We start from the raw sequence: 52710 nt of genomic DNA, 5'->3' as shown, positions 1-52710 counted from the left end.
ATATATGTATGTATATATAAAATATATATGTATGTATATATAAAATATAATTACATATAATGTGTCTTTCTATTGCAAACTTCTACTATCATGATTCTGGAAAAGTCAATTCCTTGGCAGTGTAGGGACATCTGAATTAATCATGGGAAAAAACCTGGGAAAGTAAGCATTGTTTCCTCATTAAACTCCGGACCTGGCAGTCATCTCTGCTCAGCAGCTGAGCTGAGAGTTAGTTACTGGAGTCTCTCAGGTAGAAAACAGGCACTTAATGGGAAGTCTAAGGGGGGAGCTGGGGTGCAAGATCTGGAATAGGAAGACATGATCATTTTATGTAGGCTACTGGAAGGAACCAATGCAATTTAGAGAAGCTACAGGGATGGCAGTGGAAGCCTTCAGGTAACATGGTGGTTGGAGATAATAGATCCAAGTACTAGCCTAGAACAATAAGTAAAGAAATAGAGGGCAGAAGAGAGGCAGTGTGGTACTACAGAGAACAATGGGCTTGGAGCCAAGGCTACAAAATTTATCAGCCATGTGGTGACCAACAATTTTCCTTAACTCTCTGAATCTCAGTTTCCTCATCTGTAAAATTGGGATAATAATGTTTGTGTGGCCTACTTTACAGGGTTATAATGAAGAAAGTACTTCATAAACCTAAAAGCATTATGTATATGTGTGTGAGAATTCTTATCAACCAGCTAGTGCATATTCTTTAGCCAGGGATGGGGAACCTATGGCGCCAAGACCTCCTTAGGCAAATTAACCAGGATGGAGATATAAAACAAGGGTGATGGTAAGGGTCTTCAAGGAGCCAGACCTATAGAAACACTGAAGAAGAAGAAAGGAAACCACTAAAAGTTCAGGGAAGGATGGCTTGAAGTGCAGGAGGGAAATCATTAGGGGCTAGATAGAGAACTGTCTCCCTCCCTCACGAGGATCAGAGGCTAGGGAAGGACTCTAGAGGACCAAAGATGTTCTCCTTGGAAAGTACAGTCCATTCTTCAGCTAGAGGGAGCATCCTGGAGTCCAATACCTTGATATAAAACTGGGAATGGACAGAGAATCTACTACATCCAGTAATGGGGCCAGGCTGGACCTTTGAGCCAAGGAACCTTCCTAGCTCAACCTAATATCTGACCCAGATAGGTTGAAGCAAAAAAAAAAAAGATAAATGATAATAATGATGATGATGATAATGACTGTTATTGACTATTATAACTTTCCATAAGCTATGTTGGCCCAGGCACATTTTGGCTACATTTGAATTACATTAGGATAAGACATTTGTATGTGCTCAGCGTTTGTCCAGCCTAGTGAAGTTTATGGACTTTTAACACCGGTTTGGTCTAGGGATAATGATTTAATTTTCAGCCAAGGAACCTGTTGAAGACCATCCACTAAGTGACAGTGGAGGTGCAGTCTGTAACTGTTGGAGGAAGTGATACTATATTTATTTTTGCACATATAGGTCTTTTCCTTTTGTCTTTGGGGATAATCTAGTAGTTAAAATTACTGAAAAATCCCAAATCTCCAGGCATGGGGACATACCTAGTGGTTCCTGCTATCAGGGAGGCTGAGAATGGCGGCTCTCTTGTGTTTAGGAGTTCTGAGCCACAATAGGGCCAAAGCCAGTCAAGTATCTGTACTAAGTGAGGCATCAGTAGAGAGAGTGCCTGGGGGGGGGTGCCCCAAGGCTGTACAAGGAGGGCTGAATTGGCACATAGTAGAAAGAGTGTGTCAAGAGTGTCATGCCAATCAGTAGTGAGATTTAGTCCATGAGTAGCTACTACACTTCTAGCCTGGGTGAGATAGAGAGATCTAATCTCAAACAAAACAAAACAATTAAAAATCAAACTACAAAAAAACCCAAACCAAAATAAGAAATGAAAAAATTTCCAACCATGTCTTGGATCATTTAAAGATAAAGGTAATTTGACCACAAATTTAATAGGTGGTGCAGTGGATAGACATAAAAACCGTTTTCATAATACTAAAATACTAACTTCTGCTTGCCTCAGTTTCCTCATCTGTAAAATGGGGATAATAATAGCACCTACCCCCCAGGGTTTTTATGAGGATCAAATGAGATAGTAATTGTAAAGCACTTAGCAAGGTGCCTAGCACATAGTAAGTGCTATATAATTGTTAGCTCTTTTATGTCCAAGTTCAAAAATTCAGCTTCACAAGAGTAAGCTGGGTTTTAGGTTTTAGCGTGCATCATCAGTTCGATGTGGTGACCAAGAAAGCTTAGAGTTTGTGCATTAATAAAGACATAGTACTTAAAACTAGGAAGGGGATGTTCTCACTGTACTCTGCCGTGGCCAGGCTACATTCAGACTGTTATATTCACAAGCCAAGGCCACATGGATAAGCTGGAGATTATTCAGAGGAGGATGATCAGGACAGTGAAAGGCTTTGCCACGATGCCATGTGAGGAATATATTGTTTAGAATGGAGAAGATAAGACTTAGGGCAAGCATGATAAATAGCTGAGTCTTCGAAGGGCTGTCATATGGAAGAGGAATTAGCTTGATTTTGCCTTCTCCCAGAGTAGGTAGAACTAGGAGCAATGGGCAGACTTAGACTTGGGTATTGCCAGTACAATATTTACAATGCCCACGATCATGATAAAGGCCATGACTATGCTGTTTGATCACAAAATATAACAAACTATCTATATAGAGGACAGAACCGAAGCATTTATTTAGACACCAGAAAACCGAATCCCAAAACCAGTAAGCCGATTCCATCATAGTAGTAAAGAAATGAACAAATCATAACAACACAGAGAGCCATGCCATCCTTTAGCCTTCCCACAAACCAATACAAGGTCAATATTTACTCACAAACCTCTCTATCTCCTTTCCTGAGCTCCTCTCTCTCCCACCCTCTTGCTGGCTCTGACTCCTAGCTTCCTTTGGCTCTACCCTTCAGCAAACTACTCCCACAGACTCCATGTGACTACGTTCAGCCTATTCGAGGGCAGAGTTTACTTTCAAAGCAGGGAGGGTCTTCAAATTCCCATTAGGCCCATTAAGGGGCTGGGAAGATCTTCAAATTCCCATTCCTATTACAACTTGATGTAAGGAAAAACTTCCAAAAGTTAATTGGATTGCATCTGGAGATGGCCACCTCCCCTTCCCTAGAGGTCTTTAAGATACGCCCATACAGGGACTGGTTGGGGATATTAAAGATGGAATTTTTGTTCAGTCAGAGGGAAGGTGAAATAGCTTCTGAGATCCCTTTCCGACTCTGAGGCTCTCTGATTCTGTTTTTGATGAGGCTGTGCTGGATCTTGGGGATAACCAACCAAGTTTTCTGCCTAAACTCTCCCTACTTGTCAGGATAGAGATAGGGATCAGAAGGCCCTGAAGAGGCCTGGTTTGGGGGTGGGGAGAAGCTGTGTCAGTTCCTGGGCTGGGGCTGGTGTAACTGGATATGTTAAGTGAAAACTCAGCGTAGGAAGAGCTGGGGGAAAGCTGAGGGACAGCTGTCATTGCTGATTGCTTCTTGTCTGGGACTTTTCCTTTACAGGAAGCAAAGAGAAAGGGAAAAAGAAAAGAAGAAAGAGGGTATAAAAAGGTTACCAAGGGTTCTCTCGAATGTTCTCTCTGTGCCGTAGCTTTCCCACCCCTCAAAACAGCAGTTCTCAAGCTTTTTGGTCTTAGGACTCCTTTACACTCTTCAAAATTATTGAGGAACCCAAAGAGTTTTTGTTAATGTGGGTTATATCTATTGGTATTTACCACATTAGAAAGTAAAGCTGACACATTTGAAGGTATTTATTAATTCATTAAAAATAATAAGAGCTAGCATTTGTACAGTGCTTTAAGGTTTGAAAAGCACTTAAAAATACCTCATTTTATCCTCACAACCCTGGGAGGTCAGTGCTATTATTATCCCCATTTTACAGACGAGGAAACCGAAGCAAACATAGGGTAAGTGACTTGCCCAGGGTCACATAGCTAGAAAATGTCTAAGGTAGCATTTGAACTCAGATCTTCCTCACTCCAGGGTCAGTGCTCTAGCCACTGGACCACCTAGCTGTAGATGAACCCATTACATGTTAATATAAATAAGATTCTAAAATGAAAATGATGGTAATTTTCAAAACAAAAAAGTTACTTATTCTTTAACACAGTGAGAAGTGTGATGCTGTTTTACATATTTTGCAATTATCTTTAATGTCTTAACAGAATGTAGCTGGTTTCTCATATCTGCTTTGCATTCAATCTGTTGTATGTTGTTTTAGTTGAAGTGTATGAAAAAGATCTGGCCTCACCTAATATATGACTGGAAAAGGGAGAAGCATTTTAATTGCTAAATTACATTTTAGTATTATTATGAAAATGGTTTTGATATCACAGGTTCCCCCTGAAACAGGAATCCATGGGCCACATTGTGAGAATTGCTGCCCTAAAGAAACCACTATAGTAATGAAGGCAGAAGGGTGAAATTTCACTCATAGCTGGAAAAAACCACCTTAACCAAGCAAGGTGTGAGGCAGCCCAGGAGTGGGTTTGTCAGCAGCAGCCTGTGAGAAAGGAAGTGGGCCTGAGAACGGCACTCCTCCGTGCAGCTGGTTATAATTAGCACCTGCACCTGGGAGACTGGGCAGCTTCCTGTCCTTGAGGTTTAAAAGTTTCAACCTCATGAGTGAAAACAAGCTGGCAACGAGGGAGTCTGGAACCGAGGCGTGCAAGGACAGCCCTCAGGAACTCTGGCAACCGTATGCTGGGGCCCTGGGCCTCCCAAGTCCATGTTTATGCTGCTCAGCTCTGACAACAGCACCCCACAGTCTGCCTCTCACCAGCAGACTGGTATTTGCCTCTGGGGGTGGTGGGGAGGGAAAGACAAAGCCCGGAATGAGTGGTTTCAGAATTCCTTGACTATCGCCTATCTGTCTGGGGGAAACTTCTTTCATCAGTTCAGCTACGCTGGCATCCTGGGCTGGTCCAACTTGTGGGGGTGGTGCTGGCAGAGGTTGGGAGGGCTGGCCTTGGCAGCCCTGGCAGGGTAATATTTCCCAAGAATGAGCTCTCCTTGAAGAGTGTTCTCCCGGAGGCAAGTCCATTTTCAGCCCCACAGAGATGGCTGTGCTCCTTGCAGCTTAATTAATGCCTGGGCTCTGCTTCTCTCTGCCAGTCCTTATCTTACTTGGGTGGAAAGAGGGGAGAAGGTGAAATGAAGGAATTTGGGGGTCAAGCTGGGGTCTTTTGGTACCTGGTCTGCTGTGGCAATGGAAGGAGTTTATTTTGCTGCTCTATTATCAATCGTTCAATTGAAATAAGTGCTGATTGACTTTCTCTTAGCAAAGCCCTGCGCTAGGTAGGTGTTATGGAGTATGTGGATGAGACTCACTGTTGAGGAGCTTGCACTGGAGAAAGGAGACAAGTCCTATGTAGCTGTATCTAAATAGATACAGAATCTTTTTACTTTGAAGTAGAACAGTGGAGCGGATAAGAATGTTGATGTCTATCGGGAACACCTGGGTTTGAATGCTACCACTGATGTTTACTAGCTGGGCAACAGTGGAAAGTCTTGTAACTCTCTGGGCCCCAGTTTCCTCAGCTGGAAAAATGAGGGTAATGACAGCTCCTGCACTTACCTCAGGGCTATTGTGAAAGTGAAATGAGATCAGCCGTCCCTTAAACTCATCAGTTCAACTTACCTTCGAAGTGTTATATAAATGCCGATTATTAATATTCCGACTATTGAAAAAATGTGCCCCAGAGAGTAAACTGCTTTATGTATACATTACCATTTCATTTCAGTAATACGTAGTCTGGAAAAGGGAAGGAGGCAAAACTTGCAGGAGGGAGATCGTGTTCTGGTTCAGAGGTTTTGAAGTCAAAGAATAGGAAGTAGGCGGTCAAGTTACAGAAGAAGCAGGACTTAATCCAGTCCTTGAAGGGCAGGTACAAGTACAGGACTTTTAAAGGCTGTTTTTGGAGTTGGTGAACCCACTCATCTGATTCGAGTCAGCTGTGTAGCATGGAAATGATGCTGGAAAGGTGGATTGGGGTCAGTTTGTGGAGGTTCATTAGTTCTGCCTTTGGGGGAATAAATTGATTTTTTCCCCTTATCTTGCTGCCTGAGGGCCTATGGAAAACCTTTGGACCTACTGCCAAAGGGCATGAAGTAGCATTGATGACTTATGATCAGGAAAGAGCAGCAATGTAGGGCATGGTTATGTACTTGTTATGCATGGGCAACAGACAGAACATTATGTGGCATCGGGCTGTTAAATTTTCCAGTTCCAAGATCTTATGCATGAGTGCAGGAATACTCCACTGAGTGCTGAGCTCAGATGGACAATTGAGGGAGCTTTCATCTCAAAGTTTCTCCTTTATATATCCAATCAGACATGAATTTGGGCTGCTTATTCTCAGGCTACCCTTTTGGTTAATAAGTTGCAGTCAATATTTACCACTTAGAAGCTCATCTTGGTTGTTTTTCTTATTGCTTGGAGTGCCTCCCCCCCCCAAGTCTGGTTATTCCTGTACCCCTAAGTCTACTAACTACTCAGAGTTTGCCTTGCCAGGAATGCTTTCTACCTTCAGTTTCTTGATTCAGGGTTTTCAATATTTCCTAGATCAGGGGATCTTTTATTATTATTTTGCTTTTTGGAGGGTGATTGAGGTTAAGTGACTTACCCAAGGTCACACGGCTAGTTTTGTGTGTGTGTGTGTGTGTGTGTGTGTGTGTGTGTGTGAAGTGTCTGAGGCCAGACTTGAACCCAGGTCATCCTGATTCCAGGGCTGGTGCTCTATTCACTGCACCACCTAGCCTCTCCTTAGATCAAGGGTTCTTAACACCCATCACTCCTTTTCCCCTCTTTCTCCCTCTCTCCCCCGCTCTGTCTCTCAACTCTTTGGCAGTCTGGTGAAGCCTATTCTGGTGAAGCCTGTTCTCAGAATGATGTTTTTAAATGCATAACAAAAGACAGGATTAAAAAATAAGAAAACAATACATCAAAATACAGTTATCAAAATATGAAAAAAAAAACTTCAAGTTTATCCTCTAGTTAAGAACACTTACCTATATGCTCTGGTATGATATCAATTCTAGTCTTTCCTGAAGAGCTGACTTATGTTTTAACAGAGCTCTTGAAGATGTGGGAGAGTTTGGTGTGTGTATGATTTGTGGCTGTATGCTGAGAAAAAAGCTGACTACTAAAAAAAATGCCTCTTCCACATATTTTAATTAGATATTAAATTAATAGGCTTCTCTTTAAAAAAATGTATATAGGGGTACATTAAATCTATCAGTCCTTCACAACTTAGTATAAATTACTCCCATCAGGTTAATATCTAACTGAGGTCAGTAGTACTCTGAGAGGCAGTTAGAATTTTGATTGGACTAGGGAAGAAGCAATTTTTGTCTAGGGATACTAATGTCTATGCTCAAGTGAGGGTAGATGATATTGATAATTCCTATTTCTATGGCCTAGAGGTTCTTAAACTTGTGTCCTGAATACTTTCAAAATTTTGGTGAAGCCTATAGACTCCTTATCAGCATAATGTTATTAAAGGCAAAAAGTAAAACACATAAGATTACAGAGGAAGCTAACAATATTGAAATACATCATCAAAATATTAAAATCATAGGCCCAAATTAGGAACCCACGCTAGAGCTCTTTAAGACTTACACAGTGTTTTTCTTAAAAGAACCTTAGAATTTGAGTTGGATGACTGGTATTTTTATTCCTATTTTGTTGATACAGTTGTGCAGTTGTTTCAACTGTGTCTGGCTCTTTGTGACCCATTTTGGGGTTTTCTTGGCAAGGATACTGGAGTGGTTTGCTATTTTCAGACAAAGAAACTGAGGCATATAGGATTAAGTGACATGCCCAGAGTCACATAGCTAGAAAGTGTCAGGCCAGATTTGAACTTGGGAAGATGAATCTTCTTGATTCCCAGCCCACTGTTCTACCAATTGTGTCACCTAGCTCCTCTCTACTTCTGGACTATCCATAAACCACCTGTCTCTTAAGGTGAATCCTAAGTCCTAATTATGAGTAAGACTTGTCCATGATCCCTTAGCCAGCATTCATATCCTTTTCTGTTAACATATGTAATGTTGTACTATCAATTTTTTTTGTCTGTACCACTCAGTTTTTCATTTGATTATAGACTGCCTTATACTGTTCTCTGGCTGCTTTATGATTGTTAGACTTGGGAGAAAGATCATGGATGGCATAATGTGAGAGGCAACTTGGTAGAGTTGTGATAGACTTCTAGATTGGAATTTGGGAAGTACCAGGTTCAAATTCCACTAACCACATGACCATGGTCATTGCAATCTATGAGCCCTCATTGGTAAAATAAGCATCAAGATACTTTTACAGATTACTGAGTTTGCAAACTTCAAAGAACAATAAAAATATAAGTTTTTTGATATTATTTTGGGTGTCACTCAATTCAGAAAATGAAGATTTAGCCTGAACAAAAGAAACCAGTAAATATGGTTACTTAGAAACTTGATGCAGGGAGATGTTAGAAGGGAGGCAAAGAAGAGAAGACTATGAACTCAAAGAACAGCAGAAATAAGGAAGCAAAGTTCGGATTCCATCTTCTTTCCTAGAGGGAAGGAGGCATGCATAAATCCATGTTTCTGATGCCTTATTGTCTTTAATTTCTGAAATGCAAAGATATAGATCAGATGATCTCCTTCCTATCCTATTCCACTTGCTTGGAATAAAGACAGAGTGGGGACCAGTTAGAGGAGAGGTAAAGTGACTGGTCTAGCAGGTAAAACCATATGTAAAGGACAATAGCATTTACAAGAGGGCTCCAAATAACTTAAGAAGGTTGGAAAAAAATATCCTATGCCTTTCACATAACAAAGACATTTTCGATAAAATGTATTTCCCTTCATCTTCACATCCTATGGCTCAGCCAAGCTGGCCTCCTTGTTCTTCCTTACACATAACACCCCACCTATATTTCTGTTTCTTCGCAGGCCAGTTCTCATGTCTGGAATGTACTCTGTTCTCACTTCTGTCTCTCAGACCTTTTAGATTCAGTCAAAGCTCATATCATATGCTACCGCCTACATAAAGCATTTCCTGATCTCGGCTGCTAATGTCTCTCCTTCCCTGAAAAATTATCTTCTATTTACTTTGCTTAGATATTACATATACTTATATGTTGTTTTTCCTGTTGGAATGTAGGCTCCTTGAGGGTAGGGACTGTTTATTTCATTTTTGTATTTGTATCTCCAGCACCTAGCAAAGTGCTAGGCATATAATAAGTGCTTAGTAAATAATGAGTGATTGATGGATAAGGCTGGAAAGAGAGGGCAGGGCCAGATTGTAGAGGGCTCAGGATGATAAACTAAGGAGTCTGAATTTTATGCAATAGTAATAGGGGGCCATTGAAGTATTTTGATAAGATACATGATATGGCAACATGCATACATGAGAAAGCTCTTTCTGGCAGTGGTGTGTAGGATAGATGGCAAGGGGAAGAGGTTGGAAGCAGGAAAGGCTGTTAGGAGGCTATTATAAGTAGTTGGAAACTCAGTAGAGATGTCAAGGCTAGAGATATAGATTTCAGAGTAATCTTTATAATAATGGTCTTTGAAATCGTAGGAGTAAATGAGATTGACAAGAGAAAAAGAGTACAGAGAAAAGAGAGGGCTAAAGGTAACGTCTTGAGGGAATATCCATTCTAAGGTAAGAAATAGAGCCAGTTAGTTAACTTCTGGGCACTTACAATTTTTTATTAGTAGGAGTAGTAGCACCAGCAGTAGTAGCCTTAAAAGTTATCTGGGGGAGTCAGGAATGACTCTTTGCGACCCCATTTGGGGTTTTCTTCGCAAAGATACTGGAGTGGTTTGCCATTTCCTTCTCTGGCTCATTTGATAGATGAGGAAATGGAGACAAACAAGATGAAGTGACTTGCCCAGGGTCACACAGCTAGTAAGTGTCTGAGGCCATATTTGAACTCAGGAGGATGAGTCTTTCTGACTCCAGGCCTGGTATTCTATCCACTGCACCACCAGGAGTGCCGAGAAGATAAGTGACTTGCCTGTAGTTATGCAGCTAGTATGTTTCAGTTTGAATCTGGGTTTTTCTGACTCCAAGGCCAGCTCTCTTATCTACTATGCTATGTAGCCTCTAAGTAATGGTAACGATGTGATGAAGTTTTGGCACATCCCTAGATCACATCAAATGGTATTATCCACATGGGAGATGCTGAGGGACCTGCTTCTGGGAGACAGGAGAACTGGTTCATATCTGAACACTTGGTGTTGGCCTACGTGGTTGGGAATAGGTTTTTCCCATTGGCTTCATAGCTGAAATTGGGAATGAGTCTACTCTGGGTTTTTCTTGCATTTACTTCTGAGGGTGGAGGGTCCCTTCACTCACAGCACTGATATCATGTGGTAGTCACTCTCATATGGAGCCTCCCAATCAGTGAACTAGCTCTAACAATGCATGTGTCAAACTGCCAAACATTCAAACCCTTGCAGAGGGCACAGCCCCGATGGCTGGCGACGTTGTTCAAATGCCTAGAAGCTTGCCTAAAAGACTGTTTTATGGAGAATTCACACAGGACAAGCATTCACACGGTGGTCAGAGGAAATGATGCAAGGACACTCTCAAGGTTTCTCTGAAGAACTTTGTAATTGATTGTGTGACATGGGAGACACTCACACAGGACCCCCCCCCCCAGCATGACATGTCCTCATCAGAGAAGGTGCTGTGCTCTATGAGCAAAACAAAATGGAAGTAGATCAAAAGAAACGTGAGGTGCAGAAATTTACAGAATCCACTCCAAATGTTCACATGGACAATTTTTTTCTTGTAAAAAATATGCCACGTTTATTTCTATTAAATATGGTTAGGAACATAGTAAGGTTTATTGTGGGACAGGATGGGGGAGAAGAATGGTATGTTGCAAGATGGAAGGGCAGCTTTCTGTATCATGTGGTTCCAGATTGTATTTGTGGGTTGAATGATAATAGGTCAGCTGGAGCTCCATTTCCTTCTGCATCCTTCTGCATCCTTCCCTTCTCCTAGCTACCTACAAAGCCAACCCATATTGTCCAAGAAAAGTCTGTGGTTGTGATCTTGAAGTCATGCCCAAAAGTTAGTAGATGGAGAGGGAGGCTTTATGTGATGTTTTCCTCTTTGCAATGGCAGATTTTTGCTTTCAGCAGCCCTGAGGATGATAGCCATGGTGGTATAGTTAAAAGATCTGTTTGAACTAGGATTTTTTGTTTTTGTCTTTTTGCTTTTTGGAGGGGGGAAGGTAGGGCAATTAGGGTTAAGTGACTTGCCCAAGGTCACACAGGTAGTTTTTGTGTTAAGTGTCTGAGGTCAGATTTGAACTCAGGTCCTCCTGACTCCAGGGCCAGTGCTCTGTTCAATGCACTGCCTAGCCACCCCTGTTTGAAATAGTTTTGTAGTTGCATGCTTGCTTAGCTGGTGATGACTGTGAGCCAATCATTTAGTTTCTCTTCAGCCTCAGTTTCCTCATTTTTTTTATCAGGAGGCAGGCCGTGTGATTCATCTTCATTCTTTTGGACTTCTGTTACCATATGGCTGAGAGTTCAAAAGTTTTTCAAACTTGGGTATGCATGATTTTTTGTTCAATTTTTCAGCTCCCTCTACCTGCCATAGACACATCCTCAACTCTCCTCACATGGGCTACTTGTGCCCAGCCTGTGGTAGAGCATTCCAGGCTTGCTTTGGTCTGATCAACCACAGCTGGACATATTGTAACTTGACTTTAGCATAGTGATGTCACTTCAGTGCTTTTAGAGAATGAAGTACAATGACCAACCAAGTGTTAAAGGGAGAGGACCTGAGGGCCACGTCCCCACCTACCCCCGTTAGGCAGTACAGAGCTGAAAATGGACCAGGAGTTTTAGCCTTTTTTTTTTTTTCTTACAAAAAATTTCCTTCTTTTCAGTTCTTGGTGTAGGGAGTAGAGTTGCTGACCCAGGAGCTCAAGTCATGAGGATCTGGGTGTCTAGGAATCCAGACCCAGTATTGCAGCCAGCATAATAGGGAACCCTTAAGGAACAAGGGTCTGGGAAATTAGAGCAGTGAAGCTTGAATTTGAACTGGGTGGACTAATGCTTCATAGGAAGTGAGCTAACCTCTCTCTTCTCCCAAGAGACCAGGGCTATATGGGGGGGTTACAACTCTCAACTGTTGGGGGAAATATTTGTATGCTTGTTCTTGCTATATCCTAGAAAAATCCTTTTAAAAAAGCAAATCTGATGTTAAGTGGTTAAATGGAACTGAGGTGCGAATCACTGTGGGGGGCATGATCAGTGGGAGCTCAAGCCAATGGCAGAGAAGCACCTTTTTTTAATAACCCTGTATGGTACTGTAAAGGTGGAGGGAGGTAAAATGTAACAGACCTGACTCTTGGACAGCGGGGCCAACATAGGCCATGTTACAATAATGATGTTTCACATCTGTATAATGCTTTACAATTTTCAAAGGATTTTTGTATACTTTAATACATTTTTAAAAAGGGATATTTTTTCTTCTACATAATTTTAATGTCTTAATTGAGAACTTCAGTTCCATTTAACGTTAGATTAGCTTTTAGAAAGTAATATTTACTTAGAAGATACAAGAACGAAAACACAAACATTTCCTTCCACTTCCCTTTCAAAGATCCATCCCTTCTAACAAAGAATAAAAAAGAGGAAAAAATAATTTGGCAAAATTAATCAACATATCAACCAAGTCTGACTGTATGCATAACCTCTTCAAACTTGGTAGGGAGGTTAACTTCTTATGTCTCTCCTATGGGACCAGCCTTGGTCATTAGAACTAAACTGTTTGGTGTTGACTTTTTTTTCTTTTCATTTACATGATTGTTGTCACAGGGTCTTTTATGTTCCTGGTTCTGCCTGCTTCACATGGCTTTTTATAAGTTGTTCTCTGCTTGTATGTATTCACCATCTTCTTTGTTTCTTAAAGAACAGTTATATTCCATTACATGCGTGTGCCACTATTTGCTTTGCTGTTCTCCCATTTAATGACCATCTACTTTGTTTGCAGTTATTTGCTACAACAAAAAGCATCAGCCACTTTGTGATTTTCACTAGATACTTGCTGTCTCTTGCCTTGCTCTTCTGCCAGCCCCAAGCGTACCTGGGTCGTACCTTGCCAGGAAGGAGAATCTGATTGTTTGAAAAGTGTTTCTGAACACCCAGCAAACCGGAAGAGTGTAGGGCTTGCTCTGACCTGGTTGCTATTTTCAGTCTGGTCAACTGAGTTTCACATTACTCCTGGCTGCACTGATTGGAATGTCTGTCTTCTGCCAGCTTACTGTTAACACTATAACCCGACCCTTTATCATAAAGACTAGGAGAATGCAAGGATCTCAGGCAATGTTCCCTTCCCCAAACTCCAACTTTCATAGTCATAAGTTGGTTTCTTAGTTGGTTTCTGCCATCAGGGTGCTGAGCCAGTTGCCCTAGTGAAGGCAAGCTTTTCTTCTGGTGCCCATGCACAAGCTAGACAGTCTCCTCTCTGGTCCAGAAAAATTCTGTCAGAGAGTAGAATAGATAGTTTGTGGGGGTGGGGGTGGGCACTTGTACAGTGGCCCATTCCTACTTTTGTGAACAGGTCAACATAGGGTATGGCAGTCTCACCCAGCCCATGAAGGAGAGCATTTCTTCCTTCTATCCTTGCCAAAGTACTATCCAAGTGTAAAATCCATTATGAACAGCTCTACAGGAGACCACATTGCATTTTCCTCTTTTTTTTTGCAAAGCAGCTTCTCCAAAGAAAACATAATACTCTGTGGGGGTTGTACCCTAACTTATGATTTCACTGTGGTTGGTGTTGTGAACCTGTACCAAGGGTGGCCCCCAAGAATAATTACTCTCATTATTATTATTTTCTATACCGATTATATACTGGTGAAAGCACAAGACATTGTTAGAATCCAGAGTTAGACATACTTGCCCAGGGGGCTCCCAGTCTAAATTAAACAGAAACAGGTCATAAACAGGAGGCCAGGTTATTGAGTCCCTGTACTCAGGGGAGAACAGCAGAATGACATTTATTTCCCTTCTTTTTAGATATTAATGCTTTCTGCATTTTCTAAATTCAAGTGATTTTTTTCTCTTCTAGAAATAATAATAATTAGAATAACAGAAACTCCAAATCAGAAGGAACTTGAGAGGTCACTGAATTTAACTCATACCTGAGAATGAACTCCCTCTACCATCTGCTTGAGAGTTCAGCATCGGGCCTGTGCTCAAGCACCTTGGGGTGGGGGTGAGGTGAGGAGAGGTGAGCAAGGGTGGGGAGGAATTCTAGCTATTGAATTTTGTGCAGCACTCACTGGTAGGAAGATTTTCCTTGTATCCAATGAAAAGCTACCTTTCTGCAGCTTGCCTCCACTGCTCCTACTTCTGCTTTCCAAATTTAGGCAAGATATTATTCTTTGGCATGAAGCAGTGATAGAGCACCGGGAAAATGAGACTAAAATCAGGAAATCAGAGTCAGGCCCAGTGCAGCCACTTACTAGTTACATGTCTCTAGGTTACGTTCTGAAAAAAACCCCGAGCCCCCCCCCCCCCAACCCAACAACAACATCTATTTTCTCATCTCTAAACAGAGGGAGAATAATATCAGCATTCGTCATCTCACAGGGTTGTAAGGATCAAGTGAGGTGATTTATGTAAAGTACTTTGTAAACCTGAAAGCCTATATGAATGTAAGCTTTTTACTATAATACGGTATGGGGGAAGCTAGGTGGTATAGTAGATAGAGCACTGGCCTTTAAGTCAGAGGACCTGTGTTCAACTATGGCTTAGCCGTTTAGTAGTTGTATGACCCTGGGCAAGTCACTTAACACCAATTGTCTTCCATATATAAAATATAAACTATTACATAAAACAAAATATTATATATAATATAACATTGTATCTATTATCTAGCATATATCTACTATACACATATTATCTAGCATATATAATATTATATATAAATATAGCTATTATATATATAAATATATAAAATACAGTGTGACTATGGGTTAAAAAAAAAGTATGGGTCAGGAAGACCTGAGTTCAGGTTCTGTCTCTGAGACATATTAAGTGGGTGACCCTGGTCAAGACACCTAATGTCTCAGGCCCCCTGGAAGCTCTTTAAGATTCAAAGATGCTAGACTGTTACTAATCTGTACTGGTGGAGGGGTTTTCCTCTTAGAGTTAGCTATGCAACTGAAATCCCAGGTCTGGATGTTTTCCCAAATCTTTAAAAATTATTTGAAGATAATTCTTATGCTCCTTCCCCCACCTCCAGTCTTCTCTTTTCCAGGCTAGATACAACTCAGTTTCTTCAAATGGTCTTTGTAGACTACAATCTTCATTTGACTCTCCATACTGGTCACCATCTCTGCGTGTACACTAGCTTGTCAGTGTCCTTCCTAAAACATGTATATAGACCTGAACGTGGTATTCCAGAGGTAGTTTGAGTAGAGCAGATGGCATTGGGACCATCCACCTTCTTCATTCTGGTTACTTTTTTGGTTGTTGTTATCTTACTACTGATTTACATTGAGCTTGAAATCCATTTAGAACTCCAGATCTATTTTCTACCTGACCTGTTGAGTACCTTATGGTACTGTATGGTTGACTTTTGGGGTCTAAATACAGGACATTACATTGATCCTTTTAAAATGTTATCATATTTGATTTATTGACCTACCTTTTAAGTTGTATACCTAGGGCAGCAAAGTGGCACAGTGGATAAAGTGTCTGGCATGAAGTCAGAAATACTCCTCTACCTGAGTTCCAATCTGGCCTCAAGATACCTGCTAGAAGTGTGACCCTGGGCAAGTCACTTAACCTATTTGCCCCAGTTTCCTCATCTGTAAAATGAGCTGGAGAAGGAAATGTCAAACCACTCCAGTATCTTTGCCGAGAAAACCCCAAGTGGGGTCGTAAAGAGTCTGACACAACTCAACAACAGGTATCCCAATTCTATTAGCTAAAGTGTTCATACGTTCTCTAAAACCCCATTTTTTTATACTAATGTTTTCCCAGTGATGCTCTATGACTGAATCATGGATCACTACTGTCTCGAAAGAAGAGAAATTTCAGGTGACACAGAAGGCAATGGGAAGACGCATGGTAAGTGGAAGCAGACTGCTGAATATCACTGATGATAGAATTCCTGAATGGCGCCTTTTATACTTTAAGCTCTGGAAAAAGGGAAATTCATTCATTTGGAGGTACAACTGCAAGAGGAAAGGAAAGAGAATGCCATATGGTGCTAGCGCAGATTCAGACGGCAGGGAAGTTGGGGACAGAAATGTCATTGTTCTATTGCTAACTCGGATGTCTCAACCCTCCCAGTTTCATTATTTAAATTAAAAAAAAAAAAAAGAATACTTCGGTCTCCCTGACTCTTGTCTTTGCTGGCTCCCTTATACGTAGCCAGAATAATCTTCCTATAGCCCCACTTTCATCATGTTGTTCCTTGAGTCAAGACTTACAGTGGCTTCCTATTTTCTACCACATTATACATACACGTCTCTTCCAATCTTTCAAGACCCTTCATTATCTGGTACCAACGTAACTTTTCTAATTTCTAGTTTTCCTCCTCTGCTCTAGTCAGGCCTTGCTTTCCTTCACAGTTTTAGAATTACTACTTTGTGCTCTTCCCCACTTTCATGTTATTTCCTTGGCCTGGAATGACCCCTCTTCTTTCTTATTCCTATCGGTGCAGTGGATAGAGCACTGGTTCTGGATTCAGGAAGATTTAAGTTCAAATCCCACCTTTGATACTTACTTTGTGACCCTGGGCAAGTCACTTAACCTCTTTGTTTCAGTTTCCTGAATTGTAAAAAGAGGATGGTAACAGAGTTGCGAAGATCAAACGATCCTTTGTGATATTTGTAAAACATTTAGTCTGGTGCCTGGCACATACCAGGTGCTTTACACGTGCTTATTCCCTTCCCCTCTATCTACGATCCTAACTACCGTGTTTCCCTGATAATAAGACCTATCCCAAAAATAAGCCCTCCCCTTACTGTGTAAGATTCCTCTAAAATAAGCCCTCCCCCGAAAATAAGCCCTATTGAGATTGCTACTGTAGTGAAGGTGATCCCCTGTGCTACACGCTACATTATGGTACTCTCTGTATGCACCGTTTCCCCCCCCCGCCCCGGGTGAAACGCACGCCATGCTCTGAGCTGCATCCAATCAGAGCTGCAGCAGTGAGCGTGTCATCCTGTTCTTTATTGAATTCATTATTGAATAAAGGTACATTTTTTTGTTCACATTTACCTGTTTATTAAAATTGCTGTCAATGTTCATTAAAATAAGCCCTCCCCTGAAAATAAGCCCTCTGGTGTTTTTCTGTCCAAAAAAATAATAAGACAGTGTCTTATTATCGGGGAAACACGGTAAGTTTTGGTGCCTAACTCAAGGTTTACCTCCCCAGAAGCCTGCTTTGATTGTTCCAGCCCATAGTGATCCCATAGGATGAAAGTCAAAGAATCTAAGAGCTGGGAAAGACATTTTTAGCAAGTCCAACATGTACCTAACCCAAGTGACAAGTGACAAATTAAAATTTTTTTTTTAAATTTTAAACTTCAATATTAAAATTTAAATATACAATAAAAGAGAAATATTAATTTAAATGTTAAAACAAATACAAAATAAGAAAAGAAAAAAAAACATTGCCATGTGCACAGCAGAATGTGAGGAGATTCAAAATATATGGCAATAAGTTTCCATTTCATGAAAGCCTTTATAGTAAGACAGTAGTGACCTTGGGCAAGTCACTTAACCCCAATGGCCAAAAAGCTGTCTTTGCTTCCTTGTAAGCCTTCTTTTGTTCTCTGCTGTGCATTTTTTACTTTGTTCTTTTTTCTTCCTCCTCCTCCCCCTCCCCCAAGAAAGCTACAATTAATTGAGGATATATTCCCATTGCTTCTTGAAGGCTGATTCTGTCAGCTGATGAATTACTTCCAAAGTTCATCACCTTTTTAAAAATTTGAGACAATCTGGGTTAAGTGACTTGTCCAGGGTCATGCAGCTAGTGTCTGAGGCTGAATTTGAAATCAGGTCCTCCTGACTCCAGGGCTGACTCTCTGTCTCTATCCTGACTCTCTATCTAGCACCACCTAGCTGTCTCAAGTTAATCAATTTGACACTAACTTTGCCTCCAGTGATTGAGAGTCTACTACTAGCTGAGGCAGCTTGTTATAGTGCAAATAACTCTAATCGTTAGGTATTTTCCAGCAAGCTTAAAGAAAACTCTCCACAGCATCCACCCAACTTGGTTTTGCCCTCTGGGGCAAAGAATGACAAGCTGATTTCCTTTTTCACATGAATATTTTTCAAATCCTTGAAGACATCATCATATCTTCCCTAAGCCTTTTTTTCTCTAGGTTGAGTATTCCTAATTACTCCAACAGATCCTTAAAATGGCACTTCACCATCCTGTTTGCCCTCTTCTGGATATGCTTCAGCTTGTCCTTGTCAAAAATTTGCTTTTGGAGAGAGTTAGTTTCAAATGAGCTTGTGGGATTGAAAATCAGATCTCAAAGGATTGAGAAGTGGCAGGATGGTGAGGACATGGAGGCAGTGGATGTAAGGGAGTCTTTCCAGGAAGTTAGCACTTAAAGGAAGGAGAAAGAGATGATGATAGGGTGAGAAGCTAGCTGGGCCAAGGGAAGGTTTTCCTTAGTATGCTTATAGGAAGTGGGGAAATAGCCAGTGAGTAAGGAGAGATTACAGATGAGGCATGGGGAGAGAATGGTTGATTGGCCAAACTCATGGAGGAGACAGGAGTGAATGGGATTAAGAATATGGGTAGACGAGTTAATGTTAGCAAAAAGAGCCACCTTTTTCTGACACAGTAGTAAAGGACCAATGAATATTTAGAGGGGTTTTGGAGTATATAGAATAAGAGAAGAGAGAAAATTCTGGATGAATCTAATTCATCCAGAATATAATTAATTTCATTTAGTAAAATGAAATTAAAACTCTTTCAGTTAAGTAGAAGGTAAGAGAGGGGTTTTTAGGAGTTTGATAAGAGATCTTTGAAAGCAGTTTCTGAGAAGTCTGAAGAAAATAAGGGAAGAATAAATAGATTAATATGTAGCTGTGAGGATTCAAGTGATATTAGATAACATGAATTTGTAGTCATTTGTGGTTGTGACATGGTGGTGTGACTTTCTCAAATAGTATTTAGCAACTTGGGAGTATGAAGGGAAAAGATGAATGATGGTGGTCAACCAGGGTTGAAATGGCATGTTGTCAATCATCAGTAGTGTAACTGGGTAAGGCAATAAAGGGTAGAAAATATAGTTGAACTGGTCAACCTTAGGGTCACAACAGTGAAGAGACAAAAATGAATCAAGAATAAGTATAAACAAACTGAGGGTTTATGAATTAAATAATCAAAGAAGGGAAGGGAAGACTTTGTAGGTGTAGAGAACAGTGTAAGTGATTGCATGGAGGTAGAGGAGGAGAGAGCAATCCTGATTAGGAGAGGAGGTTAGAAATGCAGAGTGATGAGAACATAAGCTCATTGTGATTAAGGATTGTTTAATTCTTTGTATTTGTATCCCTAGCTCTGAACATGGTGTCTTTTTCATAGCAGGTGCTTAATAAATATCTGTTAACTGATGTGTTATGATGCTAGAATTGGGTCAGGTGATCTTTAAGGTCTCCCCCCCCGCTTTTTTCTTTTTTTTTTTTGGAGGGGGAAGGTAGGGCAATTGGGGTTAAGTGACTTGCCCAAGGTCACACAGCTAGTTTTTTGTATTAAGTGTCTGAGGCCAGATTTGAACTCAAGTCCTCCTGACTCCAGGGCCAGTTCTCTATTCATTACGCCACCTAGTCGCCCCTTTAAGGTCCCTTCTTTCTCTTACATTCTATGATTATGTAAATTCAATTCAACTAAGCAAAAATCTAATAAACTTCTACTATGTGCACGGCATTGTGCTAGGCTCTGGATAGGAATCTGAAACAGATGTTTAGAACAGAGTGCTGATGAGGTAAAAGTCATGTATTCCATTATCAATGTGAGCTAGTTGGCTTTTCTCTTCTGTTTTTGCTAAAGGGTAGAATTGATCAGAAGGAAGACCTGGCAATACAATGTGTCTGTGAACCAGTCCATCCCCACTGTCAGAAAAACCACTTTCTGCTCTACTAATGGTGGGTTACAGCATTGTCTTTGTATGTGAAGGACAGCGTTGTTATTAATATTAATAAATAATAAAGCAGATAATTACATTTGATAAGAGATCAGCCTCTGGATTTAGAAGGCTTTCCAAATGAAATATTGTGCTGCTAATCCTGTCCCATAGAGAAAAACGAGGCATAAGCAGACCATGTTGTGCACTCAAAAGCTTTGCCCTAAGGAAACAACAAAGTCAGGGAAGGACCCTGAGAGTTTTTATTTCGATTTCTTTAGCTTGACCTCCAGACATTCCTTTCCTGAGTAACCTCTCTGTGGTTTTCCTTTCATCTCTTCCTTTGGCAGCTGAGTAAGCTGTGCTGAGGATACTGAATGAGAGAGCCCCAGAACTTAGAAGGGAAGTCAAGGGCTCATGTAGTGATTGCCATAATTATCATACTTATGCTGTCTAAAGATAATAGTATATTGTCTGTAGTCTCTAAGGGTAGAAAGTCCAGCACCTTTTTGGAATGGATAATTCAATGTTGTTATTGAATTTCTTTTAATGTCAGGAAGGTCTTCCTTATCCACACTACTTAGCCTGGTATTAAGAGAATCTATTGCTCTTTGGGGGCCAAGGGAGGGGAATGATTCCAGAAATTAGTCACCACATGAGTGATGAGTTGTTTGCTGTGAAAACTGTAGACTAATCATATGGTTGGCAAAAAACCCCAAAGTGCCCTTGGATTGTACCAGCAAGACCTCGATATACACACACATAGATGTTTATGTGTGTGTATGTATACATATACACACATATGTACTGACTGAGCACCCACTATATTCCAGATTATTTTATTAGAGATTCTGGAGAATACAAAAGAAAATGTAAAGCAAAGTTTCTGCCCTCAAGAGGGTTACAGTTAAACTAGCTAGAAAAGATAAACATATACAACAATTATCAAACGTTATAACACAGTATAACAAGTATAACCAAGTGTGTTAAATTATGTGCTATAAAGGCTGTTCGATTTCAAAGAAGGGGAAGATCAGTGGGAGGTGGAAGAATGGCTGGAAGTTGTGGAGAGACAGATTTCAACATGCTGTAATGAAAAACACCCTAACAATTTGACCTGTCCAAACATGAAATGGGCAGTTCTAGGAGGGAGGGAGCTGCCTCTCCTTGGAGATGTTTGAGCAAAGGCTAGATGATCAATTTTTACTTATGTGGTAGAGATTCTTGTTCAGGTACAGATTGGACCAGATAATCTCTGAGGTCTCTTCCTGCTCTGAGATGCTGTGAGTTTAGTGAAGGGGGAAATCAGTGTGGGTTGATGAAATGGGTCTTGATTTAAGCCTTGAAGTTAGGATAGAATGTTTTTATTCATAGGGGGAGGAAAAGTTGCATAGAAATCTACTGTAGCTAAGGTAAGAGGTGAGGTAAATAAAAACATAGGGCAAGTCTTTTTTTTTTCAAATGCTTTATTAACTTCTGATTTACATCATTCATTTCCGCCAGATTTTGAGTTACAAATTTTCTCCCTGTTTTTCCCCTACCTACCGCCCCCAAATAGCAGTCCCACAGGATATCCCCTCCTCCAATCTGCTCTCTCCCATATTTTATCCCATACCCCTTTTGACTTTTCCAGTGGATCTCTATGCCCCAGTGCCTGTATATCTTATTTCCCAATTACATGTAGAATAGTATTAATAATAGTATATATATTTGAGTATTTGATTTTAAAATTTTGAATTCCAGATTAATTTCCTTCTTCCCTTGTCACCCACCCTTACTGGGAAGATAAGCAGTTCAGTATAGGATGTACATGTGTGGCTAATGCAAAACAATAACATAGTAGATATATTGTAAAAGACTGACTATATTTCCCTCCCTCCTATCCCACCTCCCACTTATTCTATTCTCTACTTTGATCCCGTCCCTTTTCAAAAGTGGGTGCTCCCAACTTCCCTTCCCCCAGTCTGCCCTCCCTTCCATCATCCTCCCTCTCATCCCCTTCCCCCCTACTCTCCTAGAGGGTGAGATACCCTATTTAGTGTGTATTTCACTCCCTCCTCAAGCCAGATTCAATGAGAATAAGATTGACCCATTCCCTTTTGCCTTCCTATTCTTCCCTTCCATTGTAACCATTTTCCCTTCCCTCTTCTATATGAGATAGTTTACCCCATTCTGTCTCTCCCCATCTCCTCTCATTACATTCCTCTCTCACCTCTTAATTTCACCATTTAAGTATCATCCCTTCCTGTTAAATTGGTCCTGTGCCCTCTATCTATGTATACCTGTAAACATATATACACACATTCACATATGTATTCATATGTCCATATACCTTCATATATAGACATATATATTTCTTTTAAAATATTTTTTATTACTATTTGTTTCTTTATATATATGTATATATATATATATAGATGCTTTATTAACTTCTGATTTACATCATCTGTTTCCGCCAGATTTTGAGTTACAAATTTTCTCCCCATTTTTCCCCTACCCACCACCCCAAAGTAGCAGTCCCACAGGATATCCCCTCCTCCAATCTGCTCTCTCCCATATTTTCTCCCATACCCCTTTCGACTTTTCCAGTGGACCTCTATGCCTCAGTGCCTGTATATCTTATTTCCCGATTACATGTAAGATGGTATTAATAATAGTATATATATATACACACACTATACACACACACACATACTTATTTGAATATTTGATTTTAAAACTTTCAGCTCCAGATTCATTCCCTTCCTCCCTTGTCACCCACCCTTAGTGGGAAGATAAGCAGTTCAGTATAGGATGTACATGTGTGGCTAATGCAAAACAATAACATAGTACATATATTGTAGGAGACTGACTATATTTCCCTCCCTCCTATGCCACCTCCCACTATTTCTATTCTCTACTTTGATCCCATCCCTTTTCAAAACTGGGTGCTTCCAACTTCCCTTCCCCCAGCCTGCCTTCCCTTCCATCATCCCCTCTCTCATCCCTTTCCCCCACTACTCTCCTGGAGGGTGAGATACCCTATTTAGTGTGTATTTCACTCCCTCCTCAAGCCAGATTCAATGGGAATAAGGTTGAGCCATTCCCTTTTGCCTTCCTATTCTTCCCCTCCATTGTAACTATTTTCCCTTGTCTCTTCTGTATGAGATAGTTTACCCCAATCTGTCTCTCCCCATCTCCTCTCATTATATTCCTCTCTCACCTCTTAATTTCACCTTTTAAGTATCATCCTTTCCTGTTAAATTGGTCCTGTGCACTCTATCTATGTATAACTGTAAACATATATACACATTCACATATGTATTCATATGCCCATATACCCTCATATATAGACATATGTATATATTTCTAATCCCTTCAACTACTGAGAAAAGTTTCATCAGTTACAATTATTGTTTTTCCATGTAGGAATGGTAATAGTTCAACTTTGATAAGTTCCTTATGATTTCTTTTCCCTGTTTAGCTTCTCATGCTTGTCTTGCTTCTTGTATCTGAATGTGAAATTTTCTATTCAACTCTGGTTTTTTCAGCAAGAATGCTTGAAAGTTCTCTATTCCACTGAATGACCATATTTTCCCCTGAAATGTGATACTCAATTTTTCTGGGTAGGTGACTCTTGGTTTTAATCCCAGCTCCTTTGACCTCTGGAATATCATATTCCAAGCCCTTCGATGCCTCAGTGTAGAAGCTGCCAGATCCTGGGTTATTCTGATTGTGTTTCCACAATATTCAAATTGTTTCTTTCTGGCCGCTTGTAATATTCTCTCCTTAATCCGGGAATTCTGGAACCTGGCTATAATATTCCTAGGAGTTTTCTTTTTGGGATCTTTTTTAGGAAGTGATTGGTGGATTCTTTCAATCTCTATTTTACCCTCTGTTTCTAAAACATCAGGGCAGTTTTCTTTGAGAACTTCCTGGAGGATGATTTCTAGGTTCTTACTTTGATGATGGCTTTCAGGTAGTCCAATAATTTTTAAATTATCTCTCCTGGATCTATTTTCCAGGTCAGTGGTTTTTCCCATGAGATATTTCACATTGCCTTGTATTCTTTCATTTGTTTGGATCTGTTTAACAGCATCTTGATTTCTCATAAAGTCATTAGCTTCCATTTGCTCCAATCTAATTCTGAAGCAATTATTCTCTTCTTGAGCTTTTGAGATTCTTTTTCCATCTGGCAAATTCGGCTTCTTAAGGCATTCTTCTCCTCATTGCCTTTTTGAGCCTCTTTTGCCATTTGAGTTAGTCTATTTTTCAAGGTGTTATTTTCCTCAGGCTGTTGACTCTCATTTCGTAATTTTCTTGCATTGTTCTCATTTCTCTTCCCAATTTTTCCTCCATTTCTCTTATCTGCTTCTTAAGGTCCTCTATGGCCTGTAACCAGCTTGTATTTTCCTTTGAAGCTTTTGGTGCAGGAGTTCTGACTTCACTGTCTTCCTCCTGTTCCATGCTTTGCTCCTTTTTGTCCCCAAAATAGGAGTCTAATGTTGGAATCTTCTGTCTGCTTTGTTTCCTTTGCCTGGTCATGTCGCCACTCAGTCACTTGACCCCTGGGCTTTTTGCCACAGTAGGACTCTGCCACGAGACAGGGAGCTTTCGTCCCAAACGCTGGGGTTTTCTGAGCTGCCAGAGATATTAGATGGGTGCCCTCTCTGAGGTCTCCACATGCTCTGGCAAGCTGGACACACACCCCAGGACCTCTATCCTAGACTGCAATCCAGATCAAAGCAGGTTAAAGGAAGAGCGATTACCCCTCAGACTGGTTGCTTGGTCCCCCTATACTCTGCAGGCCAGGAGCTGAAGCTGCCATGTGGCACTGGCTGGCTGTGCCTGGGTCTCAGCTGCTTCTTACCCTGGGGGAAAAAGCCACGCACTCCCACTTACTGGGTCCCAAAGTCCAGACTGCACTGACCTCTCACTTTGTCCTTTGCATCTATGTGTTGATAATTCTTGTAATGGCCACAGCTTCTGCTGATCTGGAGTCCCTCCTGCCAGAGGCTGGTCAGGCCAGTCCTAGGGCTAAAACCTCCCCAGAGCGCTGTGCTGGCCGATTCCTTCCCCCCTGCTGGGCTGTCCTCAGCAAGAAGTTAGCTTCTCTGTGTCCTTTTGTGGGTTCTGCAGATCCAAAGTTTGTTTAGATTCCCCTTTTTACACGGATTGGGGAAGTTGGAAGCTGGAGCCCAGCGGAGGTCCTGCTTCTACTCCCAGGAACGTCATTTTCTAAATCATGTTAAATGGTTCCCCTTCTACTGTTCCCTTCTCATTAGCCTCATTAAGAACAGTGATTGGATTCTCAGTGAGGCTCTTAGTAGATGCTTGTAAGATGCCTCTGGCCTTTTCCTTTCATTCTTATAGTACCAGTTTACTTATTTGTAAAATGATGGAATCAAACTATATGATCTTTGAGGTCCCTTCTTGAGCTAGCATTCTATGATGAAGATGAAGATGAAGGTTATCTTTTGGATTAGACTGTTTTTAGTCAGAATTTTGCCACACACCCCTTTGTTATTTTGTAGTGTGCCATAGAATTCTCATACCTCCATAGTCTGCTGATACAATATAGAATCAGTTTTTTATGCTGTATGGGGAGGATATTCCTCTTAGATGGCATGAATGCACAACAAAGGGTACCAGCTGTGCCCCTATCCTTCCAGTTAATATTTGTAAAATACTCAGCACAGTGCCTAGCACATAGTGGGCATTATATAAATGCTAATTGTCATCATCATCATCAATCGTTATTACTAAGTGCTTCCATGAAACTTGTCAGAAATGTTAAAGCAATTTGGTAGTTTGGTGTGCAATGTGCTAGAAATGTAAAGGGCAGATCAAAAGTAGTACATATGTTTATCCCAAGCATGATAGGTATTCTGGACTGTGTAGTTGGTCATGTAGTATGAAGTTTGCAGAGGTCAGGGAAAGGATGAAAGGAATTTATTTGCCCTATTCAGAAAGGAGTGAGAACTTGGGATCTTTTATGCAGGGGGAAGAATAGCAAAAGTCTTTGGAGCTACTGGGGTTATGACCCTTTTCTGTGTTAGTTGGGTATGGTGTAGACCTTTCCCATAAAAGAGCTGAAATATTTTGTTGATTAGTTGCTGAGGCATGTTGGTGAGGGCAGTCTCAGAAAAGAGGAAGATGAAGTTGTAGCCGCTGATGACAACTTTAGCCAGTGGTCCCAGCTAAGTGGAGCAGAGTAGTAGCAGATGATGGTGCCAGTAGATGGCAGCAGAAACTCAGCCAAGAATTAGTGAATGGTAGCCCAAGAGGCAGAGAAGAATGACAGCTCCTGAAGCAGAATGGAGGAGCATCATTGTAGACAGAGCAGAGAGGGAACAGATAACAGCTATGGAGATGGTTAGAATAGCAGTTGTGAAGGTGGAATGGCAACAGGGACAAGGTGGTACTCCTTGACTATGCCAAGGAGCTATGAAAGGTGGAATTGAGAAGCAATGAGACATAGCCATATGCTAGGGAGTTGGGAACTAACCTTGAGAGATACTCCAGTTCTAAGACAACCTATTGTCACTTTAGAATGGGGATTTTGGGGGCAGCTAAGTGGCACAGTGAATAGAGCACTGGCCCTGGAGTCAGGAGGACCTGAGTTCAAATATGGCCTCAGACACTTAACACAAAAACTAGGCGTGTGGCCTTGGGCGAGTCAACCCCAATTGCCCTACCTTACCCCCTCCAAAAAATCCAAAAGCCAAAAGAAAAAAAAAGAGAGAGAAAGAAAAAAAAAGAATGGGGATTTTCCAGGGACTGTTTCCTCCCCAACAAATATGAGAGTTGGTGGGAGATTGTACACCTTGTGTTAGGGTGAGTGGGTGGAGTGATGAATGATATTTTCGTTGTTATTTTCTTTGCTGTTGTATCCTAATTAAATACTTTGCTATTTGATTTATAATTCCTGTCTGGTTCATTAGTGGAGAATGCATGGAATGGGGACTTAAGTCATATTTACATAACTATGATGACCCAAAATATCACACATGGGACCTGGGGAAACCAGAATTTCCAGAGTCAAGTAGGATTTGTGTGACACTAAATTTCTAATCTGATTAATTCTAATCTGATTTATTTAATTAACTTTTTGTTGTTATTCTTCACATGATCTAGGCTTGCCCCAAGTAAAGAGCTAAAGAGACTTAAATTTCTTAAAGAACGTATGTAATGCTTTGGGTCTCTGATGCTTTTGTGACTCTCCAATGTTATTACAAGTCTACTTTAGGTTAGAAGTGTTATACAACCTATCACAATTAGATGAAGAGAGGGACTTTTGCCCAGAAGCCAACTTGAAGGAAAAAAATTATAATCCTTGGTGAAATTATTCTTTCTTAGAAATGAGTTGGTTTGCTATTGCCTTCTTTTAACTTTGCTCATATAGGAAAGATCTGTTTTTAATTAATTTTCATCCTCCAAGCTCTGTTCATCCACTTTTTTTTGCTTGTAGTATGAATGCAGTGTCTTGTGAAATTGCATTCTCGGGTCAAATGTAGGTTTTTTGACACTGCAAATTCAGTATGATAATTTCAGAGTAGGAGATAGAGGAATAAGTGTGTAAAGGAGAAAAATGGAAGAAAGGATATTATTAAAGAGGAAGGAAGTTCTTAGTAAAAACTTAGGTCATCATTGCTAATAGACAACATTGATGAAGTGGAAATAAGCTTGGATTTAGAGTCAGAGGACCTGAGTTTATATATAGGATTGTCCATGTATTAACTGTGTGATTTTGAACAACTCATTTTCTACTCAGTGGCCTTATTTCCTTCTCTGTAAAATGAGGAGGTGGACTTGACAACCTTTAAGGTCCTTTTCAGATTGAACACTGTGGGGGTTGACATAGAAAATGAAAACTTTTCAGGGCATAGGGAATATCTGTATCTATCAGATCTGTTCTAAGCCTTGACACAGCCATCTCATGCTTATTGAAAGCTAGCTCCTTCAGTTTGTGTATCTTTCAAATGTCTCGTTTTGACTTCCAAGTCAGCTGCTTAGTGGCTTTGCTTTTTGTTCACTAGCATCTTCAGGCAAAGAAGGCAGAAAGTGTGTGTGTGTGTGTGTGTGTGTGTGTGTGTGTGTGTGTGTGTGAAGCCATACATGCATAGTTCTATTTATCAGTTCTTTCTCTGGAGTGGATGGCATCTTCCTTCATAGGTTCACTGTGATTGATTTGAATATTTATAACACTCAGAATAGCTTAGTCATTACAGTTGTTCTTTGAGCAATGTTGCTGTTCTTGTATTTATCGTTCTCTTGGTTCTGCTCATTTTGTCCTTCATTATTTCATGCAAGTCTTTCCATGTTTTTCTAAAATCAAACAACCCTTCATTTCTTACAGTGCAGTAGTATTCCATCCAATCATATAACACAACTGATTCAGTCATTTCCCAAATGATGGGCATCCCTCAATTTCCAGTTGTCACCACAAATGGAGTTGCTACAAATATTTTAGAAAATATTTTCCCTGATCACCTTAGGAAACAGACCTAATAATGGTTTTGCCTGGCTCTAAGGGTATACACAGTTTTATAATTCTTTGAGCATAATTGCAGATTATTCTTTAGATTGGTTGGATCAGTTCACAGTTCCACCAACAGTGTATTAGTGTTCAAATTTTTACACATCCCCTCTAACATCTATCATTTTCCTTTTCCATCCTTTTAACCAATCTCATAGGTGTCAGAAGATATCTCAAAGTTGTTTAATGTGTACTTCTCTAATCAATAATTATTTAGAGCATTTCAAAAATATAACTACCTATAACTTTGATTTCTTCATTGAAAAACTGCCCATTCATATCCTTTGACCATTTGTCAACTGGGAAATGACTCCTATTCTTATAAATTTGACAAAGTTCTCTATATACTTGAGATATAGGACTTTTATCTGAGAAATTGTCTATAAATTCTACCACCCATATTTTCTGCTTTCCTTCTAATCTTGACTCCAATAGTTTCATTTGTACAGAAACTTTTAAATTTAATTTAATCAACAATGATCCATTTTTACATCTCACAGTGGTCTCTATCTCTTGCTTATTTATAAATTCTTCTCCTATCCATACATCAGATAGGTAATATGTTCTATATTCTTCTAATTTACTTATGATATCTTCCTTTATATCTAGGTCCTGTATCTATTTTGACTTTATCTTGGAAAATAGTATAAGATCTATACCTAATTACTGCCAGACTGCTTTCCAGTTTCCCAGAAATGTTTACTAAATACTGAATTATTACCCCCAAGCTTAAATTTTTACATTTTTCAAGCACAAGATAATTTATACTAATAATTTGCTACTATGTGTTGTATGTCTACTCTGTTCCACTGATCTACCTTTCTCTTTCTTAGATAGCTTATAATATAGCTCAGCCTCAGTGCTGCCTTCTTCAGTTTTTTCCCTCTCCAGCAAATGGCACTGGTAAACTCTTCTAGGAGACTAGGTCTCTAGAAACTGGTTTTTAAGAATAACCATTCTGGAGCATTATATCTCAGCCTGCATTTATAACATATATATGCATATATATGTATATGTACACACATATATTCATAGGTCAGAGTACCTTTATTTTTAAAATTAAAATTTATTTTTTATATCCAGATTCTATATCCTATTAAGATTACAGGAATATTATCTTTTTGTACTACTCACACAAGTTTTTGTTTCTAACTTCATGATGGCTTATGTTAGTTCTATGTTCTGTAATATGCCTCTCATCCATTTCAGTACTTCTTCTTTTTTTTCTTTTTGGAGAGGGGAAGGTAGGGCAGTTGGGGTTAAGTGACTTGCCCAAGGTCACACGGCTAGTTTTGTGTCAAGTGTCTGAGGTCAGATTTGAACTCAGGTCCTCTTGACTCCAGGGCCGGTGGTCTATTCACTGCACCACCTAGCCACCCCTCATTTCAGTACTTTTTACTGAGTCCTAGGATTTAGAGGGTATTTCTTTCTGTCTGTCTGCCAGTCTCTCTCTGTCTCTGAATTTTTTGTCTCCCAGTTTCCTTCAGGTAACTGGACCCAGTTATTCAAATTACTCCATGTATCATTTGCAAAAGCTTCTCAAAGGGGACAGGGGAATGGAGATGGGGAAGGAGAGCTATTGGCTGTCAGTGTTTGCAGATACACTAAGGGAGAATATATTGTAGTTCTTATTATGTAAGTGCTTAAGAAAGAAGCAGACCAAAAAATAAAAACAAAAACAAAACAAAAAACCCAATCAACATCCTATGTGAGGTTTGAGGAGAGAGAAGTTATTACTGACTAGGATTGTGGAGAGTAATGGAAGGTTTCATGGAGAAGGTGATGTTTGAGATAGAGCTTGAAGGACAGAATTTCAATAGGTAGAGATAAAAGAGGGTATTTCAGGAATAAGAAATGATATAAGCAAAAGCATGGAGGATAGAAAGTGAGGGATGTGTATGGTGGAATAGAGAGATGTCCAGTATGGCTTGAGTATGTGTAACAGCAAGCACCCTAGCATACCCAGGATGGCTGCTAGCACAGGTTCTTTGACTGCTTTTCTATAGGAAAGCAGTTCAAAATGGGTTAACAATCTGATTTTAATCAAACAAACATACATCATTTACCTAGTTCAGGGGAAAATGTCATCATCTTGAACTTCAGAGAATGCAAACAGAAGTTACAAGCAGACAAAAATGCAGACAGAGAAAATAACACAATTCATCAGACAGGGCTTCTAGCTGTCTGACCACTACATCCATACCTATTTAGTCACCAGAGAGAGAAGCACCAACATCTGGGTTTTCAAAGCTGGGGGGCTCAGTGGCCGCCCAGAGTCTCATCTAGCCAAATCACATAACTCTTCCCAAAGTGAGCCCCAAAGCAAATCCTTGCCTCAGAAGTATATATAGCCTTCTCCAGGGTCAGAGAATGTCACAACCCTCATGACTCACTTGACTATGCCTTCCTGAAAAACGACCTTACACCACAGGCTCCATGTGAGAACCTGCAGCATATTAGGATTCAGAGTATATTTTCAAATCAGGAAAGGTCCTCAAATTCACCGAGGCTTATTAAGGGGCAGGGAAGATCTTCAAATTCCTATTACTATTACAGTATAGGATACAATAAGAGAAATAGTATAGGATAATGCTAGAAATGTAGGGGGCTACAAATTTTGGAGGGAACCTTTGAAGGTTTTAAGCAGATGAGTGTTATGATACATCTGTTCATAAGGAAACAATGGAGAAAGGTCAAGGCTAGGTAAAGATATAGATTTGAGAGTAATCCAGGCAGAGGTGATGTTTGAAGCTGTAAGAGCTGAATAAGATCATTAAGGAAAGAGCACGAAGAAATAATAAAAGTGGGCCAAGATTAGCACCTTGATAACACTTATATTAATGGTCAGGAAGAAGATCACAGATAACAGGAAGGAATGAAGGAAGCAAGCCTTTATTGGTGGGTGGATAGAAAATGGAAAACTTTTAGCTAGTTTAAGAAAGTACTCTGCAAACTGCTTAAGTAGACATATAACTAGGTTGGGGCACTTGGAGCTTTGTTCCACTACACTGGAATGAGAGGAAGTTGTCAGGCTTTTAATGAATTCTTAAGCAGCAGAGTGTAGCACTTCCTTAGCAAAAATATTGAGTCAAAATAGGAAGCTGTTATATGATGAACTGGTCTGCCCCTGCCATGATGGCCTTGAATTGGTGTCATGGGTTTCTGTTTCTTTTCCCGCTTCCTCAACAGCTGATAGTGTGTTTCAGGACACTTGTCTTGGGTTCAGTTTGTGGTATTTATTCTAGGTATAAAAATGACTAGTTACTTCTCCTTGCTCTAATTGCTGTTTTTTCATGCTTCTCAAGAGATTTCTTAAGCTTAATGGCGCAGTGATTGTTGGCGGCCTTGTTCTCTCCCCACTCCTTTCCCCTCTCTTTTCTCTTCCCACTTTCCCAACTATTTAAACAGTTGTCAAATAAATTGTACAATAAGCTAATAACATGATAGTGATTTATAGTATGGTTGAAATATCCTTCCCATAACCAGTGGAAAGTCCAGTGGAGGCTTGCTGAAGCAGATTCTGAGTCATTGCAATTAATTCAGTTCAGCAAGTATTTATTGAGCATACAGCTTTGGGGTTAAAGAAGAAGGGGGAGGTAGAGAAAGACTAAATCAACCTTTATACAGGCCACCTAGTAACTGTTCACTGGCTGGTTGTTTGAGTTTGTAGATACAGAAAGTTAAATTGCTTGGAAAGAGATTCTCCCTGTGGTTTTCTGTAGCTATTTTCTGAAATTTCAAAGAAAGGCTACACACAATTTCATTCCTGGTTGTTTATTTGTGCTTGTCATGAACACAGTGGTGTTGCTGTCACATTCCATAGTCAGTGCCTTTCAGAAGCCCCTTCCCTACATTAGTAGAAGACAGAACTTGACCCTTTGCATGCAAGAAATCAGTCTATTATTTCAATGACTTCTCTGGAACCAATAATGAAACCCTATCCTTTGTTGATATGAAATTTATCATACATTTGCAAATGTTCAGAGTGTTAATATAAAAAAAGTATTTTCCTCGCTTAAATGTCCTCTCCCCACACCCAGATTCTGGTCAAGAGAATATTTTTTTTTTATTATTTTTCCTTTTCCCATGACCACCAAGCACTGAGGTAGGAGCGAAGGGAAGGGGACGTCATACTTTTCTAGCTTTGTATTAGTAGGAGTAGTTTAGCAGAAAAAAGCAACAGAAGTAGGTAGCTCATCTTTCTTCTGAGTTCCCACAATCCATGCATTTTAGTTCTTTCTATGTCTTAGAGCAGGTGTTGCTCCATGTCCTGATGGAGGCATATAAAAATTATTTTTTCTAAATGTTGAATGAAATCAGAACTCTGTTCAATGAGATGAATAATCTTGACTTCTAAGGACTAATAGTTAGACATTCCTTCCCATAGTTGAGATGGTTATTACAGATGTGGGATGATGCATATCCTGTTAGACATAGCCAACATGTTGATTTGTTTTGTTTACATATAGCTAAGAAGTGTCTGAGGCCAGATCTCAACTTAGATATTCCTGACTCCAGGTTCACTACTCTGTCCACTGAATCATGTCACTGCCCAAATTCTGGCAAACATTGGAGGAGCTGTGTGAAAACAGAAACATTAATGCATTGTTGATGGAGGTGTGAAATAGTCTATGCATTCCAGAAAGAAACTTGGAACTGTGTTCCAAAGTCACTAAACTTTAACCCAGCTTTGTCACTATGATGCATATGCCCCAAAGGGATTAAGAAAAGAGGAAAAGAACCCAGATGTACAAAAATATGTCAGTTTGTAGTAGCAAAGAATCAGAAACTAATGAGGGTGCCCATAAAATGAGGAATGACTGAACAAAGGCAGACAGATATAAAGTTTACTGTGCCATGAGAAACATTAAAAGGAATGGTTTCAGAGAAAGCTGGAAAGACTGTATGAGGTAATGCAGAACAAAATGAGTAGAACCAGAAGAAATAATTCATGCAACAACAGCATTTTATCTTTTTTTTCACCATTTAATAGTATTTTATTTTTTCTAATTACATGTAAAAATAGTTTTCGATGTTCACTTTTAAAAGATTTTGAGTTCCAAATTTTTTCTTCCTCTTTCCCTCCTATACTCCTTCCCTTCCCCCAAGATGACAAGCAATTTGATATAGGCTATACACATGTACAATTATATTAAACATTAGTCATATTATGAAAAAAGAATCAGGACAAAAGAGAAAAACCACAAGACAGAAAAAAAACAAACACCAGAAAAAAAAAAAAGACAAAATAGCATGCTTCCGTCTGCACTCAGGCTCCTTAGCTCTTTCTCTGGCTGTGGGCAGCACTTTCCATCATGAGTCTTGTGGAGTTGTCTTGGATCCTTGTAGTGTTAAGAGGAGCTAAGTCTATCGAAGTTGGAAACAATGTTGCTGTTACTGTGTACAATGTTTTCTTGGTTCTGCTAACTTCACTCAGCATTAGTTCATCTAAGTCTTTCTAAGTTTCTCTGAAATCAGCTTGCTCATAATTTCCTAAAGCACAATAGTATTCCATTACATTCCTATACCACAACTTGACATAATTTTAAAGACATTTTTTGAAAAACCTAAGAAATTTGATCAATGCAATGGCCAGCCAGGGCTTTAGGGGACAAGTGATGAGGCATACTCCCCTCCTCCTGACAGAAAGGTGATAGGAGCCAGAAAAGATTAGGAAAGAGAGACATTTTAAAATATGGACAGTGTAGAAATTTATTTTTACTCGACTAAGAATATTTGTTATAAGGATTTTGTTTTTCTTTATTTTCTTTCTCTTTTTTTCCTAATGGGGATAGATGAGAGGGAGAGAAAAATGCTCAGCAATTAAAATAAAATTGACTAAAAATAAAAAAAAAATCCTAAACTTTAAGCTTTTCCCTTTATACTCTGGTTGCCTCCACCTTTCCTCCAGAGGAGAAACTATGGTGCATCATGTCGTCTAATTTCCATAGCTACATATAAGCACATCAGAATAAATCTCAAATCCTTGGCATCTACACAACAAGACCTTCCCTGTGAAGGACAAAGGGTTATTTCTGCCCAGTTTGTTACCAGAATTATGGTTAGATATTAATAGCAACACTGAAGGATAAATGCTGCATAGTTGTAATAATAGTTTACATTAACTAGCACCCCACAATATCAAAGGGCTTTAGATATTGGTATCTTTTTTTTTAATAGCTCTTTGAGGTAGGTTGTACAAGTGGTATCATGCCTACTTTATAGATGAAGAGAATGAGATCCAGAAAGATTATATGATTTGCAAAAGGAAACGGTAGAGCACAATGGCACTACTAATATCCTCACTCTGAGCTCAGAGTTCTTTCTATCATGCCTGTGTGCGGGTATTCTCAAGGGTCATTTCCCCCAAAGGGATCGTTTTTGCTAAAGACCCCTAAATGAGGATAGCAGATCAGTTATCGAGCCCAAAATGAAAACGACCATTTATATGCAGTGAATCAGTTGCCTGACTTTAGCTACAATCCATATACCATTTTGCTTAGATGCTGCATTTGTGAAATCTAAATGTCTGAAAAGCAATTGGTGCTGGACCTGGTAAGGGAGAGGTTGACTTTTTGTCTTCAGGGGAACTTTTTGTCTTCATCTACCAAATATGAGTATTTGATGTGAAATATTCTGGCTTAAGTCCTGCTATTAAAAATGATTTATGAGTACTGTCCTAATATTAGGTGTTATGGGAATGTGATAGGAATGTTAATGATAATAAAAGCTAACATTTATATAATGCTTTAATGTTCGCATAAGGCTTTAGATCTGTTATCTAATTCTTTTACAACAACCCTGTGTGGTAGGTAATATTTTTACCCTCATTTTACATAGGAGGAAATAGTCTTAGAGCAAATGATTTATTCAGGGTCACACAGCCAAAAAGTGTCCAAGGCAGGATTTAAACTTGGGTCTTCCTGACTCCAGGACCTCTATCCACTAGCCACCTAGCTGCTTCAATGATGACAAGTCAATCTTTTCTTTTGTGTGGAAAGTGTAATATAAAGTGAGTTATAATCATTTGAGATTTTAGGCTAGATTTAAAGAGGGAGGAAAAATTTGGAATCTTCCGAGATTTTTCAGAGATGGAGTGAAAAGACTAAAACTGGTTCTTCTCAATGATAATAGATAACATTTCTATAACATTTTCCTGATAGTACAAGTATTCTTATTTCTATCTTTCAGATGAGAAAATTGAGACTATGAAGAGGGAAGCAACCTCACCAGAGTCACACAGCTAGTAGTTATCCAGACTAGGATTTAAATGTCATCTGCTGACCTTGAAATCTAGCATGCTTTTGGCTATACCATAGCTGCTTCCATCTAGCAAAACATATAACACACAATAAAAAATTAAGTCAATTATCTGGACTATTCAAACATAACCTCCATTCTCACTCCTCAAGAATGAGGGAATATCTCAGTGTTTTCCTCTTTGCAGTCTAAACATCAACTTATCTTGCCCAAGGAAGATGCATCAGAGAACAATCTGACTTTGAACCCCCTGGTTCTTGCTTGCTCTGGTGACCTCAGATAGTGAACAGTTGGTGTAGCAGGGTCTTTGCTGCACTATAACTGACAAGCGGGTATGAGGAGCTAGTTGAAGCAAAGCTTAGAGAAGACATTAGAAAACAAAACATACCTCACAGCTTGGCTTTTTGACAATACATATTGCTTTGTCCTTTCTATTCTCTTCCTATGCCAGTGACATACATTTTAAAATGCTCTGTATGGCCTCTCCTCTAGATTAATGGCTTTTCTTTCTTGGTTGGGTTTTTTTTTGTCTAATGTTTACTTAGGCTCACAGTTCTAGGATCTAGAAGAGACCTTGTTCAGTCATTTTTCAGTCCTGTCTGACTCTTTGTGACCCCATTTGGGGTTTTCTTGGCAAAGATACTAGAGTGGTTTGCCATTTCCTTCTCCAGCTCATTTTACAGGTGAGGAAAGTGAGGTAAAGAAGGTTAAGTGACTTGCCCAGGGTCACACAGCTAGTAAGTGTCTGTATCTGAGGCAAGATTTAAACTCAGGAAGAGGAGTCTTCTTGACTTCAGGACTTCCATCCACTGTGCCACCTGGAAGGGATCTTAGAGGTCATCTAATCCAGTCCTTCTTTTTACAGAAGAGGAAACAGGCTCTGGAATGTAAAGTGTCAGGCAGGCAGTAAGTGTTGGAGCAGTGACTGAAACATAGATTCCTTTACTCCAAGTTCAGGACTCCAAATTTAGCACTCTTTCTTTCTTACCACACTGCTAGCCAACACAAAACACAAGCTCCCTTTTCATTTCATTTCTAAATCATTTTATGTCTTGAAATAGGCCCCTATTCAGGGTTGTGTGTGTGTGTGTGTGTGTGTGTGTGCGTGCGTGTGCGCGCGTGCTTCTAATTGTTCAATACTAATAATACTCAGCACTTTGTATGGGGCTGTCCTCTTCAAAGCACTTAGCAAAGATTAAGGAATTAATCCTCTCAACACTCCTGTGTGGTAGGTACAGTAATTAGTATGCTAACAATGGGAAGGAGAATAATAATAATGCTTAGTCTTTTTATAAATCTCTTCATCTTCAAAGCACATTCCTGTCATTAGCTTGTGTGCAAAGGTAGGAAATATGAAGGAATGTCAAAGCAGGGAGGGAAGGGAAAGTCCCTCGGGCCCATTGGAGGAAATTCACCACCCATGATTTTAGTTTAGGTTCCTTAGGGGATAATCTGAGTGGAGCCAGCCTGGTCTAATAGAGTGAGCAGAGGCTTAGGTTTAATCCTGGCCTTCCTCCTGACTCAGAGTAAGAGAATTATCCTGTTGTGAAGCTGGAGGGAACCCTAGAGTTCAAGCTCAGAGACGTAAAGGGACTGACCCCATTCCACAGAGCCGATTGGTGGAAAAACTGGGAATAGACTTGTTTTGAGCACGAACAAGGTGTTCCTTTGTTTGCTATGTCAGCTGACCCCTGCTGCAATAGCTTCCTTGTGGGTCTCCATTCCTCCAGTCTCTCCCCATTCCAGTCCATCACTCAGCTGTCAAAGTGATGTCCCTCAAGCATAGGTGTGACCATGTCGGCTTCCAATCTAGTAAACTCCAGTGGTTCCCATATCACCTCCAGAATCAAACACAAAGTCCTCCATTTGGCATTCAAAGCTCTTCACAGCCTCATCCCTCCAAGTTTTCTTACACAGTACTCCCCTTTATGTATACTTCAGTCCCGTGACGCTGTCTTCCTTGCTGCTCCTTGAACAAGACACTCCATCTTCCAACCTGAGGCATTTTCACTAGCTATTTTCCATTCCCAGAATTCTCTCCACCCTCATCTCTGTCTCCTGACTTCCTTCAAGTCCCAGCTAAAATCTCACCTTATATAGGAAGTCTTTCCCTATCCACCTTACAGCTGGTGCTTCCCTGCTATAGGTTTTTGCTACTTTATCCTACCTCTGTCTTGTTTGTCTGTAGTTGTTTGTGTGTTGCCACTTCCATTGGACCATGAGCTCCCTGAGAGAAGGGATTGTTTTTTTTATATCTCTAGTGGTTGATGTGGTTGGTGCATCGTAAACACTCAATAAGTCCTTATAGATGGATTGACCTGTGCATTCTCTTCAAGATATTGAGACTGAATTAATGAATGGTGGTAGCCCTCAGTGAGACAGGTCCAGATTGCGGTTCCTATGTAGTTTCCTAAATTAAGTGGGAGTCCCTTGTCCCAGTAGCACTCGTGCCAGAGAAACACAGAAGACCCACTATTGCACAGAGATGCCTTCTTAATCCATTTGTGGGGAAACAAATGATAGAATCTTTGATTATAGTATTTACTGTGGCAACTTCTGTAATTAGAAGTTTCGTGACAGCTTCCATTACTATTCAATTTTCATCCTTCTCCTTGATGTCTAAACAAATCATGCACCAGTGCAGAGACCTTACTTGCACAAACTCTGGCCAATAGCAAATGAATGATTTCTGGAAATCCAGGGAGACGGGAAACAAAATAAAACAAAACAAAAACCTTATGAGCAGGATCTGAGTTATTGGTGAGTGGGGAAACATGTAAGGCTATCCTTTTTTCCTAGTTATGAAAATGCTGAATGTTGCTCTTCTCAGATGCTTAGTAAAAATGGATGTGGAAAAGGAGGTAGAGAAGATCTTATTAAAAAAATATCGTGCCTTTTGTTTTTACATCATTTGTAATTCCTAGATATTGTCCTTACCTATCCAGAATTGAATACTGCCACGTAACAAAGAAAAACAGTTAAGCAAAACCAACTTATATGGTTTTGAATCTGATAATAAAAGTAACATTCTGTTCTCTTTGTTTAATTAAGAAGGTCCTTTTTGAATGGCTATGTGAAATTAAGCACATTTTTTTGGGGGGGGAAGGGGTAAACATTATCACACGACTTCTAAACCAAATTCTATACTGAGCTAGTACTTAAAAAAAATTGTACTCTACCTGCAGTTACAATTTTGAGTGTTCAACATGAGCAGAGACATACCATGACCTTTAGATTCATAATTACATGGGGCTAAATAAGGCATTTGGAGCCATATCAGAATTAGAGAGGGTTGAGCTGGTTTAATTTGACACTTACTTGCAGTAGCCTCTTGGATTTATAAACTCCTGGATGACAGAGATTCCATCTATATAATCTTTTTTTTTTTTTGTAGTATGCACAGCACTATAAGAAAAGAATTGTTTGGCGAATGCTTCTTGCTGAGAATGATTGTGGTGACCTAGAGACATGGTTCAAGCACATGGCTCAGGGGCAGCATTCAAGTATCTCTATAAATGAGCCCAGTCTGATCTTTGGCACTAGTCTAGTCAGGTCTGCCTTCTCTGCTGGGCACGTTCTTGTCTCTTGAACTCTTTTTCCCACTTCTCACCTTGGCCCGTGGCATATTGGCATGGCTGAGTCAAGAGAGGGTATTGTGTCACTGGCATGTAGTGAAAGGAGAAAAAGGGGGAACAAAAACAGATGATAGAAAAGACTGAAATTTGGGGTTGAATAATGAAAAGCCAGCTTCTCTAATGCCCCTTGCCTTTCCTCTTTGATCTCATGCTGCCTTTGAAGCCTGAAGGTCCTTCTGTACCCGTTGATTTTCTTTGTGTAGTGAAGAGTCCATGTATGAAGGCTGTCCTCCACATGTAGCACTGAGGCGTCATTGTGTGATTCAAAGGGAAGCAGAATGGGCATCTCTTTATCTCTAGACTCTTCTCCCCATACCTTTCTCCAAAGGAGGTTTTAACTACTTCTGGGAGGGGAAGCAGGAAAGTGGGGCCAGAGGCTGCCATTCTGCTCTCCTCTGAGAGAGGGGGTACCAGATTAGAATTACATTTGTTTTCTCTTTTAAATATCATTTGTCTGGGGGATAGGATTTTCAGGGTCAATCTAACTTCTGATCACTGTTCATTATTGGGGAACAGGAGACCCCTATGCTTTATATGCAAGGTTTGACCCCTCTCCCACCAAATACCCATACCATAGAACTTAGCCAAGATACCCATCTGTCCAAATTGGTAGCAAAATAGAAGTCAGAGAAAACATGAGAATCTATACCAGACAATAGAGAGTGAAGGAGTTCTCCCACTGAGGGCAAGGCAATAGCTCAACTAGAGAGATTCCTAGATATATACCAAGGGGAAGTCCCCTAAAATCTCCAGTGTAGCAAGCTGTGTACAGGGCTCAATGGGGACCATCTGTTCCTCCCATATCAGCTTCTTTCCAGAGTCTTTTCCTTCAGCAGCCTATTGGCATCGGCCATATTCTTTCAAAGATTGAAGCCAGAAGGGACCAAAGAAACTCACCAACTTGAAGAAGATTGTCTCCCTTGCACTCACAACTTTGCTCCTCCCCTTACTCAGTGCAGGGCATGCGCGGTTCTCCACCAATGAGGATAGAATTGCAGACCAATAGGTTTTGGGACTGGGGTTATACTTTGCCCCATCTCCCACCTCCCTTAGCAAATTGAATTTTAGCATCTTGACCAAACCCTGGCACCAACCCTGCCTGATCTTTTGTGTTAAGTTTATTTGGCTATAGATTTGGACCCTTACTCTCTATCTCCCTCATAGTAGAGATTTTTCTTTTCCTTGTATTTTGTTTAGTCATCAGTATGAGTTGACCCCAAGGACCATAATATTACAGATTTAGAGCTGGAAGGGACCTCATAGGCTGTCTCATCCAAGCCTCTCATTTATAGATGAGGAAACTGAGGATTAGAAAAAAGAAAAATAGCTACCCAAAGTCACACAGGTAGACAGAAGCAGAATTTGAACCCAGGTCCTCTGAAGTAGCTTGCTCTCTGCTGTACCACAGTGACTCTCATCCTTTCAAACATAACTCTCTTCTTTTAGATTGTGAGTTTCTTTTTTTATTTTATTTTAATTTTTTCTGTATGCCCAGTACTTGGCACAGTGCCTCCCACATAGCATGTAGTAGATACTTCATAAATGCTTGTTGACTTGCTGTTGACTTTGTTTCTGTCCATCTATCCAAATTCTACCCATCCTTCAAGCTTCCTATCAGCTCTCATCTCCTCTTTGACTACCCTAGCCTATAAGGATTTCTCTTTTCTGTCCACCTATGGCTCTTACTGTCTGCACCATATAATTTAAGTACTTGTTGAAAGATGTAAGAAAAATTCCTTGTTGGACACCTATACTTATGAAAGATCAAGAATATGCCTAGGCATGAGATAGACACTAACTTCACCTTCTGGGCTAGTTTTTATGCTTGTTTAGATTCACTTGCATTGCAAGTTCAAAGCATGTTGGGTTCCCTCAAATATTTCAAAGGATCAGAGCCATATAGCTCTGTGGGAATGTCTGTGACAGAGTTTCTCTGAAATTAGTTTTGGGGTGTGAAATCTCCAAATGAAAATTAAACAATGAATTATACAGATTTTTTCTGACCCTAAAACAGAATAGGGGGTCTTTGAGACATAGCTTTTGCTAGTAGGGAAATTCAGTTCAAAAAGATAATTTAGGCAGCTAACACTGCTCTGTGTTCCAAAGAGCTTGGTAAAAAAATTCCTTTTGGGGAAGGAAAAGCCAAAACCAGCCAACCAAAGCACAGGGTGACAGAGAAACATTTTATGTTAAAACAAAGAAGGAAATAGACACTTATTAAGCCCCTACTATGTAGTAGGTATTCAGGAGCTCCATAATTTTTAGTGTTCTTCATTCCCTGCATTTCCCAAAATTATTTTTGTATATATTTATCTGTTTATATGTTTCCCCAAGTATAAAGTTTTTGAGGTCAGGGACTATTTTATAATTGTCTTGTATCTCTAGTCCTTACACAAGGCCTGGCATATGGTATGTCCTTAATAAATTTATACCAAATAAAAAGTCTATGTGTGTAACACTCCATTTGTCTGGTCACTTGAATTCCTTGTATGTGTCTAGTCTCTTCATTATGGTATGTGCATTTCTGCAGGAAAATGTGCTCTAGGTTTTTTGAGAATACATTTTATCGTTATTTTTCTTGCTATTTTATTTCATTAAATACTTTTTGCTTTGAACTAATTGTATCTTTTTGTTGACTAGGAAAGATAAGCATATCAATGGGGGCTCGTGAGTTATGTTTTTGAGTGGATGTGGAACCACAGAGTACTTTGAACCTTGGGTAGTCTTGTCTTGAGGATGTACTTTATGAGTTAAGGGTCTTCCTAGGTGCTATATTAATAAACTAACTTCAGTTATTTTCTGATTATATTATGTATTCATGCTGTATCTTTCCAACCAGACTATAAACTTCTAGAGGGTAAGGATCATGTCTTCTCCTCTTCTAGTCTCTTTTAGTGACTAGCTCAATGTTGAGCATATGGTAGGTATTTAATCAATACTTGTTAATCAATTGAGTCTTGCTATATATTTGGTAAGAATTAGGTTGACACCTCAGTCATTAACCTTCTAGAAAAGAGTTGGATCACCAGGACTTCAAGAGGAGGATAAAGTAGATGCTGAAGTAATTTTAGTGACATGTTGAATAGCATAGAGATCAAGATGTCTAAGTAGAGGATTTGCCATGTTGAAATTGTTTTTATTTTGCCAAATTAGCCCCACCACTACAACTGTAGACCTGTTACAATAGATAATATATAGACAATGCATTCTTTGTATATAGGAAGTATAGAACAACAGTTGCCTTGCTGTGAGTATTCCCCATTCTGACTCCAAATTCCTCCCAGAGATATTTTTCTCAGAATACTGACCAATGACCAGGGCTCTAAATTGCTGCTGCATGTAGTGTGCATGAAGTGGGGGAAGGGAAGGGAATAAGCACGTATGTAGAGCCTAGCATGTGCCGGACACTGTGCTGAGAGCTTTTTACAAATATTTCATTTGATCCTCACAATAACCCTGCAAAGTAAGTGCTGTTATTGTCCCCATTTTACAGTTGACCACAGCTAATAAGCATTTGAGGGTGGAGTTAAACTCAAGTTTTCTGACTCTAAGGCTAGCTTTCTGTCCGCTGTGCAAGCCTCATTGATGATCACCCTGCCTCTAGGATCTTTACCCATTCCCTAATGATCTTATATAAAAATGTCAGGCTAATTTTCTTGGTTGTTTTTTTTCCCCATTATATCAGGCACATTCTTGCTCAAGAATGTACAGTGGTCCCCTACTGACTATTGCACTAAATTCACACTCACCTGTCTCATTTTAAAGACCCTCCATAAACTGGTTCCAGCTGACCTCACCAGTCATTTCCCATTGTTCTTTAATGTGAACTCCAGTCAGGCAGGTTCCCCAATATAAATATATACTGGACTAGCTCCTGCCTGTCTATCTTCACTTAGTCTTAAGTACTCTCCATCTTCCCTTCAAATTACCCAAATTTGACAGTTCTATAAATCTCAGTTCAAGCCCCGACTTCTCCATGAAACCTCCCATGACCATCCCACAACTTTTCCATTCTCTGACTTTCCATTATATTTTAAATTAGTACCACAGAGTTTAGCTGTAAATTATAATTTGTTTCATTCCTGTTCATTATCTCTCCCCAATTAGATTATAAGTGCATGGAGGTCAGGGACTATACTTCGTATCCCCCCAAATGCAGTATCCAGCACTGGGACATTGTAGGGGGCCCCATCAGCAACGATTGATCGATTGGCCTTAGAAACAAAACAAAAATGTTGAAAAATGAAATCTTGGTTCTTCCCTAAGAATCCCTTCAATACAATTCTTCCATGTTACTGAAGGAATTATTAGGTAAGAAGCAGAACAAATCAAAATAAAACAACATACATATGTTAAGATTGGCCACTCTCTGCAGAAGTTCAAAAGCCACGTCATCAACAGCGTTGTGTTCTCAGTGCCATCTGTCTTAACTGAAGTTACACATCCTTCATCTTTGATTAATTTCCAAAACAATCGGGGCTGGGCTGGGCTAGTGCCTCCCTTCTCTAAGAATCATAGATCCTTAGAGCTAGTAGACACTGTAGAGGTCATCTAGCCCAACTCCCTCACTTTGCAGGTGAGGAAATGCAAGTAGAAAGTACAAGAACTGGTATTCGGACCCAGGCTTTCTAATTCCAGATCCAGACTCTTTTCCCTTGTACATCAGACTTGTTGCTGTTGTTTGTCTTTTGTTCTCAAAGAGGACCAATGACATCAGCAGGGTGATGTCTCGACTTACAAAAGAATTGTATTTGAGGGCAGTAGGGCTGTGTAAACTCATCAACCTCACTTTCTCCTCCAGAGGGGTTGGAGTCCAGGGACAAGACTTAGGTCAGGACAACTGGTGATGGGCCAGGCGAGACAATTAAGACTGAGGAGTAACCGAATGAGAAAAGCAGGAGAAAACACCCAGGAATAAGGATCCAGGCTTCTCTGTGTGGAATGAATTCTACACCCTCCCCCCCCCCAAAAAAAAAAAAAAAAACAACTCACCAGACAAAAGCAAAACAGCCCGACAAAATGACTAGGCTATATCAATTTTCAGCTTAAAAGTTTTCAGCATCTCTGTCTTTCTGGATGCTGAATTGTGCCTCCTCCTGAAATTGATTGGGGAAAGATCAGCCCCCAAAGTGCATACTCTGCAGAAAAGACCTTAGGCTCCTTTGGAGGTCCTTACAGAGCCCCTGAATCTTCTTTCTCAAAGGCTGGAAATAGCAATTAGGATGAAAGAGAATAGGAAATAAGAGACATAAACGTAGTGGAAACTTTGCTTCAGAAAACCAATAGTCTGCCTTGCTTTTATTTTTATTTTTTGACAATGGGACCTATTATTTTCTGGGGCCACTTAGGAACTTACAAATTATCTTCAACCCCTTTTTGAACCTTGACATTTTCTTCCTTTTTTACAAAGGTATCCAAAGCTCTAAGAAGATTCTCAGGTATAGCAGACTGAACAATTAAATCTGCATATCTGCTGATACCTTCCTCCTTCCAACCTAAATATGTGTATACACACATTTATGTAAAATATATATGTTTCTAAGCATTATTCTTTGCTGTGAAACAAAGGTGTGGTTGCCTGGGTTTATGCAGACTCTTCATTTTCTACTTGCAGCTTTTGCTGTGGATTTATGGGATGTTAGAGCAGAACGTGATTTCTATGGCCATGTTGTCTCCAGGTGTCTACTCAATAATAGAAGGGTTGTGGGAGCTTCTGTTCTGAATGATGCCTAAGGTTAAGCTTGGGATGAATCTGATGTTTGTAGTATGAGTGGGAGAACTTGGGAGACAGTGTTATCTTGTCCCCCTCCAGGGCCCTCCCTAGATCCTGCAGCAATATTCCTGATGTTTCTCTTTGTCCCAGGCAAGAATTGACTTAAAAATTCTCTTTGAAACCTAAACCTGAGCTTTTTTGAGGTTGGGAAGGGAGAATGTAATTCCTTCCTCAATTTTGCATTATTTTAGCACAGAGAACCGGGAAGTAGAAATACCATACAATAAAAATACAATGCTACAGTAGTAACCTGAGATGCTTTCCTATTCCCAAAGCAGTGGGAAGCGTTAGTAACCTCTGTATTAACCCATAACCATAGGAGTAAAGGTGAGATTTCCTCTGGGACTCTAAAACAAGTTTTAAATGCTATTGTGAATAGTATTGATGATGGGATTAAATGATATCATTTAGCCTTTGGAAAATTTAAAATTATATTAAACCGTGACAGTGAAGTGTTTCTGTATCTCTCTTCTCTTCCTCAAATTCCTTAGGGAAATTGTCTCCTCTTCCTGGCTCCACCTCCTCTCTTCTAATTCCAGTGCAATCTGGCTTCTGACCCGATCACTTAATTAAAACTGCTCTATCCAAAGTTACCAATGATCTCTTAATTTTCAGATGCAATGGGCTTTTCTCAGTAGTCGCCCTTATTGACTGACCATTCCTTCTAGATGTTCTCTCCTCTCTAGGTTTTCATTACATTGCTTTCTCTTAGCTCTCCTCATACATCTCTGACTCCTGCTTCCTTTTCTTCTTTTCTGGATCATTTTTCAAATCATCCCCCTAAGTGTGGATCTCTAACTGTCGTAGGTCCTTTTTTCTTCCTACAGACAACATGATTTCCTCTCACGCACTTGATGACCTCTCCAGCTCCTACATGTTCAATGACCTCTGTACAGATCTATATTTCTGGCCCCAGTCTCTCTCCTCAGCTATAGTCTTGCATTATGAATTTCCTATTAGACTTTTCAAATGGACTATCCTATAAGCCTCTCAAACTTAACATGTTCAAAACAGAATTCATTATCTTTCCTCCCAAATCCACCCCTCTTCTGAACTTCCCTATTGCTGTTGAGAGTAGTGCCATCTTCCTAATTATGCAGATTTGCAATCTTGGTATCATTCTTGACTCCTTACTTTCACTCACCCTATCTGTTGCCAAATCTTGTCATTTTTATCTTCACAACATTTCTTACATATAGATAGAGCTCTGAGCCTGGAGCCAGGAAGGCATGAATTCAAATCCAGTCTCAGACATACTAGTTGTTAGATAAATCACTTAACTTCTGTTTGTCTCATTCTCCTCAATTTGAAATGGGGGCAATGGCACATACATCCCAGGGTTATTACGAGGATCAAACGGGACAATATTTGTAAAGTGCTTAGCACAATGACAAGCACATAAAAGGTAGCTTAAAAAATACTTGTCTTGGGGCGACTAGGTGGCCCAGTGAATAGAGCACCGGCCCTGGAGTCAGGAGGACCTGAGTTCAAATCCGGCCTCAGACACTTGACACGTATTAGCAGTGTGACCTTGGACAAATCACTTAACTCCAATTGCCCTGCACTCCCCTCTCCAAAAAGCAAAAAAAAAAAAATACTTGTCTCTTTCCTTTATGATATAATACTATTCATATGTGATAACTTGTTTAGCCTTTCTCCCAAATGGAAATGGAAACTTTGTTTCCAGTTGTCTCCTATCTCAGAAAGTACAGTACCAGGCTGTATTGGGTGTTTAAGGAGAGCTAGCGCCTCTGGTGTGAGAGCTTGCTGAGTTCTTTTCAGGGTGGCTCATTCACCTTTAGTGTCTACCTGCCACTCAACTACCACGATTGGGGTCAAGAAGCTGTTGCACACACAGTGACCACACCCTGGTAAAATTGTCTTGTCAGATGGGCTAGACCAGGTTGAGGATAACCAGCAGGTCTTAAACTTGTTAGGGGGATGTCTACTCCAAGCGTGTAAAGACTTCCCCTGGCAGAATGAGTGGTTGAGAACTGTTCCAGCAGCCGCAAAGGTGCTGTGGAAGCTGTGGAGCTTTAGAGCTTGGTCAGACATAGAAGAAGCCAAGGTGTAAAGCCAATCATAAGCAGCTCTCCTGAGGACTGTTGCTGTGAATAACTTTAAAGATCTAATAGCATAGTATAGTGAACTCTCTATTTATTCAGCAGTAAACTAAACCAAACATTCAAGAAACTAAAGTGCAACATTCACAGCAATATAACATAACAATTTATTACTAAGGTGGCCACATAGTCTTATAGAAAACATATCATTTAGCAAGTCACAATCAATCCCCTCAATCAACATAAAGTGCCCATTTAAAGTCTTCTTTCATCTTGATTGGAGGCTGGTTTCTAATCATCCTTAAGGGGTAGTGAAAAGTACAAAGGCCATCTACCCCTAGGTCACAGTAAGTTATAATATCATTAGTCACAACTGAGTATTCAAGTAAAATTCACTTTCATCTTGACTCAAGGCTGGCTTCCAAACCCCACAGCTCCTCTTCCATGCTCCCAGCTCTTGTTGCCTGGATTCACAGGTAGGCAGCTCTCTGCTCCTGTTCCATATTGAAGTTCATGGAGCTGCTCCACCCCAAGCTCTTCCCAGTTTCTGTTTCTAGGAAAACAAAGCTCAACAGAGCTATAACAATATTCACACACATTGCAAACACTATCATCTCAATTTACTTTCTGTCTGAAAAATCAGAATGTGTCAGCAGACAGAGTGCTTCTGTCTGACAAAGTAACACGAACACAATTCAACAGACAGAGTGCTGACATCACAAACATTTTCTCTTTTAGCTCTGCTTGGTTCCAGCTCATGCTTGACCTTTTATCTGCTTTGCTCCTTCCTGTTCCACCCTTCCTGTTCTGTTCTTTTGGCAAGCTCCTCCCACCATGGGCTCCGTGTGATGACAGTAGGCCTAATGGAATCCTGATAAAGCTGCCCCAGCCCCAATAGTCTACCTTCATTATAGGCCTGGCCCTACTAAACAGCAGGTCCGCTGTACCTACCTAGGCGCCCCACCCCCCACATCCTAACTTCTTCATATATGTCTCACTGCTCACTAGAACAACATGTGCGTGCATGAAATCATAGTTCTCACAGAACAGCAGACGTGTCTATGTGATGGGATCCCAGCCCCTGCCTCTACCTGGTCACTGCCCCCAGACCCCTTCCCACAGAAACAGGTGTGTTCTTGTACTCAATCACAATCACGTCATCCATCTAACCTAAGACAGGACCACAATACCTAACTATCTTGACCCTAAAGAACCACAATAGCTAACCAGTCAGAGGGCAGTATTACCAGAATAACCATAGATGTTACCCTTCCTCCATTACCTAATCCCTTAACAAACTCCTCCTGCCTCTTTCATATTAATCATATTCCTATATTCTATGTAAATCTTGACTGTATAATCAGTGTCTTTATCCTATAAAAATCCATCTTGCTTTCTCTGAAGTTGCTGGTTCCTCTTGGAACTTAGCCTGCTTCATGAGAAGCATCAATCTCAATAAATGCCTATACTTGGACTAAAGGTGGTCTGAATCGGAATTCTTTGAGATGGTTCCACCAGAACACATCATGAAACCCCAACAGCTTTTCCAGTGGGCAGAGCCCTGACCTCAACAGGCCTATTAAGGGCAGGTAAGATCTCCAAACTTCCTTAGGCCTACTAAGGGACAACATATGTTATTTCCAAAATAGACTTGATACAATCAAAGGCAAGGCTCAAAAGCACATGAATAACTCAAACAAGGCCATCCACTGCATCCAGCAGCAGCACCAGTCATCTTGACTTTTGTCTTGCCACTGAGCTTTGATGACTCTGGAAGAGAGAATGAAGCTGATGACTTTGTGTAACTCTGCCCCACATAATTCCAATTCACACACAAGTCAAGCTATTACTTTATGATATCATTGGCCCTATTTGAAACAAAGGACAAACAACCTCAAAAAAGTACTTCAATGATACTTTTGGCATATATGGATCCTTCTTCCTGTCATTGATCTCCTTGAGTGAATGGTATTGCTGAGCACTTTTTTCTAACACAATTCCAAATGTTCAAAGTTTCGTCAATAACTATAGCAACCTCTTTTCCCTCAGATCTTCCAACACTGAGTATGTCTATTTTTTAAAATCATCTTTGCCAAATTGATGGGTATTGGTTTGTCTGAATGAGGATGGAAATGACACGCACAGTATCATGAACTAGGTAGTGCTCAATGGATAAGTGACTACACCCTATGAGCTATAGCCAACTCACATATCAAATATATAAAGAGAGCTACATTTTAGACAGAGAAACTTTCTTCAGTTAAAAAAATGATTCCTAGTAACAATAGCTTACACTTCTATTGCAGAATTCAATTTAAAAACTACTTTTCTCACTACAGTCCCATTAAGGATGATTACACTCACTGTATTAAAGAAAGAACTATGATTCAGTTACAGTCACACACCCTGGAAGCATCCGTGGAGTTGAGACTGGAGCCCAGGTCATTTGATGGCATTTACATCCTTTCCTTCTCAGGGTCATGCTGGGAGAGCAGGGAATAGGCTCTGAACCCTTGCCAGCATCTTGTCCCTTCCTGTCATTGCCCTAAGTAAGTTGTGTTGGCATGGCCCCCAACTGGCCCTGAAGGAAATGTTGAAAGCCTTCTGCAGAGGGCACATGGGCAGGACAAAGGTCACAAGTGGACTGTGTGTCTTAGTGCCCTAAGTACATAGTTGTTTTGGAGTGTTGTAGAAGGACCTGGTTTGATTTAGAGGTATCTCTCAATGGAGTTGTGACCCCAGGTCTCAGGGTTTGGACCAACCAAACTCCCTCAAAATAATTTGGAATAACAGTGCTAAAAAGGTATCACCAGTCCATGTGGTAGGATATAAAAGGAGGTCTGATCCCATTTCTATCAGTAACAAACTATGCAGGCCATGGTTCTCTGGACCTCAGCCTCCTCATTTGTCTACTAGAAATGCAAAGGGAGAGAGGTATACATGCAAATATTAAAGGATCCCTGCTTCTGTCAGCATGAAGAACTGGTGTGAGAACTCCCTTCATTACTACAGATCTCAATCCATATGACTCAGTGGGTAAGTTCTAAGAAGTTTCCTGAGACTGAGAGATGTTAAATGAGCTGATGAGGCTCACACAGCTAGTATGTGCCTCCATCAGGATTTGAACCTAGGTCTTTTTGACTTTCTTAACTTTACTTTCTCTCCCTCCCAGCCTGCTGCTTTGTCTCTGTCTGTCTGTCTCTCTCTCTCACACACACTCACTTGCTGAAATATTGGACTCAAAATATGGACCTAGAGAACAAGGGTAGATCAACCTGAGGTCTGAAACTATATAGTCTTAGTGATTTGCTTGGCCACTAAAAGGTTAAGTGACTTACCTGGGGACATTAAACCAGCATGTGTCACAGGCAGGACCTAAGCCCAGTTCTTCCTGACTCCTAGGCCATTTTGTCTATCCACTGTGTCATGTTGCTTTTCTTGAACTCAAGCTCCACCTCTCTGTCTGTCTGTGTCTCTCTCTTTCTGTCTGCTCTCTCTGTCTCTGTCTCTCTCTGTCTCTGTCTGTCTGTCTGTCTCTCTCTCTCTCACACACACATAAATGAATATCCTAAAAGCTCAGGGCTATATAGCATAGCTTTTACCCTTTTCCCATCTTTCTCTCTGTCTCTCTCTCTGTGTCTGTCTGTCTGTCTGTCTCTCTCTCTCTCTCACACACACACACATAAATGAATATCCTAAAAGCTCAGGGCTATATAGCATAGCTTTTACCCTTTTTCCGTCTCAACATAATCTTGTCTTCATCGCTTGGTAAGTTGAACCTCAAACTTTCTCCATCACAGAGGCATTGTTCTTCCAGAATCAGAGCTTTACTATGTGAGAGTCAGAGGTGGTATCCAAGTCCAGATGGTCCCACAAAGAGAGAAAGTGAGATCAGGCTGAAAGTGAGGAACCTCTTATCAAAGAAAACAAAATTGTTATTTACACAGATGGTCTTGATCTTACTATGAGGCAGGCTTAGGAAATGGTTTCTGCCTCTGTGAAGTATGCTCAGTCTTCCAGAGTACTGCAGAGGGTGTGGATGAAAAGCTATTAAGCTAAGCTCTTACTGAGATTGCTTTCTATCTTCTGGATGAGGAATTATCAGAAGCAAGATACCCAAGTTCAAATGGGAAAAAAACTACCAGTAAACTTAGTTCTAGAAAAATTGTTTGCCCTGAGATCTGGTGGCAAAGGAACCCAACCCAAACCAAGGCCAGCTTGATGCTAATGGGATATTTTTCTATACTTCACTCTCTAAGTTCATTCTAATCAACATTATAGAAAAGAAAGAAAGAAAGAAAAAAGCAAAAAAGAAGAAAAAAGAGCCACTTTCCCTACATCAGTGTCATTAAGTCTGCCTGGAGACAGAGGAAGTGAAATGTCACTGAGTTGCAGATTTGCCATTGTCCTCTGCTAACAGAGGAAAAGAAGCCAGGAAGGACTCAGATGAGTCTCAGAGATGAGAATCTGGAGCTAAGTCTCATTCAGAAAGTTGAGAAAAGAAAAGAGTGAATGAAATAGACCTGAGGGACTCTAGCCATGGATTGATAGAGACTGGATGTTCAATTTGAGGGGAGTTGAGTCAAGTGTTGTGAACACCAAATGGCTGGTTGGGTAGAGTTAAGGTGGCATGGGCTGAATTGGGGTTTGGGTGTTTGTGAAGAGATAAATGAATAAATGAAATAAATTAAAAGTAATTTATTAAGCATTTGCTATGAGCCAAACATTGTTTTAAGGGCTGGGGATAAAGCAGAAAAAGTGTGTTAGTTACTGCTTTCCAGGAGCTCACACTGACACAGAGAGAATACAAAAAATCAAATTCAGTTTTAGGGCAGAAAGAGGGCCCAGAAACCCCAAGGGGCCTGTGGAAGGGCAGATGGTAAGCAAGGGCCAGGGGCCTTAGGTTAAGTCAGTAGGTCAGATAACAATGCCAGGGGAATGTAGGACATAGAGATAGGGCAGATGGCAAGGCCAGGAAAACCTTCGGAAATAGTGGAAGAGCAGATGACAAGACTTAGTGATCCTTCATCTCACCAGAAGGAATAGTTAGTGACTCCCATCTCATCAAAGTCTGGTGAGCTGTGAAGTGGTCCAGGTGGGTTCTGGGCTGCCCTTGCTAGAGGTAGAGGGAAGGTGAGAAGGGAAGGGAAGAAAGAGAAATCAGTTTTTTTCTTGAAATTGAAGGATGGACTTTGGAGTCAGGCTGGAAATGTACAGAGCACCTCAAGGCTTGCAAAGTCCTTTCCTTATAGCAACCAGACAAGGTAGGAGTAACATCATCTCCATTTTACAGATGAAGAAAGACTTAGGGAGATGAAGT

The 52710-nt window shown here is 40.3% G+C and overlaps 1 long non-coding RNA gene across 1 annotated transcript; it reads left to right on the top strand.

Moving 5' to 3' along the window:
- The first annotated feature begins 4617 nt into the window (after nt 1-4617).
- LOC138172642 (uncharacterized) lies at nt 4618-36001 on the top strand. Its single transcript, XR_011171198.1, has 3 exons — nt 4618-4820; nt 16036-16122; nt 35851-36001. It is a non-coding gene; the product is annotated as an uncharacterized lncRNA (long non-coding RNA).
- Nucleotides 36002-52710: the final 16709 nt, after the last annotated feature.

Source organism: Petaurus breviceps, unplaced genomic scaffold (genome assembly GCF_028583685.1).
Source record: "Petaurus breviceps papuanus isolate PSGF00001 unplaced genomic scaffold, PetGlider_PUasm1.0 128, whole genome shotgun sequence".
Lineage (NCBI taxonomy): Eukaryota > Metazoa > Chordata > Mammalia > Diprotodontia > Petauridae > Petaurus > Petaurus breviceps.
This window is presented reverse-complemented; position numbering and strand designations above follow the sequence as displayed.